This window comes from Malus domestica, chromosome 01 (genome assembly GCF_042453785.1).
Source record: "Malus domestica chromosome 01, GDT2T_hap1".
NCBI classification, from domain to species: domain Eukaryota; kingdom Viridiplantae; phylum Streptophyta; class Magnoliopsida; order Rosales; family Rosaceae; genus Malus; species Malus domestica.
The window spans coordinates 11,637,507-11,709,595 of record NC_091661.1 but is presented as its reverse complement, the minus strand read 5'-3'; the positions used below and the strand labels follow the sequence as shown (position 1 = coordinate 11,709,595).

Below are 72,089 nucleotides of genomic sequence, written 5' to 3'. Positions count from 1 at the left end.
TTTTCAAAGTGCTCTGACAGAGTTAAAACACGTGAAGCTGGCAGCTCCCACTACAGTGCTATGAACAAGAAGGGTAAAAGAATAGCATTATTACTTGTTGTTAGGGAGACTTCTATATATGTCGACCTCCATCCTAACCGGACAGGAAGACCTGCAAAAATGCTCAACAGTTCCTCATATATGAGAGGGCACTCCCAACGAAGCCTCTCGAAATACTCAGCTTTCTTCCCCCCTCGATAATACCTCTGCAAACAAGCTACACCAGAGCAAGAATATCTCATATCATCAGGGTTAAAAGCAAGAGTATCCCATATCATGCTTTTTCCCTGTCTTTTCCTTTGGCCTTGTTCTTACCTGCAAGACAAGGAGAAAGAGAGCAATCAGTCAGCACTTGGAATCAAGCTTCTAGTCAGGAACTGACTGCCTGGAACCCCTTACCTGATTACTTAGCTGGCATTGCTCTCGAGTACTCATCTTCAACATCTTATGCTTCCAAAGAAGATACCACATCTTCCTGAGGAACATATATGGCAAGTGAGCAGGATAGAAGGAAGCATGTGGAGACAAGTATAACAGAACACGTGCTGATACATCCACTACTTTGTCAACAACAAAAGTATCCCATATCAGCAGGGTCGAACGTACTCTAGATTTGATTGACTTATTTTGACCCTCAAATTCTTCAGTCGGCCTTATGCTCTGGAGGAAACCAGAAAACCTTCCAGCCCAGTTCAAGAATAAGCCTGTGGAAAGTTACTTCTTCAAAAGAAAAAATATCTCATATCATCTCTTCTCCTTTTTCTTCTCTTTATCCTTCATGCTGCCTACAAGATAGGGAAAATGAGAACAATCAGCCGGAACTCGAAATCAAACTTCTGATCTGGGACTGATTGCTTGGAGCTCTGATTGCTTACCTTGTCTGTCACCTCTTTCAGCAGATCCCCTAGCTCGGCGACTTGGGGGACTCCTACTACATGGTTTGTATCGCGCTTGACCAAGCCTGAAACTACAAGTAAGCTTCAAGTGAAATTGATACATTACCTTGTGCATCTCCACCAGTTAAAGATACCACCCCTGGACGGAGGAAGAGTACTTCCAGAGAAGATGTCACATCTACCTATGAGACATATAAGGCAAGTGAAGATGATACCACACTTCGGTACTTAGAAGTTTCGTGATTACTCGGCGGCTTGGATCTTGCAAGTCCCTAACCGAGGAGCTTCCTTCACTCAGGAACTTAGGGGAGCATTGTTTGTACCATACTTGACTAATCCCGAAACTACCGAGCACCGGTCAACGTTATACCGTCAACGACCCAGAAGAGTTTCTCTCTAACCAGGAGGCCAATCACAGAGCGACATGTGTTGACATCAGAAGCCAATCATAGCGTGACACGTGTCAACATCGGAAACCAATCACAACACGACACGTGTCAATGTCAGAACAAGGCTAGAAACTCTCTTTTATAAAAGGAGATTATTCTCCCAAAATATTTCCTAATGTCATTTGTACTAAATCATTCACTTGTACTCACTAAAGGAGAGCTTGAACCTATGTACTTGTGTAAACCCTTCACAATTAATGAGAACTCCTCTACTCCGTAGACGTAGCCAATCTGGGTGAACCACGTACATCTTGTGTTTGCTCTCCTGTCTCTATCCTTTTACATACTTATCCACACTAATGACCGGAGCAATCTAGCGAAGGTCACAAACTTAATACTTTATGTTGTACCAAAGTCCTCACTGATTTTGTGCATCAACAATCCTTAAGTCCTTACCTTTTTGCATTGGTAATGGATGAGTTAACAGGACATATTCAAGATGTTATTCCTTGGTGTATACTTTTCGCAGACGATATAGGGTTGATAGATGAAACTTAGGAAGGGGTAAATGCGAAGCTTAACCTTTGGAGAGAAATGTTGGAATCTAAAGGTCTTCGCCTAAGCCGATCAAAGACAGAATATATGGAATACAAGCGGGATGGATGAAGTGGAAGAGTGCATCCGGTGTGTTGTGTGACCGTCGTATTCCACTTAAGCTCAAGGGAAAATTTTATAGGACAACAATAAGGTCAGCGATGCTGTATGGCACAGAATGTTGGGCGATTAAACATCAACACGTACACAAAATGGGTGTAGCGGAGATGATGATGCTTCGTTGGAGGTGTGGGCTCACGAGAAAAAATAAGATTAGGAATGAGGATATCCGAGGTAAAGTAGGAGTAGCCGAAATTGAAGGAAAGATGAGAAAAAATCGGTTATGGTGGGGTGAGACATGTGCAAAGAAGGCCTACTGACGCTCCAGTTCGAAGATGTGACTACGGGACAAAGGTTCAGGGCCGAAGGGGTATAGGAAAACCTCGAAAAACTTTGGAAGAGACCATAAGAAAAGACTTAGAGTACTTGGATCTAATGGAGGACATGACACAAAACCGAGCACAATGACGTTCTAGGATTCATATAGCCGACCCCACTTAGTGGGAAAAGGCTTTGTTGTTGTTGTTGTTTTTGTGGCTGTCTACAGGTGTGCTGCGTGAGCCCATGCCCAGTTTCTTGCTTACGTCTACGCCTGATTGTTGTGCAATGAGGTGTTGGGCTTTAGGTGTTGTAAGCCTAGCCTACTGGGAGTTAGCGCAACTTTTTTGACCTTCAACGCTGCAAGGCTTTTTGGACCCACTGTGGGTTAGTGCTGCAAGCCCAAGTCTAACATCGGCAACCTTGGCATGTGCTATTTTCTGCTGTGGCCTTCCTTGGTTCCTTTGCTTCCTATGTTCTGGAAACCACTCCTAATAGCTATGAATTTTGAAGCATGTATCTTTTGTATGACGAGTTCCATTATAATGGGTGCAACAAAGTCGATCTTTTTTAGCATCTTCCAACTCTCGTAGAGAACGTGATGGCTTGAAAAAGGGCTTACCCACCATAACTATAGACAAGCCATTCTTAGCCTCATCCCTCCAAGCATGGTGGTTTTATGTTGTGCTTCACAACGGATGGTGTTAAAGCATTATTCTATCCTAGGGATCAGTTTCATTTGTAGAAGGGTACTACGAACTGCATCCAAAGAGTCATCGAGTTCAGTGAGGAGGTCATACACTTTATCATTCTGGAGATCTTCTTTTCTACTTTTCAGATTAGCAGCACACACCATCCTATTTAGACGTCGTTTATCCATCTCTTACCATACACGTTTATTCATCGGACTCTTGTTCTGTCTTATCCGGGTTGCCTTGCACCTTAAATCATTATACTGAGATTCGTCAGCCCCATCATAAAACATCTGGGTAACACTTTCCAAAAAATAACGAGCCATTAATAACTCAATGAAAAGCCTAATCAGATGTGGCTCTATTATCTTCAGTAGCCAACCTCAGATAATTTGATCCTCAGTGTGCCACTTTGAAAAGCCAGGTTCTGACTCATCAATAGCCAAGTTTTTTCCATCGAGGTATCCCATCTTGTTTAGACTTGCGCCATGCTCCTCCATCATCTTTGACAAAATCTTATAGTTGGAATCACCAAATTTGAATCCAAACGATAGAGCACTTAGATCAAAAGACCCGTTTAAGACTGGCAATGAACAACCAGAGGGGATTATTTGGCTGTTTGCCATTGACACAGCTGTTGTGATGTTTTTTTTTGGTTGTCAGGTTTGTTAGGGTTTTTGTCAAACGGTGGTGTCTTGCTTCGAGACTATTGGTTTGTGGGAATTTTGTTGTTTCTGAATACTGGTTGGACAAAACACGACAAACAAAGGTTAAGAAAAGAAACAGGTAGAAACCTACTCTTCATTCTATTATTCTCATTCTAGGAGGTGTGTATATATATATATATATATATATATATATATATATATATATATATATATATAATCCTAACTAAACTAGGAAACACAATTATATGTTTGCTCACAAACAATCTCCTAATTAATAGGTTTAACTCACACCAACAGACTTGATGTTTGAATAAGCCTACTGTAGACATATAAATTTCGTTACATACAAAAGGTGCATCACAAAGCTTCACGTGGCATTCATCACAAATAGACAAGTCATCAATGATATGTGGCACAAATCAAGCAAAGGAAGAATAAAACTTCCCCAAATTTTGGCAAGGGGGGGGGAATCTCTCCTTAAAATCGGCAAGGGGCCCAAATTGCTCCCAAAATCAGAAAGAAAGCTAAAGCATTTTCACAAAACAAACAAGAATTGAAGATTGCTTACAAAATAGGCAAGAAAGCCCTATAATTCGGCCAAGCAAAGGAAAGTGGCTGAAATTAAGACACAAAACATGCTTAAATTCTCCTATGGACGAATCAAGACACAAATCAAAGCCAAATCCATCCAAAGGCAAGCTTTGAGAAGTCTATAACTACAAGGTCCTCAGACAAGCATAAGGTCAAATTTTCTACATTTAAGGTCGAAATTTCTACATTCAGAAGAACCTTTGCACAAATCTTTGAAGACTAATACGCTGCAAAAGCTCTCTTCGAAGAACGTACAACCAAAGCCGAAGCTTTCTTTCAACCAAAGCTAAAGCATTCATTTGAAGAATCAACAAGCACTCGTGTCGATTCCTTCAAGACTTTGTTGCAAGCTCAAAACTTGTAACGAAATTCATTTCAAGATCAAGTCACCAAGACCATTGAATCAATGAAATCTCACATCAACATCATCTTTGCCGTACCATGCAATAAAAACCATCTACACATTGTTTCAAGCTCAAAACATGGAGCAATCGTTCAACCGTTCATCCGAGGTCAAGTCATCACGACCCTTAGATCAACAACCTACATATCTACACCAAATTTGAAGATTGAATCAAAGGAAAATTGTAAACATAGATTGTAACCTAGAAATTCAAATTAATACAAATCTACTTTGTCCACGTGTTCTTGTCTCATTCGATACAGAATTTTCATGTTTACACCTACGCATTAGGATAATCTGTTGGAAAGATATCAAATCCATTGGTAAGCTCAAGTGGTTAGAGAGTCTGTCAGATTGAGCGGTCTCCTTAGTTGCTCGCTAGGTCCTACTATAGGCAATCTTCCTTGTTGATGATCAACACATAGCATGGAGTTGACGTCTGACTAGTCCTGTGCCCTTAAAACTTTTTGCCATAAAGTTATCAAACTGGACTCTCAATTTGAGCTATCAAAAAGTGATTAAGCTGAAGGTTCCTCTTCTTTGGTCAGTAATAAATATTGATGAGTCGATGAACGGAGCATTGTGGTCATGGTGCTTTCGGCCTCTCAAGGTGTACTGCTGCTTGCTAGAGCTTCTTGGGTTGGTGTTATGGCCTTGGTAGCCTAGCCCATTATTCTTGTGGGTCTTTTATCGACTTCTTCAAGAGATCCATACTAGTAGGTCACGACTACACATTATTTAAATGAGTAAACAAGGATTGTTTGTCAACAAATGTATGCTGGGTGTCATTAAACAAACTCTTTTTTTTTAATTTTATTTTTATTTTTTTATGCCTTCAAACTATAAAGAATTTGTGCAACTCTTTTCAAAGGGCATGATGGACGTAATAGTAGAGTCCACAACCTCAATGCTAAGAACTTGGGACATCGATAACAATAGCAAGAGATGAGATGAAGTCGTATGTGATAAAACCAACAAAACTTCATTTTGATTACATGTTGGAAAGGTCTAAGGAAAATTCATGATCTAACGATAATGTTTATGAATGATGATATTTGCATCACCATTTTCATTTATGACATAATTGATCATAACAGTAGTGAATTGATCATAACAGAAATGAAATCAAGAACAAGAGAATCTTAGAGAATCGAATGAAAATAGAAAAACGTGAAAATGTATTGAATGAATCTGTTAGGAAGAGTTACAACAATATTTATGGTTACATAGTGCTAATTAACTTGCTTATGTGGCAATCTTATACAACCAATCTTATTACAACATAACAACCTGATCTCAACCTAACTAATCAACAATTGCCACCTAGATATTCTGTTATTACTCCCCCTCAATCTCAGCTAGGATGTCCTCGACTGAGATTTATGACAATAGGATTGTGCAATCCTTTTGTAAGAACATCAAGTACTTGATCATCTGTTGAAACATAATGCACATTGATATCTTTCTTTTACACTCTTTCTCAAATGAAATGATAATCGGTGTCAATGCTTTATTCGTGAATGGAATACTGGATTAATATTGAGAGCTAAAGCTAATAGATTGTCACAGTGTAGGAAAGGAGGAGAACTAAGATGTTTATGTAAATCCTTTAACACAGATCTTATCTAGCATACACCAGCTGCACAATTAGCCAGAGCTTTATACTTATCTTTTATAAAACTTTTGGATACTAAGAAACTACCGAGAAATAGGATTTGAACCTAAAAACACAACATATCTTGTGTTTAATAATCTAGTGTTTATGTCTGCAACCCAATCAACATCTAAGTATGCTGATATATGAGTTTTAGAAGTTGCATAAAATGTAATACCACACTCATTGTCCAATATCCTTTTCACCAAAAACATGTGAGCATTTGTAGGATTAGTCATGTATTGACACACTACATTGACTGAATAAGCTATATCCGGTCTTGTAAAGGTTAAGTATTGCAAAGCTCCAACAATATTTCGATAAAAACTAGGATAAGATAATGGCTCACCCTCAGAAGCTAGTAGTTGAGTGTGTGGTTTAGATGGAGTTGGTGTAGGTTTACAACTCTTCATCCCTACCTTCTTGATGAGTTATGTATCATGCTTAGCTTGACTAATGAATAGATCTCCATTACTTCTGTAGTGAATTTATAATCCCCAAAAAGTAAGTTAGCTTGCCTATGTCATTCAAATAAAAATTTCTCCAAGTTGAGTAACAATAGCTTACACTTTACTAGTAGTGGAACCTGTCAAAATAATATCATCTACATATAACAGTAGAATGATAATCCATCAACCTTAACAAACAGACTAGTATCAAACTGAGAACCAACAAATCCTAATTAAGGAAGTACACCTATGAACTTTGAATTCCAAGCTCTTGGGGCTTACTTAAGTCCATATAAAGACTTAACTAGTTTACACACATGATTTGGACATTTTGGATCATCAAAGCCCTATTGCTGCTTCATGTATATTTCCTCCTGTAATTCACCATGCAAGAATGCATTTTTGATATCCAATTCCCTAAGTTCCCACTTGTGACTTGTAGCAAGAGCAAGGATTAGTCTTATTGTATTATGCCTAACTACAGGACTAAAAATCTCAGAGTAGTCCAAACCATGTTCTTAAGTATATCCTTGAGCTACTAACCTAGCTTTGAATCTTGATATCCTTGATATACTTCCAATCACCGATCTATTACTTGGTAGAGGCTCCAAAGTCCAAGTACCCTGTGTCTACAAGACGTCAAATTCTTCTTGCATGGCTTTCGGCCAATTTGAATCTTTTGCAGCAGCTCTATAGGTCTTAAGTTCTTCACAATCAATTATTTCAGCTAGAAAAGTAAAACCAACATAACATATATATCCATCTTCAATTTTAAGAGACTGTAATTCAGGTAATGTAGAATAATAAGCAAAATAGTTTTTCCTCTCAATTGTTCTAGATTGCAATCTTGTTTGCATGTTATGAGTTTGAGGTATTTCAGGAATTGAGGAATGAAAATACTCATCATTATAAGAGAATGGGATTGGAAATAATAGCACAAGATGAACAGGATCTAGGATAGGTAGCAAGAGTTGATGTAGATTTTGTACTGGAGTAATTCATTTGTAAAGTCTTGCATCTCATCCTATTTATCAAGTACATAACTTGAGCACATAAGTGGTACCAAAACTCTTGAGATAGACCAGCAACATTCATTAAAGTAGTTGTTGTCTCAATAATATGGCGATGTCTCCTTTCAGCTAAGCCATTCTATTGAGGAGTATAAGGGCAAGATATCCTATGTGTCATTCTTTTTAACTGTAATTTTTTAAAAAGAATTACTAGTAAATTCACCTCTACCATTTGATGGTAAGGACTTAATAGAGATACCAAATTGCACTTCAATATACTTATAGAACTTGGAAAAAACCAGAAACACTTTTGATTTATTGAAGATTGGGAAAATCCACACATATCTTGTACAATCATCAATAAATATAACATAGTATACATACCCTTTTATTGATTTTACAGAAGAAGGTCCCAACACATTTGTGTGAATTTTTATCAAAGAGTGAAACACACCTAGATAACTTACTAAAGAAAGAATTCTTAGTAATCTTCCCATGGATACAATCAGTACACATTGCATGTTTAGTACAAGAAAAAAAGGAATATGAGACTTAGCTAACATAACTGCTAACACTTCATTTGTAGGGTACCTCAACCTTTGATGCCATACTGATGACTTTACTAACTGTCCAGCAAAAGCACATGGAATCTGAGATGGAGCAATATGAATCTGAAATAATTCTTGGGGTCTACTCTTTCCTTTGTACAAAATCTTCCTTGTCACCATGTCATGCACAAATAAATAGGTGTCATCACAAATAAACCAACACCTGTTATCTTTACATAATTGCTTGACATACATGAGATTCACAACAATTGATGGTACATGCAATACATTCTTCAATATAATAGAGTGAGGAGTTTTAACAATTGATGAACTAATATTTTTGATAGGCAAACCTTGACCATTGCCTATTTTAATTTTCTACAAACCTTCAAATTGAGTTACTTGATTAAGGCTTGCAATATCAGATGTCATGTGATGTGATGCTCCTGCGTCCATGATCCATTGATTGGATTTGAATATGAAGGTGAGGCTTGAGCAGACGTGCCATTCATTGATGGTTGAACTTGATACTGCATGTCAGGCACAAGTATATTAGATTGAATTCTATGCGTTGCAGGAGGTGGAATTTGATAAGACCAATGTTCTTAAGGCTCAATATGATATCTTGGTGCAAAAGATAAAACCATTCAAGAGTTATGTGGTTTTCCCACAGTTGGCATTCAATATTGTAATCCTGAGGTGGACCTTGTGAATTTCTATAGAAACAATTAGGAGTTATGTATCCTCTTTTTTGACATATTTAGCATTCAGGGTGTAAAGTTGTCCTTGAATCAGTATTCCTTGTCCATCCATTGTTCTGACTGAAATTGTTAGAACCTCTCCCTTTGTAATTTGACCCTAGAATTTCCTTTTCCTCTTTATCCTCCATTATTAAACCTTTGATGTCCCCCATTGTAGTTTGTTGCTGCTTGTTGTCTAGATGAAGACTTAGTAAATTGATCCATAGTGCCACCAAAACCATTGTTAGAGCCAAATGAAGATTGCCCCCATTTATGTCTAAGGAGCATTTGTTGATTTCCATATGGTACTTGCTAAATTCTACCTCATGTGGAAGATTCTATTTCAGATGAATTAGAACTTGAAGCTCCATTGTTAAACTGAGAAGAACTTGCACCACCAGATGAACCTTGCATGTATAAAGCTAACATATTCTGAGCCAAAGTGTTCAAAACAGTATCCTTTTCCCTATCATCGCCTGATAAAAATGCACTAAACACCTTCATTGAAATTGTTTATTTTGTCCTAATAGTGGCATGCTCTTTAGGAAGAGTTGCTAAGGCCGCAATCATCACATAATTGTCTAAAATATACTCTTTAGTAGCAGTTAGCTGATCTCTTATTGACTTAATTCTCAAGAGATATTTATCCATTAAATCACCACCCTTTTGCACTGTATGTAGTTTAGCTTTCAAGTTATTAACTCCTATTTTAGAAACTGAAGCATACCTCTCGTCAAGATTAGACCAAGGTTTTGCTACATTCTTGCAAGCAATCACATGCTTAATAGCATCATCAGTCAAAGTAGCAATTAACAAACTTATCAAAGCCATATCTTGTGTTTCCCATTCTTGAAAGACTACTATGATCTATTTTGTAACCTTAGATTCAACATTAAGTACAGATTTTGGTGGATAAGTAGCAGATCCATCAAAATGATCAAAGAATTTATACCCTTTTAGCACATATTTGAATTGAAATGACCATTTAGTGTAATTATGATCACTAAGTTTAATTGTCAACATCCACAACAAACTCTCAATCTTAACAGATGAAGACCCCATATCAAGAATTTATCAAGAATCAATCTTTTATGTAGATTTTGAAAGAACAGAATTGAAGCATAACTAAATCCAAGAATTCAACTACTATCAAAATACAATCTTCAACTAGTGAATATACTATTTTCACGAATCATTGACTTTGGCCTTTGGATTCAATCAACTACTGAGTATATGGCATTGGCCTTTTATTCAACAACTTAGTGCAAATTCAAGATCGAAAATCTAACAAAAATGGCATTGGCCTTCACAATTTCATGCAATCTTCAACAATTCTAATCTTTCTTCAAGAACTAACTAATTTTACCCAAATAGCTCAAACAAATTTCAAGAAAATATAATATGTTGCTAAACTTCAAACATAGAACCTGACATGTCATCTGATTCCACCTTTGTTGCATAAAACACAATGATCGCCACCATTGTTGAAATCGACGAAACAGCTACACAGATCACATGAAACATGATGAAGAAAAACCCAAAATTTATTTGATTTTCAATCGTACCCCACATAGAATCGTTGGATCAATACCATCATAACAGTAGTTAATTGAGTCACTCAAAGATGCATAAATGAAATCAAGAACAAGAGAATCTCAGAGAATCGAATGAAAGCTTCCCCACGGCATGTATTGCTTGTCAAACTTCGTCACGACACGTTACTAGGGTTTTAATCTCCTGCCCAATAATCAGATGTCGCAGGAGGAGTTCCGCTACTGCAATACCAGTCTAGCTCCATGTCCACACTAAGGTGCATATATAATGTCCTTTTGTTGACTTTGCAACTAATCAATTTATGACTTTTTAGAATTTATTTCCTAAATTCTTTTATATGTTTGATAATGAGGATGACCATTATTATGCATTTGTGATCTTAATTTGAATTATGGAACTAGTTATTTCTACCTTTGTATTAAGCATTTTTTTACTCTTATTATTTGGACTTGTTAATTTGAGTTTTGAGTATATATATACATAGACATCAAAATCTTGGTGAAATAAATGTTCACCAACGCATTAAAGTTTCAACATGACAGGTCATACGTGGCATGCGCCATGTGTCTTACAAACCATACACATAGATGTGCCTCATCAAAATCGGACGAGTCATCAAGAAGGACACATGTCAACACTTCGTGGAAATTAATATTTGATTTTAATTTAGATTAAACAAATTAGTTAATTTAAATTAAAACAAATACATATGTCAAATTGGGCAAGATTGATTATTTGATTTTATTTAAATCAAATAATTGATTTATTGATTGATTGATGGAAACAAATCACGAACCAAGTCACAAATCAAGTCCCGGTTCTTTCGTCAATTAATCAAGCTCACAATGAAGGCCAAATGCATTTGTAGGCAAGGCTTAGGAAGTCTATAAATACAAGGCTCCAAGACAAAGAAAATGATCTAGAAATCATTCAAGCACTCAGACGATGCCAAAGCTCAAGCACCCAAATCCCCAAACATTTAGAAGAATTCAAAAAGCTCTTTACGTTCTTCACCAAACCTTCAAAGAATCATTATGCATTACTACCTGTGCCGATCCTTCAAATCGCCAAGAGCCAAAACTTCGCGGCCACTGTTCATCTGAGATCAAGTCAGCGTGACCCTTGGATCAACAACCTACGCATCTACACATTTTTTGGAGATAGAATAAGAGGAATCTTGTAAATAGAGATTGTAACCCTACAAGTTCATTAATACAAATATTATGTGTACACGTGTTCTCTTGTTATTTGCTACAAGAAATTCGTTTTTACAAATTCGGCACACCTAGTGGGACCATCTTTACCTCTCATCTCTTTCTCCGTTTGACAAACAAACACCAACAAAATCAATGGCATAAAAAAAGGGTCAAGTTGCTCCCGCAATCAAGGGGAAAAGTATGAGCATCTCAGCCACAAGTGGAAAGTCTATCAACGTCACGACCCGAAGCAAGGCGAGGGTGGTCACAGTTCAACAAGCCACCTTCAAGTTGGTGCCACTTAAGGAACAAAGAGAGTGTCAGAGGTGCAAGCCTGTCATCAGCTTGGCCTCATTGAAGGTATCAAAGCAAGTTGATGCATGGGTGAAGACAAACTGGAATGACAAACAAGGTTCTTTTGTGTCGAAGAGTTCAAGGGAACGCTTATTATTGCTGCCTTAAATGCAGACTCAAGCACTTGATCCAACCACGGACCGCCAATCGACCATCACCACGAGGGGAGTTTAGTGACACCTTCGGCCTGCAAGGGATTCTTATCCTATGATCATGCAAGTAATGACTACTAGTGTCATGTCCATTGATGAGCAGCTAGCTCAAATGAATAAGGCGATTGCAAAGCTGACAAAGATCGTCGAAGAGAAAGACATGCAGATCTTCACTCTTATGAATAGGTTAGAGACGTAACATGAAGGGGAAGTTGACCCCAACCCGAAGAAGAATCAACAAAATGAATAGTCTAGTGAGAAAAATGAGTATCATGTAGAGAAAGTAAGAGAAAAACATAAGTTGGAGTCTGAAGTTACTTCGATGGGCTTTCTTTTCATCTAGCAGCTCCAAGACATGATCACTAATACCATTAGGGTGCAGTACGAGGGTACTTTGCTGGACACTATGTTGTATTCAAAACCACACACCAGGAAGGTTGATGCTTTGTGAATGTCGACAAGGTACTAGCCACCTTAGTTCATGCAGTTTGACGGAAAAGGTAACACAAAGCAACACATCGCCCATTTTGTTGAGACTTGCAACAATGTCGAAACAGAGGGAAAACACCTCGTGAAGCAGTTTATCCATTCATTGAAGGGGAATACATTTGATTGGTACAAGGACCAGGAGCCCGAGTCTATCAACAACTAGGATTAGATGGATCGGGAATTCTTGAACCGTTTCTACAGTACTTGTCACACCGTCAACACAATGGAGCTCACAAATTCAAAGTTGTGGAAGGAAGAGCCGATTCTCGACTACATTAACCGATGGCGCTCACTAAGTCTTTACTGCAAAGATAGGCTTTCAGAAACCTTTGCAATAGAAATGTGCATACAGGGCATGCACTGGGGACTAAACTACATCCTTCAAAGCATTAAGCCACAGACCTTTAAAGAGTTAGCTATCTACACCCATTACATGGAGCTGGACATAGGAAGAAATAACCAATCACTGACTACAGGACAAACAAAGTCTTCGGCCCAAAGGTAGAGAAGATTGTGAAGAAGCCTACCAAGGAGGCAAGGGTGGTCAACACTACACCCACCACAATCTCTACATAACACACCGCTCCCATTAAAATCTCCTTAAAAGACAAGAAGAAAGAGGTCAATCGAAATGAGCTTTTTCATGGCCATGATAGTAACATACCTTGAAAAAGCTAGAAGACAGAACTTACCCGTTCCCTGACTTTGACATGGCTGCCATGTTGGAAAACCCGCTCGACAAGAAAGTAATCGAGTTGCCTGAGTGTAAACGACCATATGAAATGAATAGAGTGAACGATCCGAAGTACTGCAGGTATCATCACATTGTTAGTCATCCAGTGGGAAATGTTTTGTCCTCAAAGAGTTGACCATGAAGCTCGCCTAGGAAGGAAGAATTGAACTAGATATGGAGGAAAGGGCAACGATGAACACAATAATCGTGTTTAGGTCATTTGATCATGTACCTTTCTATGCATCACCCGTTAAGCCTCAACTACATTTGTTTAAAGTGTGTCGTGAAATGGTTATTGCAAGAGAAGTAAACACCCTGAAGGAAGCAAGTAACTACAACTCATCTGTAGACGATAATGAAGGGTGAACGTTGGTGACACAAAGGAAAGTGCGAAAACTGCAGCCACAAGCTGCTCACCTAATGAAGGAATAGCAAAGAAAAAGCCCTTGCCACCATACTGATAGGACCCCTCCGAAGGTAACCATGAAAGTGACAAAGCCGACATTTAGAGAAAAGCCTAAGAGCCAAAAGCCGTGAGCTCCCACAGTTTTGTTGAAGTACTTCTCCAAAGGCTTCTTTAGACACAGTTCAACCACAGTTTCCTGCTACATGATCAAGGGGGAAGAGTCCTCGAATAAGAAGGATATTGAAGATAAAGAGGAAGAAGTTCCTTCATGAATGAAAGGCATACATGAGCACTTTAGCGTAGAATAAGCATTATAGCTGCCTGTAGAAATACGAAAGGCGTTTATGAAGGTATTGATGAATCTTGACAACTACAAGTCATAGGCATACAAGGTTGGAGACTTGGAGCTTCAACCTCACGAGTGCACCATGTGTTGTGCCACATGTGCTGCCATCAACTTCACCGACAAAGATTTGATATTGAGGTCGAAACCACACAATTGCCCACATTTTGTCTCAAGCTATGCAAGAGAACAGAACATCGGTCGCAAGCTTGTTGATAGAGGTTTAGCAATAATAATCATCTCGAAGTCAACAATGGCGGAGATAGGGATCAAGATGGATAAGCTATCTCGGAGCTGCCTTCTAATCCAAGGCTTCAACCAAGGAAGGCAAAAGGTAACAAGTTAAAGCCCCAGATATCTCTCAAACACCCAAGCAATCATGTTCTTTATCAAGCTTGTGGAGAGTCAACAAACACAACAAACACGTGCCAATTCATTCACCACCAAAATCGAAGACCACCCACCACGTGAAACAGTTTGTGGTCCCATTACACTCGAGATCAAGCCTCAACGACCTTTGAAGAAATGACAAGTCCGATTCAAGATCAAGTGTCCACCACATTTGGATCAAGTTCGACTTCAAAGAAATGAAGCAAAGCCAAACCTTTGGAGGAAACCAGAAAGCTCTCTGGCCAAAATAAGCACTCGTGTTCTTCATTAAAATCGTAGAAAGTTAACAAGCACAACATCCACTAACAAAACCAAAGATCACCCACCGCGTGAAACCGAACATGGTCTATCTCGTTCAAGACCAAGCCTCAACGGCTCTTGAAGAAACTTCCACCTAATTCAAGATCAAGCCTTGACGACCCTTGAAGAAATTTCCAGCCCAATTCAAGGTCAAGCCTTAGTGGCCCTTGAATCGACATCTACGTTGAAGGACTTCAAAGCACAGTGGTCAAAGTACATTCACTATGTGGAGGGACTTTAAAACACATCTTCTAAATGTGAGAAGCACATGCATACAACGCTCCTTGAAGTGAGGACATTTGTAGACATCGAAATTTCAGTGAAATAAATTTTCACCAACACATTAAAGTTTCGACATGCCAGGGCATATGTAGCATGTGCCATGTGTGTTACAAACCATACACATAGATGTGACTTATCAAAATCGGAGGAGTCATCAAGAAAGACATGTGTCAAAACTTGGCGAAAATTAATATTTGATTTTAATATAGATTAAACAAATTAGTTAATTTAAATTAAAACAACTAGAAATGCCAAATTGGGCAATATTGATTATTTGATTTTATTTAAATTATTGATTGATTGATGGAAACAAATCATGAACCAAGCCACAAATCAAGTCCCGGCTCTTTCGTCAATTAACCAAGCTCACAATCAAGGCCAAATGCATTCGTTGGCAAGGCTTGGGATGTCTATAAATACAAGGCTCCAAGACAAAGAAAATGATTCAGAAATCATTCAAACATCCAAATGTTGCTAAAGCTTAAGCACCCAAATTTCCAAACACTTAGAAAATTTCAAAAAGCTCTCTGCGTTCTTCACCAAACCTTTGAAGAATCATCAAGCACTACTACCCACACCGATCCTTCAAATCACCAAGAGCCAAAACCTCGCAGCAACCGTTCATTCGTGATCAAGTCATCGTGGCCCTTGAATCAACAACCTGCACATCTACACATCTTTCAGATATCGAATTACTTGTTAAAATATTGAGATTCTAACTCTACAAATTCATTAATACAAATATTCTTTGTATGTGTTCTTTTATTATTTGCTACAAGAAATTCGTGTTTACAATATAACTAACTTAACTTTCAAGCTCTCATATTAAATATGTTATCTTTTCTTCTATATTATGATGTTCCTAGTAGTGAATGATTGCAATAGTGGATAGCCTTTCAATTCAACCACTGTATCCCGTTCAGTGTTCTAAAAAACGGTTGAGGCCGCCGCCATTCATTAATACAAATATTCTTTGTATGTTTTCTTTTATTATTTGCTACAAGAAATTCGTGTTTACAATATAACTAACTTAACTTTCAAGCTCTCATATTAAATATGTTATCTTTTCTTCTATATTATGATGTTCCTAGTAGTGAATGATTGCAATAGTGGATAAACTTTCAATTCAACCACTGTATCCCGTTCAGTGTTCTAAAAAACGGTTGAGGCGGCCGCCTAGGCGGCAGTGCTCTACCGCGATTAACTCAAAATTGTTTCTTAAATCAGCAAGATCTGTGCAGACGCTGGGCTATTTGGCGACTAGAAGAGGGAGAGAGAGAGCAAGTGCCTTGGAAGCAGGAAGGAGCTCGAAGAAGAAGCGAGAGAGAGGTTGCTGTGGAAATTTATAAAGCAACAGAATAAGATGAAATGGAAAAACAAAGTAATCGAAGAAGAAGAAGAGGGAAAGGAAAAACATTCAAAATGACTTTCCTCTTTCCAAGGAAGAAGAGGAAAAGAAAACCCCAAAAAAATAATGGATCTGCTTTCCAAGGTGTGAAAATGGCTCCAGCTTTTGGAATCCTAAGCTGACGTGAGGAAGTGGGGTGTAGGTGAGATGTCAAACCTCACACGTTTTGATTTTTAAATGTTTACGAACTGGGTTTTTTAAATATTTATTGTTTAAAAACTAAATACTAATTATACTTTAATGAAAAGAGCTTGAGTTAAGTTTATTTTAATAAAAAAACCAGATAACAATTTTATTTAATGTAAAGGGCTTGAAATTTAATCAAAAAGGACAAAAACTAAAGGCTAATTATATTAACACCCCACAAAATGTTGAATGCACCCCATATTAAAATTTAATATTAAATGACTTATTTACTCCACTATGCAATGACAATTTTGACCTTATTAGGTTTTTTTTTTAAAAAATAAACGTTTAGATGATTTGAAATATTTCGATAAATTAAACATTCAAATGGTTAGATTCAATCCCTGAAAAATTAAAAATCAGTGTTATATGATTTGAGAAATGTGTGGTGTAAAGAAAATGTGGGGTGTATGTACAAAATATAAGATATATTGAGAATGTGGGGTGTGGGGGTATTATGGGAAAATATGTAGGGTGTATTAAGATAATATTTAAGTTAAAAAGCAAATATGGGGTGTATTAAATATGTGGGGTTTATTCAACAATTTGTGGGGTGTTAATATAATTAGCCAAACTAAATACTCTAATGAAAAAACAAGCCCATGTGCAAAACCAAACATTTTTTTTTAGGCGCTACCCCTACCGGAAGCCCCATTCTGTCAGTTAATGCCACTACCTTACCCAATAAACATGAAAGTGATGATGGAGGATACGAAAGCCATTAGCATACATGCTGCAAATCCACGTGCCAAGGCCCCACCAATTTGAAAGCAAAATCTTTGAAAATCTTGCTTTTAACAAATATAAGCAGCATTATATATGTCGCACCAAATGTGAAGTACACTGCCATCTGTTCAGCAAACTTTTTAGCTTTTGTTATCATGAAACAAACTTTTTGTTGGTATACTTTAGTAAATTAATGCACAGTAAATAAATGATTTGTGTTTTTGTAAAAATTAGATAGAGGAAATCTAAAAAACATCCCTTAGATGCTTTTTGTACTCAAATTCATATCTAAAACCATAACAAAACACCAAAATTTTATAAAAGAAAATCTATTTTGAAAGAAATCTATAAATATGCTTTGATTGGAAGTATCATGAATTTTTTGAGGTAAATTGTATGATATAATTGGTCTTTTAGCGTGATCATTAGTGGTTTTTTTTTTCAAATCAAGAAATAGTTCGGTTCTAGAAAACTTAGTTTTTGCACTACTTCTCTATAAAAACCTGGTTTGTTAACTGCATGTTTTCTTCTCTTTCAGAAATAGTGTGGATTATTTTGGTTCTGTTTCGTAAATAATGTGTAATTTTGCAGTAGTTCCATAAATAGTGTTAGTTATTTTGGTTCAATTTTAAAAATAGTGCTGGTTATGTTGTTGTATTTTAAAAAATAGGGTTTTTTGTTCACTTCCAGAAATAATACGGATTATTTTAGTTTAGTTTAAAAAATATTTTGAGCTATTTTGATTCAGTTTCAGAAATAGTGTGAGTTATTTTGATGTATTTTCAGAAATAGTGTGTAATTTTGTTCTCTTCCAAAAATAGTGTAGGCTATTTTGGTTTAGTTTCAGAAATAGTATTTTTTATTTTGTTTTACTTATAGAAATAGTTTATTCCCTTCCAGAAATAGTGTAATTTATTTTAGTTCAATTTTAAAAATTATTTTGTTATTTTGTTGTAATTTCAGGAATAATGTTTATTTTGTTTCCTTAAATAGTGTGAGTTATTTTAGTTCAATTTCAGAAAGAATGTGCTATTTTTTTGTAGTTCCAGAAAGTGTCGGTTATTTTGCTATTGTTCTAACAATAATATTTATTTTTTTTCTATTCATAAACAATGTGTTATTTTGGTTCATTTTTAGAATTAGTGAGTAATTTTATAGTAGTTCCAGAAATAGTATAGGTTATTTTTGTTCAGTTTCAGAAATAGTTTCGGTTATTATATTGTAGTTCCAGCAATAATATGGGTTATTATGATGTAGTTTCAGAAATAGGGTCAATTATTTTGGTTTATTTTCATAATTAGTATGGGTAATTTTACTGTAGTTTTAGAAATAGTGTGAGTTAATTTGGTTCAGTTAAAAAAAGTGTGGTTTATAATTTTGTAATTCCATAAATAGTGTGAGTTATTTTGGTTCACTTTCAGAAATAGTGTGGGTTATTATGATGTAGTTCTAAAAATAATATGAATTTTGTAGTTCTAGAAATAATGTGAGTTATTTTGGTTCACTTTTACAAATTGTGTGGGTTATTATGCTGTAGTTCTTGAAATAATATAGGTTATTATGATGTAGTTTTAGAAATAGTGTGAGTTATTTTGGTTTGCATTTTAGAAATAGTGTGAGTTATTATCTTGTAGATCCATAAATAGTATGAGTTATTATGATGTAGTTCCAGAAATAATGTAGGTTATTTTGGTTCACTTTCAAAAATATTGTACGTTCTTATACAATAGTTTAAAAAATAATGTTAGTTATTTTGCTCACTTAAAAAAATAATGTGAGTTGTTTTTTGAAGTTCAAGAAATAGTGGTTCACTTTGAACAAAAGTGTGGGTTACTTTGTGATAGTTCAAGAACTAGTGTTTATTTTGGTCCCTTCCATAAACAATATGGGTTATTTTGATTAGATTTCATAAATAGTGTGAGTTTTTTTTTGTTGTAGTTCCAGAAATAGTATGAGTTATTTTGAGGTTTTTAGCTTAATTGCTCACAAGCTCAAATATCATTTGATATAATTACAAGAAACTTCGGGAACTAGACACAAATTTCTCTAAAATTTTCCACCAATAACACATTTGCGCCATTGTAATTTTCAAGAATGCACAATGGTTTAGAAAAACCTCTCAAACACTCGACGAAATAAGAACAAGCTCATCAATGCATCAATACACATGTTACATAAAAAAGAGGAAGATACAAGGGAGTCTGCATATTCAAGATGAAATATGAAGAGAGACAAAGAACTTGACATTAAAAAAAAATCGATTAACTTTCAATGTTTATCGATATTCTGTTCCCTATTAATATGGGACTGTGTGCAAGGGCTTCAACCCAATCAAAATTTCACCCACATGAATGGTTGATGACTCTTCGGTCAACCTGCTACCTGAATCAAGGTCAGACTAAAACATGTTCTACAAAAATGTATAAAATGGGTTTTCATAATTCGCCCTCCAAGAGATCGATTTCTCTCTTAAACCTAATGAATTGCCTAAATGGCTCAATGATATACACAAGTGTGTACTTGAACATGAAACTCCACATGATGCACAAAAGAACACAGTTAGTCTTTGAAACTGCAAAGCAACCTACTACCATCCAGCGGACATGCGATTCCTTCCCCTTCCTTTTTGAGCATGTGCTTCTCTTCCACTACAACATGCATTGTCAAATCAAATTCCATCAAAGTGCCAATCTAAGGTACACAAATTCACATAGATTTCAGTACCAATTTTTTCATCATTTTCTCATCAACCAAACATAGAAATAAAATAAAAAGAAGAAAATTTGATTCGATTCAATTCAATTTACCTTACGTAACGAGAGAAGAGGTTGGTGAATTCGTTCTTCTCATTCTCACTACAAAAAAAGGAAGAGCAAGATCAATGAATCAAGCTCAGATCACACAAAAATCATGAAAATCCAGAAAATTGGATTTTCTGTAAACAAGATATGTGATGTGACAAGTAAGAAAATATTATAACCCAAGATCCAATTCCTTCCTTCCAACTAAACTTAAAATTGTGATGCAATTCACTGAGACTCCCTGCAAACATGAACAATCACCCTCCCATCCATCTTCCCTCCTATATCTCTCTCTCTCTCATCTACGTTCACATAAATACTCGAAGAAAAACATTCTAAAAGTGGACTAGCTATTTAGTAACTTGAAACATGATAAACGACTCAACATGCAATGTTAGAAGGCGTCCAAATCAGGTAGGAGGTTGGAATACCAACATATTGGTATTAGGATAATGAGGCCTTATCAAATCCCAAACCAGAAATACCCCAGCAAACCAAACCTTATCCCGAATTTGATTTGTACTAGAGGTATGAAACTAAACCTTCTCAAACAAAACAAGCAAAGCCACACCAAATAAAGCAACAATTTGCTCTTTTCCTCTACTAATTTCAGTATTTCAAAACCAGAAAAACATCATTATGAGGATTATTCAAAAAGAAGGAAGAGCAATCCAAGTTGCACAACCCAACAATTTGCTCTTTTCCTCTTTTATTTTCCTGATCTATTTTCTTTACGAATGTACCAAAATCACATGCTCATTATAAAAAAAACAATGTAATGAGAATGCAGGAATGTAAGGAGAAAACTTGTTCTGAAATGGTCATATGGAAATATGTAAGCATAATTTGGCTATCAGTAGAATCCATACCTGAGTGACTACATGTAAACTGATAAAAGAATGATGGGTTGACCTCTCCGGATGCTCTTTGATGAACTTCTCCTTAATGGAATCATTCAACACCTAAAGAAACTGGCAAACACAACTCGCTTTTGATTTTCAAATGCTCGATTCATCAACTATGAAAAAGCCAACAACCAAAATGCATAAAACAGTCAAAAACCAAACGTGAAAACAACAATTCTAATCTATTTTCCTATTTTTCTGTAATTTTAGGGAAAGATATGTAAAAGCCACAATTTAAAGATAAAGGAGAAAGGGCTTGTTAATACCAAGAACTTGTACAGTTGGTGTTGCAATAGATCATTGGATTCATAGAAATCTTAAGCATTCGAGAACTAATGATGTATGCAAAAGAAATTCAACTGCAAAGATTCAAAATCGTAAATTGAAAACAGGAATGAAACAGCAACATGCAATTTTTTTAAAACAAAAACTAGATCGAAAGAGAAAGGCAACGTGTTATACTGACAGGGGAACTCGAGCTCCAGAGAATCGATGCTGAGAAGGTCGCCCGTGCTTATCGGATTCAATTGATTTGAAAAATGGTGGAACTCAAATTGAATTGAAAACAAAAATACATATTGGGTGGAGAGATCGAGAGAGAGGAAGAGAGAGATCCGATCGATTCAATTGAAAAATGGAGGAATTGGAACCGAACTTGGAATAAATGGTAACAAATATTAGACGGAGAGATTGAAATAAGGAGAGAGAGATAAAGCTTGCCGTCAGGGGAAAAAGTGGAGTGTTATTGCTTGGGCCATTCTTATTGGGCTAATTTTGTTGATGCACAAAATCGGCGAGGACTTTGGTACAACAGAAAGTATTAAGTTTGTGACCTTCACTAGATTGCTCCGGTCACTAGTGTGGATAAGTATGTAAATAGATAGAGACAGGGAAGCAAACACAAGATGTACATGGTTCACCCAGATTGGCTATGTCCACGAAGTAGAGGAGTTCTCATTAATTGTGAAGGGTTTACACAAGTACATAGGTTCAAGCTCTCCTTTAGTGAGTACTAGTGAATGATTTAGTACAAATGACATTAGGAAATATTGTGGGAGAATGATCTCCTTTTATAGAAGAGAGTTTCTAGCTTTGTTCTGACATTGACACGTATCGTGTTATGATTGGCTTCCGATGTTGACACGTGTCGCGCTATGATTGGCTTCTGATGTCGACACGTGTCGTGCTATGATTGGCCTCCTGGTTTGAGGGAAACTCTTATGGGTCCTTGAAGGTATAACGTTGATCAGTGCTCGGTAGTTTCGGGATTGGTCAAGTATGGTACAAACAGTGCTCCCCTAAGTTCTCGAGTAAGGGAAGCTCCTTGGTTGGGGACTTGCAAGATCCAAGCCGCTGAGTAATCACGAAACTTCTAAGTACCGAAGTGTGGTATCATCTTCACTTGCCTTATCTGTCTCATAGGTAGATGTGGCATATTCTCTGGAAGTACTCTTTCTCCATCCAGGGGTGGTATCTTTAACCGGTGGATATGCACAAGGTAATGTATCAATTACTTGAAGCTTACTTATAGTTTCAGGCTTGTTCAAGCGCGATAAAAACCATGTAGTAGGAGTCCCCCAAGTCGCCGAGCTAGGAGATCTGCCGAAAGAGGTGACAGACAAGGTAAGCAATCTGTCGAAAGAGATGACAAACAAGGTAAGCTATCAGAGCTCCAAGCAATCAGTCCCAGATCAGAAGTTTGATTTTGAGTTCCGGCTGGTTGTTCTCATTTTCCCTATCTTGCAGGCAGCATGAAGGATAAAGAGAAGAAAAAGGAGAATAGATGATATGAGATACTTTTACTTTTGAAGAAGTAACTTTCTACAGGCTTATTCTTGAACTGGGCTGAAGGGTTTTCTAGTTTCCTCCAGAGTATAAGGCCGACTCAAGAATTTGTGGGTCAAAACAAGTCCATCAAATCAAGAGTTCATTCAACCTTGATGATATGGGATACTTTTGCTGTTGATAAAGTAGTGGATATGGTATGGCGAGGCTTTGCTCTTTGGCGACATTGCTAGCGAAAGGTTGTTGAAGTTTCTTGAGCTCTTCGGATAGGACAGCGATGTCGAGCTTGGATTTGACTTAGACTCCTTCGTCTGGATTATGCGGTTCTGCAGGGAGGGCGTCATGCTATAGTGATCTATTTTAGCTTATCGTTGAACCTTCTGCTTCAATCTTTTGCATCGCAGAAGTGGTGCGCAACCTTTGCATTTGAATGGTCCTTTAGAGCACTACTTCTCAACGACCCATCCATGCTTGTCAGCTTCAGTGTAAAGAGCCAATATCGTATCAACTGTTCAAAAGTATTTATCGACAGGATTCGTGACCTTGACAACAGTTGAGGATGAGTACTCGAGAGCAATGCTAGGTGAGCAACCAGGCAAAGGTTCCGGGCAATCAGTTCCAAATCGGAAGTTTGATTTCAGGTTTTGACTGATTGCTTTTTTTCTCCTTGTCTTGCAGGTAAGAGCAAGGGCAAAGGAAAAGACAGGGAAAAAACATGATATGAGATACTCTTGCTCTGATTTGGCTTGTTTGTATTATCGGGGAAAAGGAAGCTGAGTATTTCGAAAGACTTCGTTGGGAGTGCCCTCTCAAATATGAGGAATGGTTGAGCATTTTTGCAGGTATGCCTGTCCGTGGAGGGTAGAGGTAGACATATATAGGAGTTTCCCCAACAACAAGTAGTAATGTTATTCCTTTACCCTTCTTGGTCATAGTAATGTAGTGGGAGCTGTAAGCTTCACGTGTTTTAACTTTGTCAGAGCACTTTAAAAAAGTGGTCTGTGGTATCTAGAAAGCTGATGTTGCGTTTGAAGATTACAAACAAATCTTATCTAAGGAAATCTAGCTCTTGAAGTTCGAAGCACGGCACCTCTTTGGTTTTCGAACAAGCAATCTTGTTGGAGATCTGGCTCTCGAGATTCAGAGAGCATTGCCTCTTCGATTTTTGAAAAAGAAATCCTATTGGGGATCTGGCTCTTGAGATTTAAAGAACGGTGCCTCTTCGATTTTTGAGAAAGCGATCTTGGTAAGAGTCCGGCTCTCGAGATTCGGATAGCGGTGCTTCTTCAATTTTTGAGAAAGTAATCTTGGTGGGAGTCTAGCTCTCGAGATTCGGGGAGCGGTGCCTCTTCGATTTTTGAGAAAGTAATCTTGTTGGGAGTGTTTTCTCGATGTGAGTAAAGGTTGGGCATTTTTGCCAATCTGCTTTACCACGGAGCACGGAGGTTGACACACATAGGACTTTCTAGTTATCAAGCAGTGGTGTTGTTCCTTTACCCTTGTGGGTAATGGTAGGGTAGCTAGACCTTCAAAATTTATGTGTCTAAACTTTGTCAAAGATCTTTGGCAAAGTTATCTGTGGTACCCGAAGAGCTGATGTTGCATGTGGGGATTGTCAATATATTTTACTCAGGAAAATCTGCTTCTCGAAATCCGAAGAGTGATACCTCTTCTATTTTTTGAACAAACGGCCCTGCTTTCTTTTCTTTTATAGAGGCACCAATTGTGTGCAAGAAGTATGTTCAGAGAGTTATTGCTTGTATGAATTTTCCCCTTATTTTCGTACTTCAGAGATTTATTGAACCTCATTTCTCCTTCATCATTTCTGAAAATGTTTGGCCCATCCGACCATAGTTTTGACTTGAACTTTGATGAAGAGGCAACAATGCCTCCTCAAGACAACATATGACGTCCATCATTCTTATCCTTTACTGATCCTCTTACCGTTAGGGACTCTGTGATGAAAAATGATATGACCGCAGCGGTGGTGGCTAGGAACCTTCTCACTCCCAAAGATAACAGACTATTTTCCAAAGGATTTGATGAGTTAGTTGTTAAGGATTCTCTGGCTCTCAGTGTTCAGTGTACAGGTTCTGTGTCTAATATGGCCCAACGCCTATTTGCTTGAACCCACCAAGTTGAATAATTGGCGGCTGAAGTGATAAGTCTCAAATAGGAGATTAGAAGGCTCAAGCATGAGAATAAACAATTGCACAGGCTCGTACATGACTATGCTACAAACATGAAGATGAAGCGTGACCAGATGCAGGAATTTGATGGTCAAATTTTACTTGATCATCAGAGGTTTGTGGGTTTGTTCCAAAGGCATTTATTGCCTTCGTCTTCTAGGGCTGTACCGCATAATGAAGCTCCAAATGATCAACCTCTGATGCCTCTTCCTTCTGGGGTTCTGTCCAGTATTGAGGCTCCGAATGATCACCCTCCGGTGCCTTCTCTTTTTGGGGCTATGCCGACTATTGAGACTTCTCCTGAGCAACCTTTGTGAAGGCTCCCTCTTGTTTGTTTATTTTGACTCAGGTATATGTACATATTTGTAACTTATTGAAGATTTAATAAATAAGTTTTGCTTCATTTCAACGTATTTTGTTAAATACACCAAAGCCTTCTTCACTAAGTTCTTTGATTTTTTTCTTTTGTTGAGGCTTGTATGTTGAGGTAATGCTCCCTTAATTTCCCGAGTGAGGAAAATTTCTCAATTGGAGACTTGAAAAATCCAAGTCACTGAGTGGTCGTGAGACTTCCGAGTATCAAGGTGCAGTAGCATATGGTAGGAGTCCCCCAAGTCTCCGGTCGAGGTAGTTGATGAATGAGACATTTCCTTTCTAAGTGGTAGCCGAAAACTCCTCCTTCATATATATTGGTTATGAAAATTGTTAGGCCCAAAGAAGAAGAGGCCTAGGCAATTTTTTTTTTCTAATTTTCGAATTTCCAAATTTTCAAATTTTCGAATTTCAGAAAAAATATATATATATATATATATATTTAAGCTTTGTAGGTGAAGTTTTGGTGTTGAAGCTTTGTAGGTGAAGCTTTGTTGGGTACCATGAATTGATTTTGCTTCACATTATCTTGATTAAGAGTGTGTGAAGCTTTTGTAGGTGAAGCTTTGTTGGGTACCATGAATTGATTTTGCTTCACATTATCTTGATCAAGAGTGTGTGAAGCTTTGTAGGTGAAGCTTTTGTGGGTAGGTGAAGCTTTTGTGGGTGGGTGAAGCTTTTGTGGGTGAAGCTTTTGTAGGTGAAGCTTTTGTGTTAAAGCTTTGTAGGTGAAGCTTTGTTGGGTTCCATGAATTGATTTTGCTTCACATTATCTTGATCAAGAGTATGTGAAGCTTTTGTGGGTAGGTGAAGCTTTTGTGGGTGAAGCTTTTGTGGGTGAAGCTTTTGTAGGTGAAGCTTTTGTGGGTAGGTGAAGCTTTTGTGGGTGGGTGAAGCTTTTGTAGGTGAAGCTTTTGTGGGTAAACCTTTTGTGTTGAAGCTTTTGTAGGTGAAGCTTTTGTGGGTGAAGCTTTTGTTGGTGGGTGAAGCTTTTGTGAGTGGATGAAGCTTTTGTGGGTGGGTGAAGCTTTTGTGGGTGGGTGAAGCTTTTGTGGGTGGGTGAAGCTTTTGTGGGTGAAGCTTTTGTAGGTGAAGCTTTTGTGGGTAAACCTTTTGTGTTGAAGCTTTTGTAGGTGAAGCTTTTGTGGGTGGATGAAGATTTTGTGGGTGGGTGAAGCCTTTGTGGGTAAAGCTTTTGTGGGTGAAAGCTTTTGTGTTGAAGCTTTGTAGGTGAAGCTTTGGAGTTGAAGCTTTGTAGGTGAAGCTTTTGTGTTGAAGCTTTGTAGGTAAAACTTTGGAGTTGAAGCTTTGTAGGTGAAGCTTTTGAGTTGAAGCTTTTGTAGGTGAAGCCTTGGAGTTGAAGCTTTTGTTGGGTACCATGAATTGATTTTGCTTCACACTATCTTGATCAAGATAGTGTGAAGCTTTTGAGAATTGTGGTTGCCCTTCATTAATGAAGCTCTTGTTGGCACCATAAATTGGTTTTGCTTCACACTATCTTGACCAAGAGTGTGTGAAGCTTTTGAGAATTGTGGTTGAACTCCTTTGATGAAGTTCTTATTGGCACCATCAATTGGTTTTGCTTCACACTATCTTGATCAAGAGTGTGTGAAGCTTTCTATAAGTTGTAGTGTTTGCATTGTTACAGAGGATAAATGTCTGAAGTAGATGCAAGAGGGCTGAATAGCTTGATCTTCGTATGCCATGCACTGAAGTTGTTGTTGGCTTGCAATAAGACTGTGTTGGTGACTATAACTCTTGTTGGGCATAAATGCTCCCCTAGTTGAGTGATAGGAGCATATTTATGCGACTTAGTTAGCTTCTTCTTGTGCATTTGTGTTGTTATTTCTTAGTTAATTATGTATTTTAAGATATTTTCGTGTGTTTGTAGGTTCAAATAACAAAGTTGGCAACGAAGTGCTACTTGGAGCACTTTGGAGCATTTTTGGGCCAAGATTGGATAGTGCAAGCATGGAGACATGAGGATGGACATTTTTTAAGATTAGAAGGCTAGAAATCAGCATGTGTGTGTGCAAATGTGTTGACCTACAACTACAAACACTCATCCACTACACCTATTAAATCCACTCATTACCAAACACTCATCCACTACACCCATTACATCCACTCATTACCACAATACTCACCCACTACACCCATCACATCCACTCATTACCACAACATACACCACTACCACCTTAATTAGATGGTGGTCCTCTCCCTAGCCTATAAATACATCCACCCTTCACCATAACAAGAGGAGAACACAATCCACCCATCCACCCTTCACCATAACTCACCTATATCCATCCACCACCATAATTTACCACTCATCCATCAAACCACACCTTGTGCCGCAACAAAGAGAAGAAAGAGGACCCTTGGATATGCTTGCCATTCAAGCTGGATTGTTGGAGCGTTTTTAGGTGTTTTCATTCTTTTGTTTTCAATGTCTAAAGTTGTGTATCTTTGCTTTATGTGTATGAGGAACTAAACCCCCCTTAGCTAGGGGGGAATTTGAAACCATGTTCATGCTTGCAATATGATTTGATTACCTTCAATTGTGATTTCATAAGTTGTGAATTCAATTTGTTTAACTGCTTGATTGATAACTTATTCGTGTATGTTTATTAAGAGTGCACACTTAGTTTGCATGCATGAATATGATGCTAGAGTATAAGGGAGTTTCACCTAATAGTTACATACTTATATTCACAAGTAGTGGAGGTCGCTTATAAACGATCGCGTTAAATAAATTCTTGGCAGGAGTTTCATGCTCATCATAGTAACGAATGCCTAGTCAATACTTATAGTTTTCATAATGCTTAATGATCTTTGATTGTATCTTTATTGTGCTGTTCACGTAAAGAATTTTTGAAGAATGCTTGAATTGTTGTATGCGTTTTCCCATCAAATTCAATAACTTAAGGAGAACTTAAAGGTTAATTTAAGCGAACTTAATTAACCTGGGGTGTTGAGTTTCATGATTGATCGAAAGAACAACTGAAAATTGGTTTATGTGCAAGTATGTCATGTGTGGAGAAGAACCTCCTAGCTAGCCTTCCATCCATTCAATTTACTCAAATTCGTGCAGATTTCATTAGTTCTTTAATTTACTTGTTTTGTTTTCAAATTCGTCAAAACCAAAACCCCCTTAGCCTTGTTGAGTCATATTAGTTAAAAACTGATTTAGTTTGTGTTTTTAATTGTTTCGAACCAAGTTAAAACCAAAATTCGTCCAAAAGTGTGTTTAAAGTCCAAATCTGCCCAGTTTGTGTTTTTAGGCAGATTTGAGAGTTTTTAGCTTGTTTTGAGTTCTTAGAGTATAGTTTAGTGTTTTTAACTTTGTTTATATGTTTTAAGTCAGTTTAGAGGTTATTAGCAAGCCCTCCTAATCCCCGGTCCAGAACGATCCCTACTTACATTGTTTACTACATTTCATACGGATTGTTGGAGCGTTTTTAGGTGTTTCATTCTTTTGTTTTCAATGTCTAAATTTGTTTATCTTTGCTTTATGAGTATGAGGAACTAAACCCCCCTTAGCTAGGGGGGAATTCGAAACCATGTTCATGCTTGCAATATGATTTGATTACCTTCAGTTGTGATTTCATAAGTTGTGAATTCAATTTGTTTAACTGCTTGATTGATAACTTATTCATGTATGTTTATTAAGAGTGCACACTTAGTTTGCATGCATGAATATGATGCTAGAGTATAAGGGATTTTCACCTAATAGTTACAAACTTATAGTCACAAGTAGTGGAGGTCGCTTATAAACGATCGCGTTAAATAAATTCTTGGCAGGAGTTTCATGCTCATCATAGTAACGAATGCATCGTCAATACTTATAGTTTTCATAATGCTTAATGATCTTTGATTGTATCTTTATTGTGTTGTTCACGTAAAGAACTTTTGAAGAATGCTTGAATTGTTGTATGCGCTTTCCCATCCAATTCAATAACTTAAGGAGAACTTGAAGGTTAATTTAAGCGGACTTAATTAACATGGGGTGTTGAGTTTCATGATTGATCGAAAGAACAACTGAAAATTGGTTTATGTGCAAGTATGTCATGTGTGGAGAAGAACCTCCTAGCTAGCCTTCCATCCATTCAATTTACTCAAATTCGTGCATATTTCATTAGTTCTTTAATTTACTTGTTTTGTTTTCAAATTCATCAAAACCAAAACCCCCTTTACTTTAAAGTGTTTTATTAGTCAAAACCTGTTTTGATTTGTGTATTTAGGTGTCCCAAAAGTGTGTTAGAGTCCAAATCTGCCCAGTTTGTGTTTGTAGGCAAATTTGAGCGTTTTTAGCTTGTTTCGAGTCCTTTGAGTTTGTTTTAAGTTCTTTGAGTCTAGTTTAGTGTTTTTAACTTTGTTTATATGTTTTTAAGTCAGTTTAGAGGTTTTAGCAAGCCCTCCTAATCCCCGGTTTAGAACGATCTCTACTTGCATTTATACTACAATTTGACAACAAGAGGGTTTAATTTGTGTGTTAAGTGATTTACGCATCAAACTTTTGGCGCCGTTGCCGGGGATTAACAACTTTGCTAATCCCCCGTTGTTTCTTTTTCATGTTTTTTGTTTTAGTTACTGACTTTGTTTCTATTTGTGTCTTTTATTTTTACTTATGATATTTGATTTAGTTTTGTTTCCTTGATTTCAAGTACTAGAGAAGTAAGACATGGATTTTGCTACCATTCAAGCTCAATTGGCGAAACTTACTTTTCAATTGTCACAATATGCCAAAATGACCACAATGCAAAGTGTCCCTACAGATGGTGTGTCCTATGGGCAAGGATATCCAACTCATCAATGTTCTCAATTCACTACGAATGAAGATGCTTGGGGTTATCAAGGCCATAGCCAATCAGGGGACAACATGTTTTCCAACGCTTACAATTCGGATTGGAGAGATTATTCATATTACATGTGGGGAGAACCTCAATAATTCTAACAAGATGGGTATTGGCAGCAAGAAGAGGAATTTTATTCAAGACCTATGCAGCCACCACAACAATCTGCCCAATTCAATTCAGATACGTCTTTGGATAATGATATGTTTAATAAGTTACTCACCTCTTTGAACAAGGAAGTAGAAAATGGAAACAAAGAGATGAAAGATCAAGCCAAAGACGGGAGAATTGGAGAAGCAAATTGGGCAGATTATGGAGTTCATGGCACAAATTCAAGAGCAAAGTGAACTCTCCAACTTAACTATTGAAAATTTGAAGGAATATTTTGAAATCCATGATGCTATCACTTTGGGAAGTGCTATGAAGGTTGGAGGTGAACCGAAGACACCCAAACCAAGCCAAAACATGGATGAACAGCTGCTGCTCGAAGAAGAGGAGAATAACAAGGCCACGGCAAGGGAAGAACCACCCTTGCCGCAGCCCCATATGCCCTCTATCCCGTCCACTACAACCAAGGTAAGCCTAAATTCAATTTGTCCTAACCCCGTTTCACCAAATGTCCTTATTCCTTGCAGGATTATGCAATCCAAGGAAGAAAAGGGTGAGAAAGGCATCTTCGAAACCTTTCCAAAGAATCAAAAGCAAGAAATGGATGGGGAATGTCTAGAATTCATCAAAGAAGATACACTTGAGATGAAAATTCCCAAAGAAGTTGGATTTTATGACACAGGACAAGTCATAACTCTCAAAACACCAGATCTGGCCAAGTCCCATATCCCTGCAACCTTCAAAGATGTGGTGTTCGTAATTGAGTTTGTGTTGGAGCAAGCAAGTAAGCCATCTTCTCCAACTTCGATTTTATTATATACTAACTTGCTAATTTTGATGATTCAGGCACCTACACTAGAATTTAAACCATTGCCGGATCACGTTTAGTGTCACCTTCCATTCAAGGATCAATTCCATGCTATGGGCCCTATCTAAGTTTAGAAGGAAGTTTCGTCTGGCTGGAAGACGTTAAAGCAATCGCTTCTTGGGAGGCAACCCATGTATTCAAATAAGGAAGATTTTTGAATTGCTCCACTATTGGTTTTGCATTCCTAAAAACCTTCCCTTTTCTGTAGTTTTATTTTGCCATGATTGCCATTTTTATTTGTTGCTTGTTTAATTTTTTTTTTTTTTTGTGTGGGTTTATTTTTGAAACACTGACAGTTATGCAAGGTATTTTTACATTCATTTTCATAAAAAAGAAAGGAACATTAAGCAAAAAAATACAACAGGGAGCCTTCACAAAAGCTGCTTAGGAGAAGTCTCAGTAGTCGGCGGAGCCCTAGAAGGAGGAAACATCGGAGGTTGATCATTTGGAGCTTTATTACTCGGTACAGCCCTAGAAGACGAAGGCAAATGCTGTTGGAACAAATCCACAAACCTCTAATGATCAAGTAAAATCTGACCATCAGATTCCTGCATCTGGTCAATCTTTCTCTTCATGTTTGTAGCATAGTTATGTGCGAGCATGTGCAACTGTTTATTCTCATGCTTGAGCCCTCTAATCTCCTGTTTGAGACATATCACTTCAGCCATCAATGATTCAAATTGACGGGTTCGAGCAAATAGGCGTTGGGCCATATTAGACACAGAACCTGCACACTGCACACTTAGAGCCAGAGAATCTTTAACAGCCAACTCATCAGACCGTTTGGCAAGTAGTCTGTATCTTTGGGAGTGACAAGGTTCCTGGCCACCACCGCAGTTGTCATATCATTCTTCATCACTTAATCCCCAACGGTAAGAGGACCAGTAGGGGATATGAAGGATGGGAGCCATATGTTGTCTGGAGAATGCGGGACTGCCTCTTTACCAAGGTTCAAGTCAAAATGACGGTCGGATGGGCCAGACATTTTCAGAGGTGTTAAAGAAAGAAGAGGTCGGACAAGTCAAGATCGTAGAAGTGCAAGAAGGGAGTTTCTACAGGCAGAAATTCAAATGTACTGAACGTCCTGCGTACCTTTATAAAAATCAGCACTCGACGGGATTTCAAACATCGAAGAGGCGAGCTCAGAAATCGAAGGGGCCAACTCAAAAATTGAAGAGGAGCTAGCTTTCTCAAAAGCTGGGCTTGCTCAGAAACCACAGCCAATCTTCTTTTCCAGATTTGTCCGCACTTGTTACATGCAACCTCTGCACTCGACGGGATTTCAAAGATCGAAGAGGCAAGCTCAGAAATCGGGGAGGCATCTGTTTTTCCAAACGTGTTAGCATCTGTCACATGCAGAGTCAGCTTTGCGGAAATCATGGGCAGTTTGTCGAAGCGCCGATTCCAGATATCGAAGAGGCACTTATTTTTTCCAGACGTGTCAGCATCTGTCATATGCAGAGTCAGCTTTGCGGAAATCACGGGCAGTTTGTCGAAGCACCGATTCCAAATATCGAAGAGGCATCTGCTTTTCCAGACGTGTCAGCACTTGTCACATGCAGACGCAACTTTACGGAAATCACGGGCAGTTTGTCGAAGCGCCGATTCCAGATATCGAAAAGGCACTTGCTTTTCCAGAGGTGTCAGCGCTTGTCACATGCACACTCAGCCTTGCGAAAATTACGGGCAATCTATCGAAGATCTCTTGTGAAGTAGAAAGCACATGAAGTTTACTATTAAATCATCCAACGGTTGCTGACAATAGTGAAAGAATAGTACCGGTTATTAATTCCTATAAATGTCACCCTTCACCCTCCATTGCAAGGCAGACATACATAACCCTTCTGCTTCTCCAAGCATGTCTTTCCAACAAACCCTCTCGAGTTACTCAGTGTTCCTTATTCCTTGGGGTACCTCTGCAAACAACTCATCCAAAGCAAAAGTATTTCATATCATAAAGGTTGAAAGCAAGAGTATTTCATATCATGCTTTCTCCCTGTCCTTCTCCTTGTCGTTGTTTTGGGACAAGGAGAAAGAGAGCAATCAGCTAGCACTTGGTATCAATCTTCCGATCTGGAACCGACTCCCTAGAATCCCTTCTTGATTGCTTACCTAGCCTTGCTCTCGAGTACTCATCTTCATCATTTTATGCTTCCTTTTCATCTACCACATCTACCTGGGGAACAGATAAGGGAAGTGAAAATGATACCTCAAAGCATGTGGAGACAATTTGCCAATTCATCCTCAGCTAGGGACAAGGAGAAAGAAAGCAAGAGGTGGGCACTTGGAAAGATTGAAGAAAGAAACAGACCAACACCTCTACCTCGTGCCTGCCTGCCGTGCAGAAGAAACAAGCAGAGAAGAATGCAGACTGCACAATCAAATCAACCGAGAAGAAGGAGTCTGATTTGAAACCAAGGAACTCTCATAGTCTTCGCTCAGAATTCCAAACCAGTTCGAGATCAAAGCTGTGGAAAGTCAACAAGTTCATCTATCTCTAAAACCAAATTTGCGTTCTTAAACTCTACTCTGTCTGGTTTTTACTTTGCCATACTTGTCATGTTTATTCGTTGTTTGTTTGTTTGCTTGTTTTTGTGTGAGTTTATGCTTGAAACATTAAGGACAATGTTTGGTTTAAGTGTGGGGGGTAACCATTGTTTTGCATGAAATTCGTAGGAGTTTATCACCCATTACTTCTAGTGTTGTTCCTTGCTGTTTTAAGTGTTTTTAAGCTGTTTTGGAGTGTTATAGTGTGTTTTGACATAAAAATCCGAAAATCTCATAAAAAATTTGAAAAATTGTTTTGAAAAACCCAAAAAGAGTTGTTTTTGTGTGTTTATTTGTGTCTTAGGGTACCTTCCAACACAATGATGAGGATTTGGTTTTTAATTACATGACTGTTAAAGAGAGTCATAAACATGGATGAAAATTGATTTACTCTTTGGTGTATGCTTGGTTGTGGTTATAAATTATGAATTCACATGCAATCATAAAGGAAAAATCAGTTTTTGTAACATGCTTGAAGGAAGGAACTCAAATGAACGCTACAACCTTGTGAGACTTGGGCCTAAACGTTTATTTGGAGAGTTAATAATCTGTGCATCATTGTTTTCTAAAGTCGTTGCATGATCTCATTATTCTTTGCGTGGTTGCTACTTAGAAGGTGTTTTATCATTTAGTTCCAAATGCTAGAACTCATGCCTATTTCATTCAAAGCATGCTATTGATTTGCATAACACATATTCAAGATGAAGTTGTGTAGTAACCACCAAAGCCAAATTGCCGTGCCCCTATTTCATTATGTGTTTAAGTTTAACCCCGTTGAACCTTGTTAAGCCTATGTTCTTTGTTAACCCACACTATCCTTACCTAGCCTAGTTTTAGGACCATCCATACCCTTGTTCTTGAAGCATAGTAAAGCATGACCTAAAATGAACTCTTTGATCAATGTATTGCAGAAAGCAAGTGTGGGGGAAGTGATTCTTGTGTGTGTGTGTACCAAATTCCTTAATAAGGCAAGGGTAGAGAAAAGAAAAAAAAAAAGAGCTCTAAAGTGTTGTTTGTTAAAAAAGGGTCCAAAACATTGAATTCGGCCCTAAGTGTTGCATGAATCTTCCCTTTATAAGTAAAAGTTGACTCTGCATTCTAAAGTGAATTCCAAGTGTCTATTTCATTGCTTTGCTTGCTATCGCTTTAAGAACGTTTGTTATTCATATCCTTTCTTTGTTAGCCATTACTCCCAAGCCCTGTTACAACCCATGACTTCAATCTTAAGTGTTGTGTGTTTCAATTTGTGGAGTTCGAAATTGGTATGAGCATATGGTGTCACTGGTTCTCGCATCTAAGTAGTAGCATACCATTCATGAGATCATATCTAAACATGGTTATTAACTCCATAAATTACTTTCTTTGTTATAACATATGTGAGTACTAGTCCTCCATGTTTACATCAATTTTCTCACATATAACTAGTGTAGGGTGTGTAGTCAGAAAATGTGTGTGAAAATAGAGAGTATCTAGTAAGGAATTGAGGGAATTCTCTAAGGCATGTTACTACATTCAAAATGTTGTTTTAATTGATTAAATGTGAGCTAGTGAATGGTGACTATGATTAAGTATGCTCAAGGGTAAGGATTGCTTAAATCTATATAAGTGGTGATCTTTGGCATGTCATGTTTCATTGAAAATCCCTGAGGTAAATGTTGGAAGGTTAGGTTGTGTTTTGTTTGTTTTGTTTTGTTTTGTTTCTTTTGTTTTGCTCGAGGACTAGCAAAAGCTAAGTGTGGGGGAATTTGATAGGAGCATATTTATGCGACTTAGTTAGCTTGTTCTTATGCATTTGTGTTGTTATTTCTTAGTTAATTATATATTTTAAGCTATTTTCGTGTGTTTGTAGGTTCAAATAACAAAGTTGGCAACAAAGTGCTATTTGGAGCACTTTGGAGCATTTTTGGGCCAAGATTGGATAGTGCAAGCATGGAGACATGAGGATGGACGTTTTTTAAGATTAGAAGGCTAGAAATCAGCATGTGTGTTGACCTACAACTACAAACACTCATCCACTACACGCATTACATCCACTCATTACCAAACACTCATCCACTACACCCATTACATCCACTCATTACCAAACATCCATCCACTACACCCATTACATCCACTCATTACCAAACACTCATCCATTACACCCATTACATCCACTCATTACCACAACACTCACCCACTACACCCATTACATCCACTTATTACCACAACATACACCACTACCACCTTAATTAGATAGTGGTCCTCTCCCTAGCCTATAAATACATCCACCCTTCACCATAACAAGAGGAGAACACAATCCACCCATCCACCCTTCACCATAACTCACCTATATCCATCCACCACCATAATTTACCACTCATCCATCAAATCACACCTTGTGCTGCAACAAAGAGAAGAAGGAGGACCCTTAGACGTGCTTGCCATTCAAGCTGGATTGTTGGAGCGTTTTTATGTGTTTTCATTCTTTTGTTTTCAATGTCTAAATTTGTTTATCTTTGCTTTATGAGTATGAGGAACTAAACCCCCCCTTAGCTAGGGGGAATTCGAAACCATGTTCATGCTTGCAATATGATTTGATTACCTTCAGTTGTGATTTCATAAGTTGTGAATTCAATTTGTTTAACTACTTGATTGCTAACTTATTCGTGTATGTTTATGAAGAGTGCACACTTCGTTTGCATGCATGAAGATGATTGTAGAGTATAAGGGAGTTTCACCTAATAGTTACAAACCAATATTCACAAGTAGTGGAGGTCGCTTATAAACGATCGCGTTAAATAAATTCTTGGCAGGAGTTTAATGCTCATCATAATAAAGAATGCCTCATCAATACTTATAGTTTTCATAATGCTTAATGATCTTTGATTGTATCTTTATTGTGCTGTTCACGTAAAAACTTTTGAAGAATGCTTGAATTGTTGTATGCGCTTTCCCATCCAATTCAATAACTTAAGGAGAACTTGAAGGTTAATTTAAGCGGACTTAATTAACCTGGGGTGTTGAGTTTCATGATTGATCGAAAGAACAACTAAAAATTGGTTTATGTTCAAGTATGTCGTGTGTGCAGAAGAACCTCCTAGCTAGCCTTCCATCCATTCAATTTACTCAAATTCGTGCATATTTCATTAGTTCTTTAATTTACTTGTTTTGTTTTCAAATTCGTCAAAACCAAAACTGCCTTTACTTTAAAGTGTTTTATTAGTCAAAACCTGTTTTGATTTGTGTTTTTAGGTGTCCCAAAAGTGTGTTAAAGTCCAAATCTGCCCAGTTTGTGTTTTTAGGCAGATTTGAGCATTTTTAGCTTGTTTTGAGTCCTTTGAGTTTGTTTTAAGTTCTTTGAGTCTAGTTTAGTGTTTTTAACTTTGTTTATATGTTTTTAAGTCAGTTTAGAGGTTTTAGCAAGCCTTCCTAATCCCCGGTTTTGAACGATCCCTACTTGCATTTATACTACAATTTGACAACAAGAGGGTTTAATTTGTGTGTTAAGTTATTTACGCATCATTGAGTCGTCAAGCTTGAGGGTTTTTTATTATTTGTGAATGCTAGGAGTTCACATGTACAAGTTGTACCATTTGTCTTCTGGTAGGTGGAATGAATGGTGAGTTGCTTTCATCACTTGGTTGGTGGTACGAATGTGAGCTCCTTTATCACCTTTCATCACATTTCATCACCTCGTTGGTGGCACGAAGATGAGTTCCTTCTTCACCTAGTTGGTGGCATGAATGGCAAGTGGTCAAATGATATTAGATTACGGGTTGTACATTTCATCACCTAGTTGGTGGCATGAAGATGAGTTCTTTTTTCACTTGGTCGGTGGCATGAGTGGCAAGTTGCCAAATGATATTAGAGTACGGGTTGTACATTTCATCACCTGGTTGGTGGCATGAAGGAGAGTACGGGTTGTACATTTCATCACCTGGTTGGTGGCATAAAGATGAGTTCCTTCTTCACATTTCATTACCTGGTTGGTGAGAATAAAGGCAAGGTGTCGAGGCATATTGTAGTAAGTGTCGAATGACACAAAGTATGTTGAACCCTTTCGAAGCACAGTTGGCTTATGTATGAATGTGTTGGAATGTATGATTGAACGAATATATTATAAAGCTGTTCATTTATTTGTATAGTCTTGTTGACATATACTTAGACTTTGTTTCATGTTGGAACCATTCATGTTGAAGTTTTGAACCCGAGTGTTTCATTGTTAGGAATGTAAGAGGATTAGGACCGAGATGTCTAAATCACCTCTTTATTGAATTCATGCTAAATGGTCTTCATTACATAAGATGTCGAACGGCTGAAGCTTAACACTTGTACAATGTGAGTTTACTTGTAATAGCACTTCAAGTGATTAGTGTTCCATGGATGGCCAAGGGTCTTGCCATCGAAGCTTCTAAGCTTGTAGGAGCCAAGGCGACTGATGCCAACAACTTCAAACGTTCCATCCCAGTTTGGATTAAGTGTTCCTTCACTCGGGACTCTGTCGCAGAGTAATCTTTTCTTCAATACCCAATCCCCCACTTCGAAATAACGAGGTTTGACCCTTAAGTCATAATAGTTGGAGATGCGCTGCTTGTAGGCGACATTCCTCAAGTAAGCCTGGTTTCTGTGTTCCTCGACTAGATCTAAGTTGAGTGTAAGTTGTTTGTCATTTTTGCTTTGCACGTAGTCCTAGACTTGGAACATTGCTTGCTCAAGCTCAACTGGGACAACTGCCTCTGTACCAAAGGAAAGTGAGAATGAGGTTTCTCCTGTTGATGTCCGATACGAAGTGCGGTGTGACCAAAGAACTTGGGGTACAAATTTTGGCCAACAACCTTTAGCCTTGTCTAAGCTGGTTTTTAAAGTTCGCTTGATTATTTTGTTGATGGCTTGGACTTGTCCATTAGACTGGGGATGAGTTGGAGAGGCAAAACATAAGTTGATGTTGAACTTAGAGCAGAAAAGAGCACATCTGTCTGTGGCCCTAGAGATGAACCTAGTTAAGGCTGCCACCTTGCCAGTAAGGCTCTGGATGTCTTTTAAAGTTACCGATTCCTTCATGTCGAGGATTGCTTTGATCTTCTCGAGATTAGCCTCATTGCCTTGTTGGCTTATCATGAAGCTTAAGAATTTGCCAGAGCCTACGCCGAAGGCACATTTATTGGGGTTCAACCTCATTTGATACCTCTTCAGAATGGTGAAAGTTTCAGATAGGTTAGTGATGTGTTGGTCAGCATGTTTGCTCTTGACTAGCATATCATCAACATAAACTTCCATGCTCTTCCCAATCTGTTCGACGAACATGGAATTGACTAGTCTCTGATAAATCGCTCTTGCATTCTATAGGCCGAATAACATGACTTTTTAGCAATATAGTCCCCTGTCAGTAGTGAAGGCTATGTGTTCTTGGTCCAGAGGGTTCATGAGGATTTGGTTATATCCTGAATAAGCATCCATGAAGCTCAGGAGTTCACACCCTGCCGTAGAGTTTATAAGTATGTTAATGAGAGGAAGAGGAAAGCTATCATTTAGGCATCCTTTGTTTAGGTCGATGTAGTCGACACACATTCTCCACAAGACCTTTTGAACGAGGAGACTTTCATTGGTTGGATTTTTCTTAACAAGGACCACATTTGCTACCCATGTTGGGTAATTGACTTCGCGGACGAAGCCTATGCCTTTGAGTTTTTCAACTTTTGCTTTTATTGCTTCGTATCGTTCAGCGTCATAAGATCTTCGCTTCTGTCTCACTGGCTTGGTCTTGGGGTCAATACTCAAGTGATGACATATGATATCGGGAGAGATGCTTGGCATGTCCTCGTATGACCAGGCGACGACCTCAATGTTCTCTTACAAAAAAGAGATCAATGCCAACCGAATGGGTGGTGACAAGGTGGTTCCAATCTTCACCATGCGATATGGATAATCTTTTAAGATAGAAACCTTCTCCAACTCTTCAGTGAGTTGTGCTTGCTGGGTGAAAGAGTCGTCTCGAGGATTGTCGGGTTGATTGTTGCCACCGTGAAGATCCAAGTTGGCTTCGTCTGGGCTGGTCTTTATGACTTGGTCATGTATAGAAAGGGTTTCCTTGGGCACAGGTAGGTGCTGTTGCTTGGCCGAAGTGTTGTAACATGATCGTGCACTAAGTTGATCTTCTCTAATGTAACCATTGCCATAGGGGGTTGGAAATTTCATCAACAACATATGTGTGGATACCATGGCCTTGAGATCATTGATGCATGTGTGTCTGAAGATGACATTGTATGTCATTGGGCAATCAACCACCAGGAAGTTAGTGATAATGGTAGCTGTGTAAGGGCCTGTACCAATGGTGAAAGGTAAGTGTATGCTCCCTAAAGGTTGAACGATATCACCGGAGAAGCTTATCATAGGAGAAATCGAGTGATCGAGCAAGTGTTCAGCTACATTAAGTGCCCTGAAAGCTTCAGCAAACATGATATTGACCGAAGCCCTCATGTCTACCAGGATTCGTCGTACTTCAAAGTTAGCTATGTGAGCTTCCACGATTAGTGGGTCGTTGTAAGGGTAGATGATATCTCTTTCTTCCTTAAAGTAGAAACATATTAGATCCTAGTTAGGCTTTTGATACTTGCCTCCCCTGATGTCTTCCACGTGAAACACTTGATGGCCAGGCCTTAAAGCTCGTTCGCTGTTTTTCATAGCCCTGTTGGAAGATTTAGATATGGGTGTGCCGCCACTTATGGAATATATCATATTCACCTGGCGTTGGTTACGGTTACTCCTTGGAGGGTGAAGAAGGAATTGATCAATTTTTCCTTCACGTGCCAAAGCTTCAATATGATCACAAATGGTTATACACTTTTCGCCGTCATGGCCGTTATACTCGTGGTAGCAACAAAATGTGCCCGTGTTATTTGTGGGCTTGTAATCCGGGTGCCTCGGCTTTGGCTTCCGTATCAGGTTCTATGCTGGGGTAAATGGCCATGCATGTGGCGTTCAAAGGTGTGTATGCCTCATACCTCGGGGTAGGGCATGTCCTGACATATGCTTGACCCACTGTGTTGACTGCCTGGTGTCGGGGATTATCGTGGTGATACCTTTGGTTATCGCGGTAATATCCCTACTCCTTTTACTAAAATGAGACTGGTGAGGATGGAAATCTTTCCTTTTGCCCTGAGATTGATATGTCTGTTGACTTGGCAAAGTATTAAGTAAGGCAGGGGGAGGCACCGCTGCCGTTTGGAAGGTTAAGGTCTTCTTATTTGGGTGAGTCTGGCTTGCACTTCCCACTTGCTGATAGGGGATGTTTGTTAGGGGTTTCTCTTGGTATGTCCTTGCCTCGGCGAAGGCATGGTTATAAGTCTGCGCCATCACCTCAGAGTAAGTCTTCCAAGTGTTGGCATTAATCATATACTTAAAGAAACAGTCACATAGGCCTGCTGTGAAGGCTTTGAGGGCAGTCTTGTCGTCTACCTCGGCACAACAGGAATACTCATGGCTGAAGCGGCCAGCATACATACGTAATGACTCGTCTGGCTTTTGACAAATAATGTACAAGTCATCCGCAGAGTGTAAGTGATCGGTCTGGAAAATGTGTTAAAAAATAAACAATTTCCTCAATTCCTCAAATGAGTCTACCGTCTCAGGTGGAAGACGGCAATACCAGTTTAGAGCTCCGCCAGAGAGGGTGGAGGGGAAAAGAAGACATCACTCTTTGTCGGTGTGCATCTAGTATGCCATGGTGGACTCAAAGAGGTTAAGGTGTTCAATCGGGTCCTTATTTCCAGTATAGAGTTGCAAGCCAAGATTCTGCTTTGTCTTTGCTTGGATGGGGTGTCGAGGATCTTCCTTGTAAGAAGGCCAGGCCTAGGTTGGTTCCAATCAGGTATCTCAACTTGTCGTTCGGCCTTCAACTTGTTTACTTCCTTAAGGAGTTGTAGGACAAGAGGGTCCTGAGTGGAGTCATGTACCACTGGAGCTTTCTTTCATAAATCTCTATCTCCTAATGGAAGTAGGAAGGTTTGATCAAGAGCATGCCATTTTTCCCTGGACTCGCCGTACTGACTTCCAAGGTATGTCTGTTGGAACATCTCTGAGTCCCCTATACCTTCGTGTTTCTCTAGGATTTGTTGCCCCTTCCCAAAATTGGTAGCCGGCCTGGGACATGGAAGAGGACCGAGTCTTTCAGAGACCCTTGGGTCATTAATCTTCAAGCTTACATGGATGGGATTGTCTCAACGTTGCTTTAGGAAGTCTTGACAATCGCGAAAAATGGCTTTCGATCCTTCCACTCCTTCTATAAGGAGGTGCCTTCCTCCATTCCTCTTGCTTCGGGTCGAAACAACTGGGTTGAGAGAAGTCTCATGTTGGTCACCATTTCGATAAGTAGCTCGCTCCTCAACAGGAATACCATGTCGAGGGCAAATGACCCTCCGTGTTGGAGGGCGCACCCAGTTGATGGTTGACTTCCACAGGGGTGATGAGCTCGTGTGTTTTAGTATATCTAGCCTCGTGGAACATCTCGAAGACCTTCTCATACTGCTCTTGGAGGATCTCATTCTTCATCGTTATCTTGTTGTTTTGAGCCTCCAGCTCATCGACTTTAGCCTGAAAAGCAAACTTCTTTTGTTCCTTCTTTCATTGCTTCGCACCAGGTGCAAGATGGGTGTCATTCTAGGTGTTGTGGCTTCCTTTGCTCCCCATGTTAGAAAGGGATGCCTGGTTAAAAAAGAATGTACGAATGGTGGAACCAACTTGACAAAGCTGAAGAAAGTGGGAATAAGTGTCGTTCCCACAGACAGCGCCAAATGTTGATTAACAAAATCGGCGAGGACTTTGGTACAACAGAAAGTTTTAAGTTTGTGACCTTCGCTAGATTGCTCCGGTCACTAGTGTGGATAAGTATGTAAATGGATAGAGACAGGGAAGCAAACACAAGATGTACATGGTTCACCCAGATTGGCTACGTCCACGAAGTAGAGGAGTTTTCATTAATTGTGAAGGGTTTACACAGGTACATAGGTTCAAGCTCTCCTTTAGTGAGTACTAATGAATAATTTAGTACAAATGACATTAGGAAATATTGTGGGAGAATGATCTCCTTTTATAGAAGAGAGTTTCTAGCTTTGTTCTGACATTGACACGTGTCATGTTGTGATTGGCTTCTGATGTTGACACGTGTCGCGTTATGATTGGCTTCTGATGTCGACACGTGTCGCGCTATGATTGACCTCCTGGTTTGAGGGAAACTCTTCTGGGTCCTTGAAGGTATAACGTTGATCGGTGCTCGGTAGTTTCGGGATTAGTCAAGTGTGGTACAAACAGATTTAAAATTGAACTTTGTACTAACCATTAAATAAACTTGTAACATGGTTTTTGGTTAAAACTTAATGTTTTAAAGCACTTTTGGTTAGTTTTCCTTTTAAAATATCTTGAATTATATTTTATTTCTCTGAATTTAATTAATTTAACTTACTAATCATTCAAAATGTCTTAAATTATATGGTATATTTGCTTAATGTGTTTTAAAATTTTGAACTTGTTGGATACTTTTTTTGTATTTTATCATTATTTTATTATCTTATCTATAGATTTCATATAATAATAATTTTTTATGTGTTAATATGCACTTATTTACAAGATATATAAGAAATTTACCTAAATCCGCTTAGGTCGCCTAGGCGCCTGCCTAGATCCCGCCTAGCCGCCTAGGTGCTAGGCGCTAACTCGCCGCCCGACTAGCGTCTAGTGTTTTTTTAGAACCGTTCAAACCCATCCTCTCGTTTTGTTCAGATTAGAATAATCGTATTACTAAAACCCTAGCCGTTCTCTGGAGAGAAAACCTAAGGAAAAATCCCTCAGCTGCCGACTCTGGTCGTTGGCCTTGGGGTGGTGGCAATCTGTCTCGTCTCTTCTTTCAATTTGAACTCACAAAAGTAGCTTACAATTTTTGCTTTACAGCTGAAAATAATTACGGAACAATTTTTCAAATATTTGGTTTCAGTTTTCAAGAAACATAGGTCATACAAAGTTAAAAATCAAATGATTATCGAACTGCTTTAGCACTTTTTTTCTTTCTCTCTTTTTGATACAACTTACTTGTTCTCTGTATGTACTTGTTCAATGATTAAAACCAAATATTTGATTTAAGTATAGTACTTTTGGTAGCTTAAGTCATAGTGGGATAGGAGTACCTACCTTTCAATGAGGACCATGTAAATCAAACATGGCTATATTCAGTAATTTCTTGGATATGAAAAACAAAAGAGGAAAGTGCGCGAGACACCAATAACGTAATACTTCTATAGAGTACTGGGTTCCGTTAGCGGGGTGGATATTGATGAGCTGATCCGTATCTAATTTTTAGCTTCTGCGAAAGGGAAGACAAGAAGATAGAACTTTGGAGATCAAGATTTCTTAATTTCTAAACATTTTTAGTTAGTATATAAGAGAAAAGTAGAGAGGAGTTTTGACCCTTGAGACTGTTAGTTACTGCATGCCGTGATGGAGTTTGCTGCAGCCTTTACTTCTCTTGCAATGACAAGATATGGATCCGATTGTTGGAGTTTTCTGCTTAACATCTAATACAAGGCTGCCGCATCTAAACAGATGACTTGGATCAGTAAAAAAGAACAAAGTCATTTGACAAAAGTGACCCATTAATTAATAATCGCCGAAGATAAATTAAAAAAGAACAAAGACATTTGACAAACGTGACCCACTAATTGATAAGTGCCGAAGAGAAGGCCGGCACACATTTTCAATCAAAAGATCGAAGTTGGCTTTTCACTACACAAGCCTAGGACTTCAAAACTGTGCTCTTTCCTAGTTTTGGGTAAAGAGAGATGATGAGTTCGGTAGAAAAAGCAACCAAAAAACTGCATGCAGTTTTAGTCCCATTCCCAGCACAAGGCCATGTTCACCCCGTGATGCAATTAGCCAAGCTTCTTCACTCAAAGGGCTTCCACATAACCTTTATCAACACCGAGTTCAACCACAACCGTTTAATTCGATCTAAAGGTCCCGACTCCGTTAAGGGTCTTCCAGACTTTGTGTTCGAGACCATACCGGACGGGTTGCCCCCTTCGGATAAGGATGGAACCCAAGATATTCCAGCTTTATGTGACTCCATTAAGAAAATTTGTCTTGGCCCATTTAAAGAACTGGTGAAGAAGATCAACACCACATCTCAAGTGCCACAAGTTACGTGTATAATTGCAGATGGTGTCATGGGCTTTGGGAGACAAGCTGCTCAAGAATTAGGCATTCCAGAGGTTCAATTTTGGACTGCCTCTGCTTGTGGCTTCATGGGGTACTTGCAATACGGTGAACTCATCAAACGTGGCATCATTCCGTTCAAAGGTACTTTCTGTAATTTGTGCACCATTTTTTTTTTTTTTTTATGCTTTCGTTGCATAATATAAATAATCAGTTTATTTATGTGTATGAACATTTTTGCATGCATAAATTATCATGACACACTTGAGTTAAATCATACACATCCCTTTCAAGTATATATTCTTTTATTTGGCAGTGCATTAAAGTGATTAGTTATATAGAGATCACTTAGGTTTTAATAAAATCACTCCAATTTGTAAGAGTCGGTCCTGACCGAGTTGATATAATTGTTGGATAAAGTTATCAAGGGATTTTGCACCATGCACCTGTAAAAATATGAGAAATCAGTTTTTTTTATCAAGCAACTACAAATTAAAGTAAACATTTGAGATCTTCAAATTTACTCTTGTAACCATCAATATAATTATCTATCATCACACATGCTTCACCTGGCATGCATTTCAGATGGGAATTTCATGCATGATGGCACACTCGATACACCAATTGATTGGATCCCAGGCATGAGAAATGTTCGGCTCAAGGACATCCCGAGTTTCATTAGAGTTACTGATCTCAACGACATAATGTTTAATTTCATGGGATCCGAAGTATGGAGCTGTTTGAACTCTTCTGCAATCATCTTCAACACATTTGACGAATTCGAACACGAAGTGTTAGAGGTAATATCGACAATGTTCCCCAACATTTACACCATTGGCCCCCTTAATTTGCTTGGTAGGCATTTCCCCGAAAACAGTTTGGTCAAGTCACTTAACTCAAGCTTATGGAAAGAAGACACAAAATGTTTGGAATGGCTTGATAAAAAGAAACCCAATTCAGTTGTGTACGCAAATTATGGATGCATAACGACGATGACTGACCAACATTTGATCGAGTTTGCCTGGGGGCTAGCAAATAGCAAGCACCCATTTTTGTGGATAGTTAGGGCTGATGTGTTAAAGGGTGACTTACCAATTTTACCCGATGAATTTTTTGACGAGATTAAGGATAGGGGTTATATTGCAAGTTGGTGTGCACAGGAGCAAGTGTTAGCTCATCCATCTGTTGGGGTTTTCCTAACACACAGTGGTTGGAATTCTACCATTGAAACTATATCTCATGGTGTGCCTGTAATTTGTTGGCCTTTCTTTGCAGAGCAACAAACGAATTGTCTGTACTCATGCACAACGTGGGAAATTGGAATGGAGCTGAGCCCCGATGTGAAGCGCCACGAAATTGAAGCACTTGTTAAGGAAATGCTAGAAGGAGAAGGGGGGATGAAGATTAGGGGAAAAGCAAAGGAATGGAAGAAAAAAGCCGTTGAAGCTACTGATGTTGGAGGATCATCGTACAATAATATTGAGAGATTGTTTAAGGAGGCACTCCAACTTGGTGAATGAATTGCTACATAATGAGGAACACGTTTGGTCCCCTTTCATGAACTATCAAATATGCTTTTATTGTTTATGTTTGATAATTTGGATCTCAGTTTTTCTAGTTGTTGTAGCCCCTCACTATAAATAAACAACATCACATGTTGTAGTCGATGTTAATCATTGTCTCTATCATGTCTCTAATTTTCTATCTTCTTACTTCCCTCTATTTCTCCTCGAATGCATTGGTTTGGTTACATTTAAAGGTATGTGATAATTGCGTTATCAGAGATGAACCTTAGATGGGTGTATTATATTAGTTGAGATAGAGACCTTTTAGATATAGAAATGTATTAAACTAAGAGAATCCAAGCGGATATCTAGAAATAGTTATTATGTTATATTTGGAGTATGATTACTTGTGGCACACGCCATCCCTAGATTGTAGGAATCTCCAAGAATATAAGGAAACAAATATAATCCCCAATTTGATCAAGTTTTCGTGTCTTGCAGTACAAAAACAGTCAGTCTTAGTGAAGTCAGCGGACTTCGCTTACCTTTTCCGGAACATAGCAAGATGTGGTGGCGTCGCTGGTCAGTTTGATAAGCTCAAGTCGGAGATGTTGAGTCCATGACGAACTTCTAAAGTATACCTATTATTGCGGTGCTGAAAAATTATGGTCCCACATGGAGGATTTCAAGTGAGAAGTTTTTATAGGTCTAATCCTCTTCTAATTCTCTCAAAATCTTCTTAAACCTTCAAAATGCCAGGGTTATCCATTTGAATTTAATTGTCTGTATCAATGAAGCTCCAAGGGTTGGGTTAATGACACTAACACACCCTGAGGTTTATTGAGTTTTCACAAAAACCTTTCACATTTGAGACATTACACTTACACCCTGCACGCTTTAATTCACTTTTACATAACCCCTTTATTTAAATTTTGGATAAAAGACTGTTTACTACCCTCATGTTTCGTGGTTTTCAACATTTAGTACATCAAGTTTCTTTCGTCTCAGATTCATACCTAAAGTGTAAATTTTGGGACAATCTCATACATCCGTTAGTCAAATTGTTAAATCTACCTTAATTGTGACGTGGCGCCCATGTGGACAATGAATGGGCGCCACGTGTCATCCACGTTTTTTGTTTTTTGTTTTTTTTTTCCTTCTTCTTCTTCTTCTTCTTCCTCCGAATGCAACTTTTTTTTCTTCCTTCTTCTTCTTCCTTCCCCTTCTTCCCCTTCTTCCTTCTCCTTCTCCTTCTTTTTCTTCTTCCCCCGAATCTGGGGAATTTTTTTTTTCTTATTCTTCCTCCTTCCTTCTTCCTTCTTCCTTCCTCTTCTTCTTCTTCTTCCTCCGAATCTGCCCAGATTCAGTTTTTTTTTCTTTCTTTTTTCTTCTTCCTCCTTCTTCTTCCTCTGACTACAACTTTTTTTTTTCTTCCTCCTTCTTCCTTCTTCTTCCTTCTCCTTATTCCTTCTTCCTTCTTCCTTCTTCCTTCCTCCTTCTTCCTTCCCCTTCTTCTTCTTCCTCCGAATCTGGGGAAGATGAATGATTTTTTTTTTTTTTTGAGGAAGATGAAGAAGAAGGAGAAGGAAGAAGAAGGAAGAAGGAGAAGAAGGGGAAGGAAGAATGAGGAATGAGGAAGGAAGAAGGAGAAGAAGGGGAAAAAGGAGAAAGAAAAAAAAGTTGCAGTTGGAGGAAGAAGAAGAAAGAAGAAAAAAAAACACTGAATCTGGGCAGATTCGGAGGAAGAAGAAGAAGAAGAAGAGGAAGGAAGGAGGAAGGAGAAGGAAGAAGGAGAAAAAAAAAACTTCCCCAGATTCGGAGGAAGAAAAAGAAGAAAGAGAAGGAGAAGAAAGAAGAAGGAAGATGGGGAAGAAGGAGAAGGAAGAAAAAAAAAGAGTTGCAGTCGGAGGAAGAAGAAGAAGAAGGAAGAAGAAAGAAGAAAGAAGGAAAGAAAAAAAGAAAAAAAATGTGGATGACATGTGACGTCCAGTCATTGTCCACATGAGCGGCACGTCACAATTAACGGCATATTTAACAGTTTGACTAATAGATGTATGAGACTGTCCCAAAATTTACACTTTAGGTATGAATCTGAAACGAAAAAAACTTGATGTACTAAATGTTGAAAACCACGAAACATGAGGGTAGTAAACAGTCTTTTACCCTTAAATTTTTGTTAATAAATATTGGCACCTTACCCATATAACAAATTACTTAATAATAAAAATCTTTACAATATAACATAAAAAGAAAATATTTATTAACCTAAATCCAAGATTTCAAAACGCATAGAGCATAATCTGGCAGTTTGATCGTCATCTCTCTCCGTTCACAAGATAGCGATTGCGGGCCAGAGGAATAGTTACGGAAAGCGTTCTCATTCGCAGTCGAAGTACAGTGACAACGGCGGCAGAGGAGGGATTAAAAGGAGAAATCTCGGCGAAGAAAGGGAGCAATTCATGATCGACGCGGAGTTCACGATTTACCGTTATTTATGCCCAGTGAAGAAGATTGGGAGCATAATTGGGAGAGGAGAATAGATTGTGAAGCAGCTAAGGGAGGACAAAATCCAAGATTCAAATCGGCGAAACGGTCCCGGGCAGCGAAGAGCGGGTTGTTACTATTTACAGTGCGAGCGATGAGACGAATGGGTTCGAATGTGCTTGTGCAGATTCGGATCAGCTTATGCAGATATTTGGGGAAGCCCCGCTTGTTACGAAGGCTGTGTTCAGGGTTTAGGTACTGTTTGCTCCCTAAATTCGCCATGGATCTAGTGGGCATGTCGGGAATTTACTCAAATATGAAATTGGTGGGTGCAAGCGTACCACTACTAGATGCCCTTGGTAGACAGGTTTTGAATGATTGTGGTTGTGTCTGGGTTTGATTTCAAACCAAAAGATTGTGTTATTGAGTTGGAGTGACTTAAATCAAGGTACTTTATTTGCCTTAAAAATAAAGACTTTACTTATATGGAGAAATGTAACAACAACTAAATGACAAGGTTGCTGGAAGTGTGAATGATTGAGAAAAGTAAATGACTGGAAATGAGTTGTATAAAACTGTATTTATTTAAAGTACAAAGCATTCTAAATACAAATGGATACCAAATACAAGGTTCGAGCTTATTCCCGAGAGATCGGGCAAGTTGCTCTAGTCTTGTGGTAATTTCTGGTGGTTTAGGGAATGACTTTGAGAGTTGTAAATAAAACTACAAATGAGATCGATACTACTAGTAAGCAGCAGAGCTAATAAACAAGGAAAGCAAAGGATGCTTGGCTAAAACTAAATGTCTACAAGGAGATTGATGAGCTGATTTGAGTAAGCTGATTTGAAAGGTTGTTTGAGTGTCCATAATCCTTCTGTCTCTGCTCCATTATATAGAGATCTAAAAGAGCTCCTTGCGAAGAACACCAATCCAGCCCGAATACATTCCATTTGCCAGCTTGCATGTGAAATATTATAAAAAATGACAACTGGCATTTCCACCACATGTTTCTAGCATATGTCTTCACCATTAGCAATAAACTAATAATAAAAAAACAAGGTGGCTTGTTTCCTCCATATGTCTACTTCCATGTCTGGATATTATCTTCCAATCCAAAAGCAAGCATTTGTTTTGATTAAACAAAACTCTTGGCAAACCTCTACCACTCAAACAAAGGGGAAAATTAATATTATAATGTCAAACTATCTCACTTGATGTAGCCAAATATCTTTCAAGTTAGTCTTCTTGCATAATAATCCTCCAAATGCCTTATTTAGCCCAAATGAGTAAAATTGGGTACATTTTAGGTGCAAACAGAAGCCCCAAAGTTTTACAAATTTGAGCAAAGTTTGTGAAACTTACGACTCTAATAAGCTTTTCTAGAAGATTGATGATATAGCAGGTATAAGAGACATTGAGAATGAAGAACACCTAGAAAAGCCTCGCCACTAAGCACTATTTTCTCTTGCAGAAGGTAGGAATATTTGAAAGCCCACCATGACAATAAAGGCACAATGAGAGGAAGATATTCCATGTACTGATCATAAAGGGCAACTTTATTTGCTATGACTTTCCGGTTCCAGTGCTGCTAGGAATGATGTTGAAGGAAGAGGCACGTCTACCTCTTCGATCTTTTTGTTGATAAATTTGGCAAGGGGAGTAAGGAAATTGGTAGTGCAACTAGCATTGGAAAGGATATTGCTGTCTAGCTTGTATTCCTTCTTGTTGATACCAACAACGAACATGGGAGCATCCTTGTTGGTTGTAGAGATAATAAACTGGAAAAATGTCCAAAGTCGGGCAAACTGGAAAAAAGTGATAAGAGATAAACAAATCTGGGCAACTATTCTTTTTTTGTTTTTTTGTTTTTGCCTCTTTTCATATAATATAAATAATATATATATATATATATATATATATATATATATATATATATACACATAGCCCTGCCAAGTACTTTTATTTGTCTCTCATATAACATATATTATATAATATATAATATATATAAAAGCTCACTCGGGCTAGGTGAAAGAAAGAGGAAAAGAAAGAAACAAGGAGAAAGAGGAAGAAAAAGAAAAAAGAAAAGAGAGGGAAATGAGAGAAAGGAAAAGAAAGATACTGACAGCCACTTCGGGCTATAGGAAGAAAAGCAGTCAAGCTTATATTATAATATAATATAACAAATATTAGATATATATATATATATAGCCCCTTCGGGCAAAATACTTTTCTTTGTCTCTTTTAAATACCTTAGAAAGCAGAAGAAAGAAAAGGAAAAGAAATATGAAGAGAAAGAAATAATAAAAAAAGAAAGAGGAAAGAGGGAGAGACCCTCTTTCGGGCCAAAGGAAAACAGAAGAGAAAAAGAAAGAAAAAGAAAGAAAAAGAAAGAAAAAGGAAGACAGGAAGAGAAAGACCCTTACTGCCTTATATGCTCAGTGCTCACACACTTCCCTCCCTAACCAGCAAAAATCAGACTTCTCTTCCCGTACTGAGAGATAATAAGGGCAAATAGAGATCCCCAAGATTGGGAAATGGAAGAATATCGCCTGCAATTGTTGCTCATCGATCCATTCCATTGAGATCGGAAGCTGTACTGGAATTTGATCCACAGATTGATGTTCTTCGCTCGAGTTGCAGTTTCAAGACACCACCCATGTATTCGTTCTGGAGCCACAACACCAGCTCGGGCTCATGGGATTTCCTCGCGCTGTCTACCTCGCTTTTGGCTTTTTCACTGCTTGCCTCATCTTTTATAGATTCATCTTTGCAAAATTTCCATCTGGTTGTTGAGGAAAAGGTCTGCTCCATTGAAGCATGATGTTTGGGTTAATATTTAAACTTTGGACCAAAGGAAAAGAAGCGCGAAAAAGAAGCCAAAGAGGCATGACTCTGTTCGAAGGCCCAGCATCAAACCCATTCGCCCAACCCAAGGCAAAATGATGATTCCACATTTAATGCAAAGGCTAGTGGCTTGAAAGAAGTGACACTTGATGGAAATCAGCTTACTCTCAGCCCAAAAGCACTTTCTGAATGGCAGAGTAGGTAAATTGCTGATGAGTCACTGCCCCTCAGTTGCTTTTGGGCAGGAACCAAGCTGTAAGCAGTTAGGCTAATTCGCCTATAAAATGAGGAAGAGGGCCCAAAGACAAAGACACTCAATCAATCAAACAAACAAATTCACAAACTTTGCTCAAGCCAGATTTGCATACGAAGCTATAGTCAACCCCCAACCTTAATCATTTTCAGGATCAGCCCTCACAAAAGTCATCTTTTGTCTAGTTTAATAGCTCTGCTGCTCACCAGTAATATTGATTTTTCTTGTGTAAATTTATTTGTCATCTATTCTTCCTTGAAACCCTCAGACCCTTGTAGTGGCAAAGAAAAGAAACGGTGAAAGGTCCAGCCGTGCCCGACAAGGTTCAATCTTGCCCATTTTAGGTCTTTTAATGATCCAAAGTTCAGCTTACTCCCAGATCTGGTTTTAATTAAATGGTTTTACTATCTTAAGAGTGAATCCACTTAATGTCGTGATTAGACCCGGACCTTTGCCCTTTTACTGTACAAGATACACAAAAGTCTTTGATCTCAAGGCATAGAAAAAAATCTAATGTGGATTTAACTCATCCACGACAATCCTTAGATAATGAGAAGTTAGAGTAACTTGAGGCGCAAGTAATCGGCTTAAATCTACTCATTTTACATCTGCCATACTGAGATGGCAGTGGCACACCTCAGCACTTAAGTTAGTTTTGACTTCAAGCCTCATGGCCTATACTTAAGGCCCGACAAAGGCACCTTTCAGAATTAACTTTGTCATCTTCTTGTAGCTCGACGAACAAAGCAAGAACCCGACAAACAACCAAAGTGCCAACTCCGCGGGGAGTTGTGTGCTCGAGCCAAGAACGCCCATAGGCGATATTCCTGCCAGAACACATGAGCCATGGTTTGGGAAGAGTTGGGTCATCTGGAGCATATCGAGGACCAGCGACAGTTGCAGTGGTAGACATGGGAAGAGTACATTACCCTGATGGCATCATCTTGGATAGCAGAAAGACCAAGAAAAACTTTGTCGGGCATTCGGGCAAACTTCAAAAACTGTTTTCTGCACCGTTCCTCCACTTTCCATGGTTTAATTAGGCCTAGCTTGAGCAACACCTGACTCTCTTCAAAGTGGACATATCATCCTTTATACTTATTTTCTCTCCTTGTGTTGGGATTGATGAAGTTCCGTTTTCTCCCCTTTCGACTGCATTCTTACTCATAATATGGTATATTTGAGTCAGAACTTCAGCGAATGAGTTTCCCATGTTGTTTGCTTCCAATGTAGAGGTTTCCATGAAGTAGAGTGCTTCCTTCTCAGCATAGGACTTCCCATCTTTAGTTGAGACGGCTACAAGGTGGAGCGGATCTGATTTGTTCCCAACAAGCATTACAACAATGTTGGAATAGGTGTGGTTCCTTAGTTCTTTCAGCCGTCTGTCAACATTCTTAAATGTCGCATGGCGGGTGACGTCGTACACAAGGAGTGCACCCACAACCCCACGGTAGTGAGCCCTAGTAATGGCGTGATACCTTTCTTGCCAGCAATGTCCCAAATCCAAGACTTGATGACTTTGCTGTCAACAGTTAAGGTCTTGGTGGCAAACTCAATGCCAATGGTGGATTTGGACTCCAGGTTGAACTCGTTCTTAATGAGCCTAGATAGTAGATTGGACTTGCCCACACTGGAGAGAGAGAGAGAGATGCAGAGTGGTGGAGCTTTCGGTAGGAGCTTGGGAAGAGTGATGTGCGAATTGTGAAAGTGTTTTTATTTTTATTTTTTACAGAAATCCCATTCGAGCAACACAACATCTGCCCAAGTCGGGCAAGTAAGCAAAACAGAGGAGTAGAAAGAAAGGAAAATGAAAGATAGAGAAAGGGAGCCCATTCAGGCAAATCAAAACAACAAAAAGAAAGACCTTGTTGGGCAACAAAAACATAAACTACAGCCCTTTTGGGCAAAGTAGGAGAAAAGGTTACACATTTTTTTATATTTTTCTTTTCTGCTTTTCTTTTGTTTTTTGTTGTTTTTTGTTGCCTGACAATTCCAAAAGCAAAAGAAAGGCCCTTTCAAACAAAAACGAACAAGGAGAAACAGAGATTTAAAAAAGAAAGGAAGAGAAAGAGAAAAGGAGAAATAAAGGAACTGAGAAAAAATGCACAGAAGGATAACAGAAAGGAAAGCCATTCGGGCAAGTTGGGTGAAGCCCATTGGCTACCCAGGTGTTATTTTTCTCTCACCACTTAAAATCTTTTTTTCTTTTTAAAATTAAGTGTAGAAATATCAAATTCACCATTTAATTGGCCATGCCATGTAGTTTGGGAACCATAGGAGGAGGCCATTCATGTTTGATCCCAAGCTTTGTCCTCCTTGAGATCTCGGCATGGACGACATGCTTGTGTTGGCGGTGTGGAAACTATTTTCTTCTTCTTCGGGCTCCACATGAGGTGTGGGTTCGAGCCCTCCGAGTGTAGGCGTTTGGCATACAATAGCCATAAGCTTCATCTTAGCCATTATCGGTTTCGATATGTTAGCTTGGTCTCTTACAACCATATCCATTTTCATGGATTTTTCATTAGGAGGGCCATTGTTTGGCCTTCATCAATGTGTATGATTTGTTCTTCCTTTGTTGTAGTAGGGTGAGTTTGTTTTGTAGAGGGGATTTGACACATTTGATCTATCAACTTTCTCATGGTTTCTCCGAAACTTGTATAGCTTTCCTCCATCCTTTTAAAACACTTGGTCACATTTTCACCATATTCGATGCTTGCCACATGGAGTTTGGACACCTTATCTAATCTGCCCACATCCTCATTGTAGAGTTTTTCATTTGGATGATCATTAGTTGGCATCTCATATATTGGCTCTATGTACTCATTGGAAGCATTTTGATACTCAAAGCCATTTGTTGCCCTATCATAGTATTCATGAATGTGATTGTCATTAAAAGAATAATAACTTTCATCATAGCCATAAATTGGCTAATCCTCAAGATTATTATTCTTTAGTTGATAGACATTAGTTGGCCGACAATCATATCCCATGGGACTTGAGTACTTTCCAGCCATGTACCCATAAGTTGGCAACTCATAGGTTGGCTCCATGTGATTTTCGTCATAGCCATAGCTTGGGCATTCTTCAACACCGTCATCTTTTTCCCACTCCGGAACGTAGTGGTTGAAACCATGTTGAGAAAAATCATGAACATATGGATTGTTCATGATCTAACTCCATATAAGGGTCCCACCGGGCGTGCCAAAATGTTTGCTCCCTAAATTCGCCATGGACCTCACGAGCATGCCCAGAATTTACTCAAACATGAAATTGGTGGGTGCAAGCATGCCACTACTGATGCCGCTAGTAGAAATGTAACAACAACTAAATGACAAGGTTGCTGGAAGTGTGAATGACTGAGGAAAGTAAATGACTGGAAATGAGTTGTACAGAAATGTATTTATTTAATGTACAAAGCATTCTAAGTACAAAGGGATGCCAAATACAAGGTTCGAGCTTGTTCCCGAGGGATCAGGCAAGTTGCTCTAGTCTTATGGCAATTTCTAGTGGTTTGGGGAATGACTTTGAGGGTTGTAAATAAAACTACAAATGAGATCGATACTACTAGTGAGCAGCAGAGCTAATAAACAAGGAAAGCAAAGGATGCTTGGCTAAAGCTAAATGTCTACAAGGAGATTGATAAGCTGATTTGAGTAAGCTGATTTGATTGGTTGTTTGAGTGTCCATAATCCTTGTGCCTCTACTCCTTTATATAGAGATCTAAAAGAGCACCACAATCCACTTGACAAGCCCCGAATACGTGACTTGGGCTTAACATGAATAGTGACTAAGGAAGCATTGCATGATGAATAGGCATGAGCATGGCATGAATGTTAGGCTTAATCATAGTGGCATGGCATGTTGATAAACATATTCCTCATTGATTTCGCGCCTTGGTATATGTTTGGGCTTAAATGTAGGCTTTGCATGATAATTGGGCCTCGAGACTTGGTTGGATTGGTGTGTGATATTTTTGGGCCCCAATATTAGCCCCTTTGATTATTTGGGCTATAAGACACCTTGAGTAGGCTAAATAATCAACCCCAAGTCCAAAGGATTCCTTTTTTAACGTGGGTTTCCTGATAGGACTCTTCCTTTTCCCGCGTGGCAGATGATAACTCCATGTCGTTGTGCTTCTTCGTGCTCTGCAACAAGGTTTTCTTCAGGTAAGGAAATTCTTCCTTTGACTCATTTTTTAATTTTTGGTCTTCTTTTTGCCTTTTATGGTTGCCCTAGTGATGAAATTAGGCATGCATCTCATTTTCTATGATTATGCGTTCTACAGATTTTGGGTTTCAGTATGGGCACACAAGAGGTGTAGCTTTTTCCTTCGGGAAATTGAACTCCACTCCTTGGGTAATCTTGCTTCTTCGAAATCTTGTGTGTTTGCTTTTTGTATTTTCTATCCTGCTTTTCATGTATACTATGCAATTGTCATCGAGCTTAGCTTGCTTGCATGTTGATGTGTGCTTGAGTGGGATCGATCGATTGATTGCATCGATCTGTTTGGCATGATTAGCTTGACTACATATAGCCTATTTTTGCTTGGATATGTGCATAACATACTTTCCCTGACTATATTTTATAGGGCTTTGATAACATGGCATGTGTAGGGAAAGATGCATGTGTTTTGCGTGATAACATGGAGGGAAAATAGTCCCATGTTAAAGTGTTAGACTTTGCATGAGAGGCTTTGAATTTTATGAACGTACCCTTCTGCTTTCCTAGGGTACACTTGCTTGCTTTCTAAAGGCAGATTCCTTATCATGTTTCGCTTTGTATGCTTGCATGTTTCTTCTTGCATGTTGCACTGGCTTGTAATATATATGGTTTAATGCTTGCTTTCCATAGGTGCGTTATGGCTACGGAATCACCCCAAGTGTTTAACTACAGTAGACGAGTCATTCCAGCAACAAGCTTGACGTTTCCCTCACTCAGAAGAAATCGAACAGTGAAGATTCTTTCAGCGAAGCTAAAGATTGGTAATGTCCATTCCTTTGTTTCATACTTCTGTTGCTTTGTGGTTGTATGCCAACCATGACTTATTTACAGCCAAGGCTTTTGCCAAGGAAGCAACTCGTGCTTGCCCTGATTGTAGAACCAGAAGTGCCCGAACATCTACTTCCTCCAGCACTCCTAAGCCTCATGAGTTCCTTGATATTACCGCCATGAGTGAGGAGGAACGGAGTGTTGGGGAAACCAATGGTGATGAGGTAACCAGTGAAGGTTTTGCAGTTGAGAAAAGTAGCAATACAAGTTCTAAGTCTGACATTGAAAGCTGAGTACATCCCCAGGCTAGACACGGAAAGTGAAGTCAGTGACAGAGAACTAACCAGCAAAGTAGCAAAGGATGTTGATCTTGATGAAATCGACAGATTTTTTAACTATGACGCTCAGGTGGAAGCGGAAGATACAGAAGTATGTTTCCTTGTTCTTCGTTGATGCTTGCCATTGCGTGTATTTGCTATTATCAGCCTTCTTCTTAAGTATTTACATTTTTCTTAAGCTTGCATGTGCATGTAGGAAGTAGCAAAACTTTGCCTAACATGTTTTCTTCGTGTTTTTTGCATGTGTGCATGTATAAGCATGTTGGCTTCTTGGAGTTCCATCTTGGAAATCTTCTAAGGGATGTGCTACTTTGTGTCTCCGCTTGTTGATTTGTTCCCTTACTTTTGCATATTTTCTCTGTTTTCCATGCAGGTGAATGCTAGTGTTGTAGGGGCTACAGTAGGTGTTGAAGCCCCCAGTGGCGTTACTCACAAGCTTACAGAAGATGTTGCGATTGGTAACAATGTTCAACCAACAAAAGTCGTACCTCCTCCAAAGGTTCTTTCCCCTGAGAAACAGTCTTCGATGGAAGGGTAGGCATCATGACACGAGGCCCTCAAGAAGCTCAAACATAGTATTGCCAATGAAGCCAAGGTGCTAAGTTCGACTCAGGAACTGATTCCTTCTGGTGAGGCTTTCTCTTCCAGGGTCGACTTTGAGGGAGTAAAGGTCCACTCCGAACTAACTGAGGCAATGGCCAAGTTCTTTGAGTGCGCCGGTTATGCAGATGTGAGCTTGATAGGTTTATCTCCCTTCATGCGATGAATGATTTTTTAGGAACTGGGGACCTTGTTTTATGGCATGGAGCATTTCCCCATAGGAAATCATAAAGTACATACTACTATGTTTGGCGGGATATGATTAGTGATGTGGCAACTTTGGGCGTGCCAATGGGTTCTTTAGTTGAGAAGCTGGGAGCGTTACGTGATATCATGTTTACGCTTCCGCTTAAGAAAGAGAAGGGCATCTTGTATCAATTCATCAAAGTCAACAAATTAATGCGTGCTCTCGAACTACAGCGTAAGTAACTAAGGGTTGAGAAGCTTAAGTTGAAGAAGTTGGTCCATAGGAAATCCAAGAAAATAGTGGCGTGCCTTCAACTTACAGTGGATCAATTACATGTTGGCACCTTTAGCAGTTCCTTCGATAGGTGGTGTTTGAGCTTAACTCTTCACCTTCTTATCACTACGCGCTTTGCCTGACTGTTTGCATTTTTCTAAACCCTCGGCTTCTTTTTCTTGGCAAAGCATGAACCTTAAGATGCTGAAGTAGCAGGCTATCAAGAAAGTTGCTTTCCTCACTCCGCTTTTACTTTCAGTTGTAATTTCCTTTTAGACAGCTAGCGTATTGTTTTTCAAACAAAGACCATGAGGGCCACTTTACTTTGTATTTTGCTTATTTTCTTTTGACTCATTCCTTTGGCTTTGGATGCTGATGTTGATTTTATCATAATGATTGTGGTGTCTTTAATCTTCTTGCCATGATATTGGCTTTTTCTTGCATGAAAATTTGCTAGATAGACTTCTATTTAGAGCTTTTTGAGACACGGATTTGAGCTTTTACTTGCTTTCCTGAGGGGGGGGGGAATAGCTAATCATGCTGCTTGCCATTTTGCCAGCAAACTTCCCTGAGGAAAGATGAAAAATATGTCGTAGCTTTCATAAGGAAGTAGAACAAGTCAGGAAAGCTTGACTTGCTTAGCATTGATTGGCTTGTTGGTTTTAAAAGGTTTTCCTTGCTTGGTTTGATTTTTCATTAATAGGTTTTGGAATATTGCATGAGTATATCTTTTGGAAAAGCTTTATTTGCTTGACTCAATGGTCTTGCATGGCGTGTTGGCTTGGCATGTTGCATGAGCATTGAACTATTGAGCAGCTTACATGGCATTGATAAGCTTAGCATGTTGCATAAGTATAGCTTTTGGACAAGCTTTAGTTGCTTGACTCAATGATTTTACATGGCGTGCTGGCTTAACATGTTGCATGGGCATTGAACCATTAAGTAGCTGGCATGACATTGATAGGCTTGGCATGTTGCATAAGTATAGCTTTTGGGCAAGCTATAACTGCTTTACTCAATGGTTTTGCATGGCGTGTTGGCTTGGTATGTTGCATAGGCGTTGAACCATTGAAAAGCTTGCTTAGCATTGATTTTGCATTGATAGGCTTGGTGTGGGCTTTTGTTATAGCCTTGGCATGATTACTATTGTAACTTGTTTAGAAGAAATCCTTCTAGTTACGAATGTACCAAATATTTTGACAAAATGCTCCTTCATTTCATTAAAATTTGGGGTACATTAATCATTGCATGGCTTTACAAGGTCTTATAGAGTAAGTAGAATGAGCATTCAATAAAAGGAGCTTGTTTTTCTAAAATAAGCATAAGCATTTTAGCAATAATATGGCTTTAGCCACTTTGCATTGACAGGTTCCGTTAGCATACCTTCCTTGACCGAAGTCAAGTAGTAGTAACCACTTTGATAAGCTTCCTTGATCACAAAAGGTCATTCCTAGTGTGGGGTGAACTTTGAAGGTTCGGAGATCTGCCTCCTTATGTGCTTGGTTGTCCTGAGGAAAACATTTCCTTCCTTGAAGTTGCGTGGCTTGACTGTGCGGTTGTATGCTCTAATAACTTGTTAGTGGTATACGGCCGCTTTCCTAACTTCTTTTGCCTTTTTTTTCTCAAGTAACTCAAGTCTTTCCACCTCTAGCTTGCGCATGCTGCAGTATACCATTCTACATCATTGAATGCTGAAATTCTTTCCGTGGGCATCATCATTTCCATAAGGGAAATAGCTTCAGACTCATACACCAAAAAGTAGGGAGAGAAACTCGTAGTGTTCCTTGGAGATTTGCGATAAGCCAATAGGATGTCTGGAAGATGTGTGCTCCAGCCCCCAAAGTAGTTATGTACCATTTGCTTAGGATTTTCAATAGTGTCTTGTTTGTGGCTTCGGCTTGACAGTTTCCTTGAGGATAGTACGGCATAGAGCAATGGTGCATGATCCCGTAAGCATCAAGTGTGGCACTTACTTGTTTGTTCACAAAAAGGTGTGCCGTTGTCGCTCAATATTTTGTAAGGTATACCAAATCAGCAAACGATGCATTCCCTGATGAAATTGGATACTGTTACTCCCACTGTTTTCTTGAGAGGGATTGCCTTTACCCATTTTGTGAAGTACTCAGTGGCTACTAGGATCCATATATGGCCTTCGGAAGCTGGATTGATTATTCCTATCAAATCAAGCCCCCAAGTATGGAATGGCCACAGTGTTGGAAATGTGCCCTAAAACCAATCATATGATGATACTTTACGGACATTTCACATGTTAAACTAATCTAGTTTAATATCAAGGGAAAAGATTATTGTTTTAAGCCGTCTCATATAAATGTTATATGCTTAAACGATAACTCCAAGAAATATGTAATTAGGAGAATGTAATTTAAACAATTTAGATTAATGAGACCATTCTCTTTCGTATACATATCCTAAACGTTCCTGATCATAGGATTGCCAATTGGGCATTGACAGTCCGTTAATATCAGTACATGCTATGTCTTCTCTTAGGGAGAGTGACTAGTCTCGAGTCATTGGTGTGATTGACACCAAGACAAGCATGTAGGTGCTCAATAGAGAACGAGTTCACTGAACACGATCAATGAAGAGTTCTCATATTCATGTCACATGAGAACTCATGGTTGGGATAATGCAAAGTAGTCCTTTGACCTGAGGCATCATAGTTGTCTTGTGGTTAGGTACTTGATCTTTGATTATGTCAAAGTCACCCCATCCGTGGGTGTCCACGACATCGTTGGGGTTAAGCCACTTAGCTATGGAGGCAAGTGAAAGCGCAACATGGGATCTCTAACCTTCAAACTGTTTGGGGGAGAATACTCTATGATATGATTAAGAATCTATGGCCAGAGTATGAATGAGATTTAGGAAGTCTTTCCAAATCACATTCAAGGTAATCATATAAGCACACGAATCACATTGGATAGCAGACATGAATAAACTATCAAACCAAACAATGTGGTCAAGAGTATTGTATTAGAGAAAGACCGTATTGCATTTGTAATCCTAAACTGAATAGGTTCTCCACCTCTTCTGATTAGCTTGGGTAACCATGATATGCTGCTAGGTGTCACTCATGGTTTGTAGAAGCCCTAAACGTGTATAATCACTAAAGGGAGAATTGAAAGTAAGTTTCAATTCACAATCGATTTGAAATGGTTTTAATCGCCCACTGCCTCGCTAAAAGGAACCTAATGGATCGTACACCGTGTAAGGTGGAGATTGAAGAAACAATAGAGATGAGTAAGAATAATTAAATGGTTTAATTATTTATGGCAAGGATTAATTAATATGTTAATTAATCAAACGAATAAGTTCGTTAAAGACCTCGGGATAGTTTTGGACCTTAAGGCCCAATGGGCTTCGAACGTCAAGCCCATTGACTTAAGTTGTATGACAACTTAATGAATAATGATTCACAAAGGCCCAATTAGCCCAATAATACCCTAAGGCCGGCCATTTAGAGATGGAGTGAGTTTTGGACTTATTTACAAGTTTGCCACTCCAATGAATTAAGGTATAAATATAACTTTATAGCCAAAATTCATTTAGGGTTTTCTTTTGGGGAAAGGATGAGAACATAATCTCTCCTTTCTCTCTAAAGTCGCCGGCCTCCTTGGAGGGTTTAGCTAGCAATCCTACTACTCCAAGGTCACTCATTTCTTCTCCAATCTAACCTTGGTGAAGAGACTTTAGAGGTTCTCAATTTTGGGAACTTGGAGAACCATTTCATCCATCCAAATCCATAGATCTAAGATGCAAGGAATGAAGGCCCTCTCTTTGGGTGATTAGCCTTTGCTTATGCAAAGAGGAATCTACAAAGGTGTAATTTCTCAACTAACAAATGTTGTTTTAAGTTGAGTCAAGGTTCACCAATCTACTAGGCTTTGAATTTCATGGTTAATGTTTTGTTTTTAAGTGCATACAAGCATGATTCCGCCTTTTAATTGTTAATTGCATGCTATAGATGTTGCTTAAATGAACATGTTTTTCACATAATTTCCTTCAAGTGGTATCAGAGCCTAGGTCTAGTAGTTGGTGAATCCTTTTGGGTTTTGTAGTTCATAGTTTTGATTTAAATGTTGTAATATGTTACAAGCTTTATTCTTGTTTCTTTGAATGTAAATTTTGTTGGAAAATTTGCCATCTCAGATGTTGTAGATGTAGATCATATGAGCATGAACATTAGAGCTAAAATTTGGTGCCATGTTTTTGGGAAAATTCGGCCAAATCCAAAGGGTGGATTTTTGGGTTCATGTTTGACTTGTTAAAAGTGTTTTCAAGTAACTTTTGGAACCCCTATGTACCCTAGTTTGGTTATATGTTATTTCCCTTAAGTTTGAGTGGTTTTGGGATGTCTTTGGGTGAAAAATGTTCATGGAAATTTTTTTGAGTTTTTCATGAGTGTTCTTCATTGTTCTTGACATTTTTGCCAAGAACAAAAAGTTTGGTGTTTTGATTCAAAGTTTTGATTTATTTCATAAAGTTTATGTTTTATGTTTTTCATATGTTTAAATGTATTAGATATTTGTTTAGAAAGGTGATGGAATTATTGGTGGGTGTGTAAGGATTAATTCCCTTTCACACACACCACTTGCACCACTTGCACCACTTGCATGCTTTATGTCAAACTTACCAATCAACACACACATCACTCCTTTCACCTCTCCAAAACCGGCCACTCCCTCAATGGGAGTACTTTTGGGCTTTTATGCAATTACATAAAGTTTTGATACTTTTGTGTATTTGCACTTTGGCCCAAAAGTTTACATTTTTACGTTTAGGTCCAGAAACGATAAAGGACAAATTGTTTTGCTCCTTTAATGAAGTTTTTGTATTTGTTGAAATTTTTGGGTTCTAGTTTTACTTACATGAAGTAGTGGACTTTTGTGTTTTTACAAAGTGACCCCAAAAGTTTATGTTTTGCAATATAGCCCAAAAAGTTGTGGTAATTGCATTTTGGCCCAAATTAGGTTGAGAACAAAATTGTTTTGTCTCTTTAAATGAGAATTGGATTTTCATTTCATTTAACTCCATTTAAATCAATTCTATGGATACAAAAACCAAATGAAAATGTTGCATTCAAGTTTAATTAGTTAAAGCGTTAATTAATTAAAGGGTGATTATGAACCTAAGCCTACGATAATTGAGCTATGTGAAAGGCCGTTTCAAATTTGTTTGAACCATGGGAATGTGTAGATTAGATTTTGGTTGTAATTTGTATTATTCAAATGTTGTAAAGAGCAGAAGCTCATCTTTACTTTGAAGTACTCCTTTCTTGTTTTATTTGATATGCATGAAAATGGAGTAGCGGGTCCAACGCCCAATAAGACAACACGCCTTAATGTGATTAAACGCGTAACTAAAATCAATCACCATCCCTAGACTGAGATTCAACACTAGGCTCGTGTTGGATCTAATCAAAGGTTCATAGTCATCCTAAGGCCCTAAGACAACTATATAGTCCATCAATGAATGCAAACCTTATGTTAGTAGTATCATATACTCTTACTTTAAAAACCGTTTTATAAGCATAGTGGGAGTATTATATACAACTAAAAACAATCAAATGGACCAATAGTTGTAATAGGACCAAATTGTTTTAATAAGATTAAAATGTATGTTTATATGTGATGAGACCTAAAACCCTCAACCAAACCATTATTAAGTTGATAAGCGAGAGATGCTTTGAACATCTCTTCATAGGCCTTCCACCATGGTGGGCTTCAATCGTTTGTGACTCATACATCGTATTCGTCCAGTTCTGGGGTATGCAAAGTATGTGCTTACATTCAGGAGAAGCCTATAAACACATGATGAAGTGAAGGTAGGCAACGAGTATGGTCAATATGATATTCTTCTGAGACCATTCTTGAACCCCTACTTGAACTAGCATGGTGGGAATGACTTAACTAAGTGCAATGGTGCCAATATGATATTCTTCTGAGGCATCATTTTCTAGAGGCCAAATTAGATGGGTAATTACAAAAGTTGTAAATGGCTAAAGCGTTATCCTCTCATCATTATTGTTGCTAGCCAATATGATATTCTTCTGAAGTGGGCTTGGTAATGGTGAGTCTCCCATACCCTACTAAGAGTTTCATCCAAAACTCTCGAATTCCAATGAGGGATATGGAATTTGCCAAAAATAGTGGGTGGTGCTATTTGATTTAAAGACCCAAATCAAATGGCTTAAAATCAATCAATCTATATTCGTTATGTATTTGTTTACCAATATATTTGCAAACGCTATCCAAAACTTGACAAAGAATGTCTTAAATGGATTGTATATGTACCTAAGTAGTCTAATCCTCACAATCTTCCTATTGATAATGTATCATTGGAAGAACATGTTAGATAAGTCTATCATAAAGAGGACAACCCTTTTAATGTCATAATTCTTCAATTACAAATTGTTGTATGAAGAAATAAGAGTTGCTTTGAACAACCCTTAGCTAATGCAAACACTAGTGCTTGTTTCTTTGTTAAATGAACAAAGAACTTGAGAAGAAAGCACAAGGGCATGGACACTTTATGTGCCATGATTTTTCACTTACAAATTGTTGTATGAAGAAATGAGAGTTGCCTTGAACAACTCTTGAAAGTTTGTAATTATGTTTAGAACACAATGGTTGGTTGACAAAAATAGTCCATCAACATGGACTTATGATGATTTTGAATCATTGAGTGTTGAAGTGTTAAACCACTTCTAGAAACGGAAACTAGGCAAGGACTTCACCTTTGTGTCCCTATCCAAATGGTTCACTAAGTTTATTGTAAACTATATAGTGAACAATAACCACACACTCTCCAAATCGTTTGATGTGTATAACACAATTGAAATAAGTTTCAAGAGAGATAGTGGGAGTTTAGGGACCATGACTATTGTAGTCAAAATGAGAAGTCAAATGAAGAAAGCGAAATAAACTCCATGGGAACAAACTTTCTTTATGAAAGGATGGACATTGAAAGGGGTATTTGCAAGAAATGTCTTGCAAATGTCAAGAACACACCTTTCGAAGGTGTTGTAAATTGTTCTTGAAAAGTTCAAAACAGTTGGCTCTTCTACTTGAATGCTTGATTCCGTATTAGTAACTATGTTTTACAATTGTTGTAAAAGTGTGGCTAATAAGAAGTAGAAGATTAATGAGAGAAGAGAAAGTACTTCACATTCGGAAAGTGAATCAAATGTAGATCTCTGCGAAAGCAGAAGGTACTTACTTCCTCATATGAACTACCAAAGAAATTTGAAAAACTAAAGATTGTCTTTACATTCCAATTTTAAGGAACTTAATTCCGTCACTATAAGAGATGGATGAATGTTTTGTTTGACAAAACATTGTTCTTTATTAATGAATGATTAGATTATTGTAATCTAATTGATTGTCTCTATAGTAGAGATGATTTGGTAGTGTTAACTGTTTAGAAAATAACGATGCTTAAAACCCAAAAGGTTGCAAGGTAGTGACTAATCCCAACTGAGTTGTGATACCTCAAAAACATAAAATACGAGTTGGTCATAGATGGATGCTTTGGATCGTTAGATCCGGATCCAATACCTTCTTATTAAAATTGTATAGAGGCGAAATGTTCGAATCTTTATTCTTTTGGAAAGAAGAAAGAATCACAAAGTTGTTGAGGTTAATTCACTTAGATGTTAGTGGCACTTGTCCACAACATAATACTACTCATGTTGTATGACATTCACCGAAGATCACTCTCGGTTGGACTATAGTTTATTTTGAATAAACACAAGTCCGAATACTTTGCAAAAGGTTTCAAAGAATTCAAGAAATGTAAGTTGATGAGTAAGACGTCTAAAGTATTTGCCTCCTTAGATTTGATCCAAGGAAAGATAACACTTTAGAACAGTTTCCTTGAAAAATATCAAGGAAAGAAGCATCAAAAGATAATGGATTTCTCCATTAGGAGAAGAACGAACTTGAATAAGATTTAGTTCGTTGGATGTTATCAATTACCCATATATAGGATATATGCTTCTAAGACAATATGATTGTCAATTAGAAGATCTTCCAAAATTTTCATGACTCCATAAGATGTAGTTGGAAAGAAAGACAAATCTTAATCATGTTAAGATTTGGTGTTGTGTGCTAATAAGCAATATTTGTTTGAGAATTATCTTGTGGATATCCTTAAATTAACCTTTGGATATCACTTCTATAAACCAACTAACAAATGTTGTTTTGTTGGGTAGTTCATTGTAATCCTACACTAGGATTTTCCTAAGATAGAGCAAATGAACGAGGGATAGAACTCAAAGAATGGGTTCTTTGAGAAACAAGATAGTGATCAACAAATATAACAACCTAGTTCCTATACCACAAGCTCCAAGGTAGTCGAGAAGGATTTATAAACCGTCTCAGTTGAATGGTTTGAACTTTATGACTATGTCATAAAGATACACCTCTTAATTCGAAAGAAATAAGAATGAAAATCCTTATGACTACATTGAGTGTATATACGATATATACTCAAGGAAATGGTAAAGTACCATTTGACCCGAAATAATGAAACCCCCATAGCTAATTGGTAGCTTAAGGAGACTACAATTAAAGAGATTGGTTGACTTGGAAGAAACCATCTTTAACGTAGTCATGGTTTCAATTAATTCGAAGATTGCTAGCTACAACTAAATGGTGATTCAATGTTTGGACATTATATGGGTTTCCGAAACCATTATTAAGATAGTCTTGATAATATATATGTCTAAAACTATGAATCACAAGACATGTAAGTTTTAGAGATCCATCCATCATGGATCTTAGCAAGCTAGTGGGAGCTATAAGCGTCTTATGAGAGAAAGATCAAATCGTTTGATTTCTCATAAAGATGTGAATGAATCTTTTGTTTACTAGGTTTACAAAAGATTAGTGGGAGTTAATCATATTCCTAAATTTAAATATATATATATATATATATATATATATATACACATATATGATATATTAATTTTGGAAATGAAAAGAATACTTCTTCGTTAAAGTTATGACTTTAAACATTCTATGATGATAGAATGTATATGGGAGATATAGTCTATAAACATGGGAAGTAAATCTATAATGATAGATTTCAAGATATAATTTGATTATATCAATCCCTAATAATAAACTATAGATGCTAGGAAGTTTCTCATATGATGATAAACTTCAAATTAGAAGGACGACTCTAGTGAGACTAGCAAGTTGCCCTTCTCAAAGGGAACGTACCCTTTTGACTCCTAAAGAAACATAATGCATAAATAGAATCCTTTATGCATACGCAGAAAGGTGATTTACGTATTTCATATTGTATGAAAAATGTTGATATGAGTTGTACCTAGAACGGTACAAGACAATATCAATGCATGCCCAGGATCAGAACCATGGCAACTATCAAGTGAATCCTTAAGTATTTAAGAAATACTAAAGGATAGATTCCTCAAAGAATGAGGAAGAATTAGAGTAACGTAAAGGAAGCGTAAATGTATTAGATTATGAATCTAATCCATCATTGGATGTTTCTTCATTATGAATGAAGAGATAATCAGATATCTCTTTATTATGACTAAAGAGATATTTGGATGGAAACATTAAAAGTAATGACTTTAGTATGTTCCATTATGAATGCAAAATATATTGCCATATAGAAGCTTACAACATTGTTGTTTGGATGGGAAAGTTCATTTATGAACTCTCTATTCGATTCCAACCAGAAAGTGTCTCTAGTGTACCGACACTACGACACTAATGGGGCGATAGCTCAAGCCAGGGAATCAATGTCTCATCAAGATCCGAACTCAAATGAGAGACTGAACCACATGATTGAGAATCATGTATAATGGTGACGCCGTTATTCTCAAGGTTGCTTCTATGAATAACATATAGATATCCATTGTCTAGGCCTACTACTCAGCCATTTTTGAAATGACTACATAAGAGGTATCATCACTGATGACCAAGCTGATTGGCTCTAGTGCAAGTGGGAGATTGTTGGAAATGTGCCCTAAAACCAATCATATGATGATACTTTACGGACATTTCACATGTTAAACTAATCTAGTTTAATATCAAGGGCAAAGATTGTTGTTTTAAGCTGTCTTATATAAATGTTATATGCTTAAACAATAAGTCCAATGAATATGTAATTAGGAGAATGTAATTTAAACAAGTTAGATTAATGAGACCATTCTCTTTCGTATACATATCCTAAATGTTCCTGATCATAGGATTGCCAATTGGGCATTGACAGTCCATTAAGATCAGTACATGCTATGTCTTCTCTTAGGGAGAGTGACTAGTCTCGAGTCATTGGTGTGATTGACACGAAGACAAGCATGTAGGTGCTCAATAGAGAATGAGTTCACTGAACACGATCAATGAAGAGTTCTCATATTCATGTCACATGAGAACTCATGGTTGGGATAATGCAAAGTAGTCCTTTGACCTGAGGCATCTAAGTTGTCTTGTGGTTAGGTACTTAATCTTTGATTATGTCAAAGTCACCCTATCCGCGGGTGTCCACGGCATCGTCGGGGTTAAGCCACTTAGCCATGGAGGCAAGTGAATGCGCAACAAGGGATCTCTAACCTTCAAACTGTTTGGGGGAGAATACTCTATGATATGATTAAGAATCTCTGGCCAGAGTATGAATGAGATTTAGGAAGTCGTTCCAAATCACATTCAAGGTAATCATATAAGCACACGAATCACATTGGATAATAGACATGAATAAACTATCAAACCAAACAATGTGGTCAAGAGTATTGTATTAGAGAAATACCGTATTGCATTTGTAATCCTAAACTGAATAGGTTCTCCACCTCTTCTGATTAGCTTGGGTAACCATGATATGCTGCTAGGTGTCACTCATGGTTTGTGGAAGCCCTAAACGTGTATAATCACTAAAGGGAGAATTGAAAGTAAGTTTCAATTCACAATCGATTTGAAATGGTTTTAATCGCCCACTGCCTCGCTAAAAGGAACCTAATGGATCGTACACCATGTAAGGTGGAGATTGAAGAAACAATGGAGATGAGTAAGAATAATTAAATGGTTTAATTATTTATGGCAAGGATTAATTAATATGTTAATTAATCAAACAAATAAGTTCGTTAAAGACCTCGGGATAGTTTTGAACCTTAAGATCCAATGGGCTTCGAACGTCAAGCCCATTGACTTAAGTTGTATGACAACTTAATGAATAATGATTCACAAAGGCCCAATTAGCCCAATAATACCCTAAGGCCAGCCATTTAGAGATGGAGTGAGTTTTGGACTTATTTACAAGTTTGCCACTCCAATGAATTAAGGTATAAATATGACTTTATAGCCAAAATTCATTTAGGGTTTTCTTTTGGGGAAAGGATGAGAACATAATCTCTCATTTCTCTCTAAAGTGGCCAGCCTCCTTGGAGGGTTTAGCTAGCAATCCTACTACTCCAAGGTCACTCATTTCTTCTCCAATCTAACCTTGGTGAAGAGACTTAGAGGTTCTCAATTTTGGGAACATGGAGAACCATTTCATCCATCCAAATCCATAGATCTAAGATGCAAGGAATGAAGGCCCTCTCTTTGGGTGATTAGCCTTTGCTTATGCAAAGAGGAATCTACAAAGGTATAATTTCTCAACTAACAAATGTTGTTTTAAGTTGAGTCAAGGTTCACCAATCTACTAGGCTTTGAATTTCATGGTTAATGTTTTGTTTTTAAGTGCATACAAGCATGATTCCGCCTTTTAATTGTTAATTGCATGCTATAGATGTTGCTTAAATGAACATGTTTTTCACATAATTTCCTTCACACAGAGTGCGCATGTCCTGCAGTAGCGTTGGAGGCTTCTGGATTAAGGTTCCATGAACTTGGCCAACATGGCATTGCTTGACCATGTTGTGCATGTCTTCCCTCATGGTTGGCCAATAGTATCCTAGGCTCAGTAGCTGCTTGCGTAGTTTCTTTCTTCCTTTATGCTCACCGCATTCTCCAACATGTATCTTTTGCATGACTTGTGATGACTCGGATGGCCCAAGGCATATCAATAGTTCCCCATTGAATCCCTTTCGATATAGAGTTGCCCCATCCACGAAGTATCTCTTAGTTGTCCTTTTCAAAATGTGTGTGTCCCTGACATTGCTTGGTAATGTTCGATTAATAAAGAAGGTCAAGTATGGGGACCTCTAATCATCAGTGATGGAAATTACAAATGTCTCCCTCGGGGAAAACGTTCTGCTGCATTTTGGACAGTCAGCTTGGATGCATGTCGCTTGTTGCTTCATCTATGGTCAATAGTACCCTTTTATTTGTAATCGGCAATAGAGACTCACAACTTGGTGGATTCCTCATGTAGTCTTATGGATCTCTTCCAACCGTTTTTGTGCTTCTTTTGGTCTGAGGCATCGGGTTAGCACTCATCCGGGTAGACGCTTGTAGAGTGTCCAGTAACATTTATGTACTCCTTAAGGCATTTGATGCTGAGCTCTCTACTTGGCTTGGAAAGTTCCCTTCTGACAGTTTCCCTCTAGTTGTCACCTTTTGGAGCTTCTTCCGGGAAGAGTGCATTAATGGTTGGGCGTTCTTTTCTGATTACAGCAATGTTGGGTTGTTCTTTGACAAAGATAAGCTTAGAGTTAAGTGTGGCTAGGTCATCCGCATATCGGTTGGTTGTGCTTAGAATGTGTTCTACCACCACTTGTTTAAAGCATGCCATAAGTTTCTCATCCATAATGCGGAATGATGCCAAAGTTATTTCCTTCACCGCGAAGTTTTCCTAGACCTAGCTTAAGACCAAATTCGAGTCCCCTATGACTCATATCTTCCTTGCACCCATTTCCCTAGCTGTGAAAGGGACTATGGTGAAAGCTTCATACTCAGCTACGTTGTTTGTGCATGGAAAGCTTAGCTTGAAGGATAGGGCAGTAACTTGGCCCTTTAGATTGGCAAGTGTAACACCAGCTCCTTCTCATGTGGTTGTAGAATAACCATTGAAATGCATAACCCATGGTTCCTCTTTCACAGCGGTTGCAGCTATCTCTAGCAACGCATCAAAGACCTCATTGGAAATGGTGGACTCTTCTTCTTCGGGGAACAATGCTAGCATGTCTACCACAGTTTGGCCTTTAATAGACTTGGGTGTTATACATATAATATCGAATTCGAAAAGTTAGAGCAACTAACAACCCAAACAACCATATAGTATAGGTCTAGTGAGCAAGTACCTTACCAGGTCAGACTTTACCATAATATGTAGCTTGTGGGCTAGGAAATAGTGGTGTCGCCGCTGTGATGCATAGACAAGAGCTAGGCAGGGGCGTTCCATCTTCTCATAGTGGGTTTCGACGCTTCTTAGCTATCGGCTAACATAGTAAATTGGTGCTTCTTCCCCGGCTGGACAGAGCCATACTTGTTGCGGCTAGGTAGAGCTTGAGT

General features: G+C 38.3%; 1 protein-coding gene and 1 pseudogene across 1 annotated transcript; one reads left to right on the top strand and one right to left on the bottom strand.

Annotated features, from left to right (window-relative positions):
* The first annotated feature begins 44,687 nt into the window (after positions 1-44,687).
* Positions 44,688-46,862, top strand: LOC114823367 (linamarin synthase 2-like). The gene is made up of 2 exons (XM_029098872.2): positions 44,688-45,323; positions 45,765-46,862. The coding sequence occupies exons 1-2, from the start codon at positions 44,807-44,809 to the stop codon at positions 46,697-46,699; spliced, it is 1,452 nt and encodes a 483-aa protein (XP_028954705.1). The 5' UTR covers positions 44,688-44,806; the 3' UTR covers positions 46,700-46,862.
* A 6,449-nt stretch (positions 46,863-53,311) lies between these two features.
* On the bottom strand, positions 53,312-55,433 carry LOC103448828 (ras-related protein RABA1b-like; annotated as a pseudogene).
* Between the last annotated feature and the right edge of the window lie 16,656 nt (positions 55,434-72,089).

What these genes read in the sequence shown, in the direction of transcription:
- LOC114823367 (XM_029098872.2), top strand. Translation starts at nt 44,807, where the DNA reads ATGATGAGTTCGGTAGAAAAAGCAACCAAAAAACTGCATGCAGTTTTA. An exon ending in TGGCATCATTCCGTTCAAAG is followed by an intron (nt 45,324 to 45,764) that starts GTACTTTCTGTA and finishes CATGCATTTCAG; the next exon opens with ATGGGAATTTCATGCATGAT.